The sequence below is a fragment of the Schistocerca serialis genome, chromosome 1 (genome assembly GCF_023864345.2).
Source record: "Schistocerca serialis cubense isolate TAMUIC-IGC-003099 chromosome 1, iqSchSeri2.2, whole genome shotgun sequence".
NCBI lineage: Eukaryota > Metazoa > Arthropoda > Insecta > Orthoptera > Acrididae > Schistocerca > Schistocerca serialis.
In genome coordinates, this window is record NC_064638.1 from 1,240,491,390 (window position 1) to 1,240,563,478 (window position 72,089).

Below are 72,089 nucleotides of genomic sequence, written 5' to 3' on the forward strand. Positions count from 1 at the left end.
GCATCACCCGATTTAATTCGACTACGTTCCATTATCCTTGTTTTCCTTTTGTTGATGTTCATTTTATATCCTCCTTTCAAGACACTGTCCATTCCGTTTATCTGCTCTTCCAAGTCCTTTGTTGTCTCTGACAGAATTACAATGTCATCGGCGAACATCAATGTTTTTATTTCTTCTCCATGGACTTTAATACCTACTCCGAATTTTTCTCTTATTTCCTTTGCTCTTTGCTCAATATACAAATTGAATAACATCGGGGACAGGCTACAACCCTGTCACACTCCCTTCCCAACCGCTGCTTCCCTTTCATGCCCCTCGACTCTCATAACTGCCATCTGGTTTTTGCACAAATTGTAAATAGCCTTTCGCTCCCTGTATCTTACCCCTGCCACCTTTAGAATTTGAAAGAGAGCATTCCAGTCAACATTGTCAAAAGCTTTCTCTAAGTCCACAAATGCTAGAAATGTAGGTTTGCCTTTCCTTAACCTATTTTCTAAGATAAGTCGTAGGGTCAGTACTGCCTCACGTGTTCCAACATTTCTGCGGAATCCAAACTAATCTTCCCCGAGGTCGGCTTCTACCTGTTTTTCCATTCGTCTGTAAAGAATTCGCGTTAGTATTTTGCAGCTGTGACTTATTAAACTGATAGTTCGGTAATTTTCACGTCTGTCGACACCTGCTTTCTTTGGGATTGGAATTATAACATTCTTCTTGAAGTCTGAGGGTATTTCGCCTGTCTCATACATCTCGCTCACCAGATGGTAGAGTTTTGTCAGGACTGGCTCTCCCAAGGCAGTCAGTAGTTCCAGTGGACTGTATCCTACTCCCGAGGCCTTGTTTCGACTCAGGTCTTTCACTGCTCTGTCAAACTCTTCACGCAGCATCGTATCTCCCATTTCATCTTCATCTACACACTCTTCCATTTCCAAATATTGTCCTCAAGTACTTCGCCCTTGTATAGACAACCTATATACTCCTTCCAACATTCTGCTTTCCCTTCTTTGCTTAGAACTGGGTTTCCATCTCAGCTCTTGATATTCATACAAGTGGCTCTCTTTTCTCCAAAGGTCTCTTTAATTTTCCTGTAGGCAGTATCTATCTTACCCCTAGTACGATAAGCCTCTACATCCTTACATTTGTCCTCTAGCCATCCCTGCTTAGCCATTTTTCACTTCCTGTCGATCTCATTTTTGAGACGTTTGTATTCCCTTTGGCCTGCTTCATTTACTGCGTTTTTATATTTTCTCCTTTCATAAATTAAATTCAATATTTCTTCTGTTACCCAAGGATTTCTACTAGCCCTCGTCTTTTTACCTACTTAGTCCTCTGCTTCCTTCTCTACTTAATCCCTCAGAGCTATCCATTCTTCTTCTACTGTATTTCGTTCCCCATTCCTGTCAATTGTTCCCTTATGCTCTCCCTGAAACTCTGTACAACATCTGGTTTAGTCAGTTTATCCAGGTCCCATCTCCTTAAATTCCCACCTTTTTGTAGTTTCTTCAATTTTAATCTACAGTTCATAACCAACACATTGTGGTCAGAGTCCAAATCTGCCCCTGGAAATGTCTTACAATTTAAAATCTGGTTCCTAATTCTCTGTCTTACCATTATATAATCTATCTGAAACCTGTCAGTATCTCCAGGCTTCTTCCATGTATACAGCCTTCTTTTATGATTCTTGAACCAAGTGTTAGCTATGATTAAGTTGTGCTCTGTGCAAAATTCTACCAGGGGGCTTCCTCTTTCATTTCTTAACCCCAATTCATATTCACCTACTATGTTTCTTTCTCTCCATTTTCCTACTACCGAATTCCAGTCACCCATGACTATTAAATTTTCGTCTCCCTTCACTATCTGAATAATTTCTTGAATGTTATCATACATTTCTTCAATTTCTTCGTCATCTGCAGAGCTAGTTGGCATATAAACTTGTACTGCTGTAGTGGGCATGGGCTTCGTGTCTATCTTGGCCACAATAATTCGTTCACTATGCTGTTTGTAGTAGCTTACGCGCACTCTTATTTTTTATTCATTATTAAACCTACTCCTGCATTACCCCTATTTGATTTTGTATTTATAACCCTGTATTCACCTGACCAAAAGTCTTGTTCCTCCTGCCACCTAACTTCACTAATTCCCACTATATCTAACTTCAACCTATCCATTTCCCTTTTTAAATTTTCTAACCTACCTGCCCGATTAAGGGATCTGACATTCCACGCTCCGATCCGTACAATGCCAGTTTTCTTCCTCCTGATAACGACCTCAATTTGAGTAGTCCCCGCCCCGAGATCGGAATGGGGGACTATTTTACCTCTGGAATGTTTTACCCAAGAGGACGCCATCATCATTTAACCACACAGTAAAGCGGCATCCCCTCGGGAAAAATTACGGCTGTAGTTTCCCCTTGCTTTCAGCCGTTCGCAGTATCAGCACAGCAAGGCCGTTTTGGTTAGTGTTGCAAGACCAGATCAGTCAATTATTCAGACTGTTGCCCTTGCAACTACTGAAAAGGCTGCTGCCCCTCTTCAGGAACCACACGTTTGTCTGCCTCTCAACAGATACTCTCCGTTGTGGTCGCACCTACGGTATGTCCATCTGTATCACTGAGGCACGCAAGCCTCCCCACCAACGGCAAGGTCCATGGTTCATGGGGGTAGGACGAACAAGATAGTCCCCTACTAATGTCAATACGGTAACATAGATTATAACAAGTAAGAACGTTTCAAACTATTCAAATGTAAACTCATTTAACAGCAAAAAATCGCTATCACGATTGAGCAATCTGATTAATAACCAAATAATCTGCAGGTTACAGACAAAGGCATAACAACAAGTATCCAATGATAATGCAGTAGCTTAAAAAGAGTAAACACAAATTAGTTCACCATTGGCGGTTGGTGTTCAACATCTGCCGCACCTCTGAATTTCGTGCGCTAGGCCCGACCGGAAAAAAAACAACCAGCACGATCTGTACAGTGACAGCAGCTTCTACAACACACAAAATCAACCTTAATATACAAATCACCACAACGTTAAAACACTGGGTCATCAATGTAGAAAACAAATGGAGATAAAATTCGGCTGCAACTTTCTTAAATGCGGTACTGCCTAGTAAACTGTAGCTACAGCTAATGTTAATTCTCTCGTTAAGGGGGAACGTTGATGAAAAACACACACTATTTCAAAAATGCACGAAATCCACGGTTTTGGAGGTACGGCAATGAAATTTTGTACCACGCTTTACATGAAAGTAACACATTTACATATAAAATCCTTTGATTATTATATTCAGCTTTGTTTTTAAGGAAATTTGAATTTTATTTTCAAAAAATAATGTATGTTCCTTTTTCTCAGAAATTTCTCTGTTTCATCTCTTTATATGTTGGGAACTTCTGTCATGAGGTTTTTGGAACAGGTCAAATAGGAGAATTTTCATAATTTTTTAATTATAATTCCACAAGTACAATTTTAAATTCATGAAAATGCCAAGTACTTTGCCCCATATCTCAGCTTTCGATCAGAATTTCAAAATTTGCTCTTGAAACAACGTTTATTAGGTTTACAGAAATATGGGTACAAAATTTCATAATTCTAGCATTCATACAATGGTTCAAATGGCTCTGAGCACTATGGGACTCAACTGCTGTGGTCATAAGTCCCCTAGAACTTAAACTACTTAAACCTAACTAACCTAAGGACATAACACACATCCATGCGGTCGCGCGGTTCCAGACTGAAGCGCCTAGAACCGCTGGACCACTCCGGCCGGCGTACTCTGGGTCGTCTTCCATTCGAGACTTCTCTTCTGGTTTCTTGTTGTCTGTTTTCTTTCCTTTACCAAGTATTCAACTGACTTTTCAGCTGCAGAGACGCACTGCTGAGACGTAGCCTCATTGCTGGTTTGTCGTTGTTTCTCACGTCTTCCATTCACTAGCTTATTCAAACGCAGTTTACCCAGTTTTTTATACACTCTTTGCGATGGTGGCATTACTGAATGAAGAAAGAATCGAAGACTTGTATAAATCTCCATCAGTGTCACAAGGCAAAAAAAGAATTCCTTCGTCATAAACGATGCAGCTAGTTTTTATATTGATTATAAGATACGTAACAGAGTCAACGGTGATCTATAACACCAAAGAGTATGTTTCACGGCCTTCTAGATGCATTCCCCACACGTTTGGTTGAAAGTAATACACTGAATCGTTGTTCACTGAGCTGGTATTGAAATGCTGCTTCAAAACGTGGGCGTGGCAGGGAGGCAGCGTCACACTTTTAATTAATTTTTGGGCACTTCGGATGCGATTTCAGCATTGAAACTTTGGGAACTTATTGTCTATGAGTTTACTAACAAATAAAAGTAAATGGAAAATTGACGTTTTTGGCCAATTTCATCAAGCTTGACAGCCTGAATCTAATTAACGTTCGTAATTTACGGAGCCACTCCGAACATCGACTTTGTAAATAACGAAATCCTGTACACAGTTTTAACCACTAAGAATACCACCTTATGACAGTACAAGGTTTTCAACAGATACAATCGTCCACAGGCAGAAAGTGGCACAGCACAATCCAACTTATCTCGGAAATTAAATTTTAGCAAGCAGATGAGGAGTTCATAGACAAATCGTGAAAGTAGCTATTTACTCAGATAAGACATGAATTCGCCGAATGCAATAAAGAACTGACAAAAAATTAACCAGGGGACAACTCAGTTAATTCCACTCATGATCAACAGCGATGCAAACTCAACACTCAAGGGATTTAGAAGAACATCACTCTAACAAAGTGAATGGCCACACGGAGCAATCACGGTTTTAAAACGATCCCTCACACAAATAGCTCAACACTTGCAAATTAATCCAGGAAGTTGCCGTGGATGCAGAAACGAGCCGGACGGTGTGGCCGAGCGGTTCTAGGCGCTACAGTCTGGAACCGCGCGACCGATACGGTCGCAGGTTCGAATCCTGTCTCTGGCACGGATGTGTGTGATGTCCTTGGATTAGTTAGGTTTAAGTAGTTCTAAGTTCTAGGGGACTGATGACCCAGATGTTAAGTGCCACAGTGCTCAGAGCCATTTTAACCCTTTGCACAAGCGAGACTGAACTCCGTAGGTTTCGTCACGTGGCAAAGGCGGAACGACTCCCGAGCTGAGCCTGTGTTTACTGGTCACTACAGCCACACTCCAGCTTCGCTCGCCAACAGCGACAGACGCCGCAGTGACAGCACAAGTGCGGCACAGCGGCACACAACGCGCCAACCGATCCCCTGCGATGCCCCGTGCAGACTCGCTCCGTACTCCTATCCCCTGCAGAGCGCCGGGTCCCGCATATCTGTGAGGCGCTGGCCAACCAGCGCGACGCACGACATACCGATTGGACAGAGAAAACTCCGGGAAAGCTAGAGCATCACAAGAAATCACAGCACACTGTGAGTGGCACTATTACCTGTTCACTGGCGATGCTTATTACACTACTGGCCATTAAAATTGCTACACCAAGAAGAAATGCAGATGATAAATGCGTATACATTAGACAAATATATTATACTACAACTGACATGTAATTACATTTTCACGCAATTTGGGTGCATAGATCCTGAGAAATCAATACCCAGAACAACCAACTCTGGCCGTAATAACAGCCTCGATTCGCCTGGGCATTGAGTCAAACGGAGCTCGGATGGCGTGTACAAGTACAGCTGCCCATGCAGCTTCAACACGATACCACAGTTCATCAAGAGTAGTGACTGGCGTATTGTGACGAGTCGTTGCTCGGCCACCATCGACCAGACGTTTTAAATTGGTGAGAGATCTGGAGAATGTGCTGGCCAGGGCAGCAGTCGAACATTTTCTGTATCCAAAAAGAACCGTACAGGACCTGCAACATGCGGTCGTGCATTATCCCGCTAAAATGTAGGGTGTCGCAGGGATCGAATGAAGGGTAGAGCCACGGGTCGTAACACATCTGAAATTTAACGTCCACTGTTCAAAGCGCCGTCAATGCGAACAAGAGATGACCGAGACGTGTAACCAATGGCACCCCATACCATTACGCCGGGTGATATGCCAGTATGGCGATGACGAATACACGCTTCCCATTTGCATTCACCGTGATTTCGCCAAACACGGATGCGACCATCATGATGCTGTAAACAGAACCTGGATTCATCCATAAAAATTATGTTTTGCCCATCGCGCACCCCGGATCGTCGTTGACTACACCATCGCAGGCGCTCCTGTCTGTGATGCAGCGTCAAGGGTAACCGCACCCATGCTCTCCGAGCTGATAGTCCATGCTGCTGAAAACGTCGTCGAACTGTTCGTGCAGATGGTCGTTGTCTTGCAAACGTCCCCATCTGTTGACTCAGGGATCGAGACGTGACTGCACGATCGGTTACAGCCATGCGGAGAAGATGCCTGTCATCTCGACTGCTAGTGATACGAGGCCGTTGGGATCCATCACGGCCTTCTGTATTACCCTCCCGAACTCACCGATTCCATATTCTGCTAACAGTCATTGGATCTCCACCAACGCGAACAGCAATGTCGCGATACGATAAACCGCAATCGCGATAGGCTACAATCCGACCTTTATCAAAGTCGGAAATGTGATGGTACGCATTTCTCCTCCTTACACGAGGCATCACAACAACGTTTCACCAGGCAATGCCGGTCAACTGGTGTTTGTGTATGAGAAATCGGTTGGAAACTTTCCTCATGTCAGTACGTTGTAGGTGTCGCCACCAGCGCCAACCTTGTGTGAGTGCTCTGAAAAGCTAATGATTTGCGTATCCGAGCATCTCCTTCCTGTCGCTTAGATATCGCGTCTGTAGCACGTCATCTTCGTGGTGTAGCAATTTTAATGGCCAGTAGTGTAACTATGTGAAGATGTCGTCCGTGTATGACTGCAAAGAAAAGTAAAAAGAAATGGACATTATTTCCATCTGGTGTAATGCATAACGGCTCTCTTCATTTTTTAATACAAGATAAATGCTCGTGGCAAAAATTAGTCGTGTCTGGCAGACAACAAGCTAATACACTGTGTCAAGACTGAGACATACTGTTCACTAGGCTGTGCAGTATTGTAAAGACACAGCTCAATGCCTTGAGGCAGGACATGAACTAAGAAATGCAGCCACAGGTACACAGAGACTGATAGCTGTCTTCACGGCGACATTGTTGCGGTCTCCCTTGACTTGGCAGCAAAGAGGAACGCCGACAGTGGTGCGGGCGACGGCAACGTTGGACTATGCAACATGTCGTCTTTTCACTTTCCATATTGCGTCTCGGCTCACCACACAATGTGTCCAGGCTTTCAGGAGAACAATACTGTTTTGTACCAGTTATCCACTTTTGGTTCCAGAAACGGACGTCGTAGTATATGGTACCACCGACACGTTGACAAGACGGGTTAGAGCCATTCTTGCTGCCTCAGATTGTGGCCGTGTGTGCAAAATGTACAACTTGTACACCAGCAAATAAACTATAAGTTTAATCATCTGTTCTTCATACTGTGCTACACACGCACAAAAAACAAAAGTTCTTAATTTCCTCTCCTTCCTTACGTAATTTTCAGGGCGCTTTGTGAATATCTTGCATAGAGATTAAGGCAATATAGTCAGAAAAATTCGGAGTAGGTATTAAAATCCATGGAGAAGAAGTAAAAACTTTGAGGTTCGCCGATGACATTGTAATTCTGTCAGAGATAGCAAAGGACCTGGAAGAGCAGTTGAACGGAATGGACAGTGTCTTGAAAGGAGGATATAAGATGAACATCAACAAAAGCAAAACGAGGATAATGGAATGTAGTCAAATTAAATCGGGTGATGCTGAGGGAATTAGATTAGGAAATGAGACACTTAAAGTAGTAAAGGAGATTTGCTATTTAGGGAGTATAATAACTGATGATGGTCGAAGTAGAGAGGATATAAAATGTAGACTGGCAATGGCAAGGAAAGCGTTTCTGAAGAAGAGGAATTTGTTGACGTCGGGTATAGGTTCAAGTGTCAGCAACTCGTTTCTGAAAGTATTTGCATGGAGTGTAGCCATGTATGGAAGTGAAACATGGACGATAAATAGTTTAGACAAGAAGAGAATAGAAGCTTTCGAAATGTGGTGTTACAGAAGAATTTTGAAGATTAGATGGGTAGTTCACATAACTAATGAGGAGGTATTGAATGGAATTGGAGAGAAGAGAAATTTGTGGCACAATTTGACTAGAAGAAGAGATCGGTTGGTAGGGCATATTCTGAGGCATCAAGGGATCACCAATTTAGTATTTGAGGGCAGCGTGAAGGGTAAAAATCGTAGAGGGAGACCGAGAGATGAATACACTAAACAGATTCAGAAGGATGTAGGTTGCAGTAGGTACTGGGAGATGAAGAAGCTTGCACAGAATAGAGTAGCATGGAGAGCTGCATCAAACCAGTCTCAGGACTGAAGACCACAACAACAACAACAAACAGTCAGCGGTTGGAGCCCATACTGGTGCATACATGCAGTCGCACAAGCGCTTGGAGTAAGTGAAAGTTCGCTATTATGCAGGACGATTTCGTGATGATGGAGAAGGATAAGCGTTATTAAATTAAAGGTAAGGGACCCTGATCCGGAAACGAAAAAGTCGAAAATTAGAAGCGAAACTTGTTCCGATGCTTCTGACATTGACCTTCTCTTAATGCAAGTTCTTTGCTTCCTGCATTTTGGGAGGAGGTAATATGGACCGAAACAGGAGGAAAATGTCCAGTAAAACTGAGCTGTAAAAGAGCTTTGCTATTGTAAAACACAACTCTGCTACTGAACAAGTGCTGACAGGTGTTAAAATATGTATTTTGGAGCCCTTGTTTACCAGACAACATTTTCTTGTTTTGGTCAATACCACCTCCTCCCGAAATGTGGAAAGAAAAGTGCTTGCAGAAGAAGAAGTTTATCGTCAATTAGAACGAATTTCGCTCATAACTTTCGACGTAGTAGTTTCTAGATAGGATCCCTTAACTCGAAGTGATCCATTTCCCCTCCTCCATCATCGCTGAAAGTTCACAATATTACTACGGAATAACCTTGTAAGTATGATGCACTCTCCGATATGCATTGCATAGAGATTAAGACCAATGTCGGTGTAAACTTTTAGTGCCACAAGGATGGTGTTGTGGCTCTATGAACTACTAATAGAGCTAATGTGATTTGTTTTATCATTTTGTGTTGTGGCTTTATGAGCTATTAATAGAGGTAATATGATTGCTTTTATAAAGTATTTGCTGCTCGAATCTTTTTTTATGTTGATTATTAAAACTCTGCACAGAATTAATAGTGTATATAATGTCATATGGAGTTACTACAATTATGATCATCATATGAAAACATATTATCCGTTGTTCGTTTGCATGTGTCCTTCTTCCCAAACCGTTTGTGTCGCCTTAAAGTCTTACGAATAACCGTATCGTTTGCAAAGTATCTGCGGTCACATCTGTTAGTAACCACTAACTCATTAATGAGTGCTATAACAAGTAGTTGTCACACTTTTGCGGTGACAGCTCTGTCATTCGGACTGTTGTTGTTGTGGTCTTCAGTCCAGAGAATGGTCTGATGCAGCTCTCCATGCTACTCTGTCCTGTGCAAGGTTCTTCATCTCCCAGTACCTACTGCAACCTACATCCTTACGAATCTGTTTAGTGTATCTTGGTCTCCCTCTATGATTTTTACCGTCCACGCTGCCTTCCAATACTAAATTGGTGATCCCTTGATGCCTCAGAATATGCCCTACCAACCGATCTCTTCTTCTAGTCAAATTGTGCCACAAATTTCTCTTCTCTCCAATTCTATTCAATACCTCCTCATTAGTTATGTGAACTACCCATCTAATCTTCAAAATTCTTCTGTAACACCACATTTCGAAAGCTTCTATTCTCTTCTTGTCTAAACTATTTATCGTCCATGTTTCACTTCCATACATGGCTACACTCCATGCAAATACTTTCAGAAACGACTTGCTGACACTTGAACCTATACCCGACGTCAACAAATTCCTCTTCTTCAGAAACGCTTTCCTTGCCATTGCCAGTCTTGGCCACAATAATGCATTCACTATGCTGTTTTTAGTAGCTTACCAGCATTCCTATTTTCCTATTCATTATTAATCCTATTCCTGTATTACCGTTATTTGATTTTGTCTTTATACCCAGTATTCATCTGACCAGAAGTCTTGTTCCTCCTGCCACCGTACTTCACTAAAAACCGCTATATCTAACCTTAACCCGTCCATTTCCCTTCTTAGATTTTCTAACCTACCTGCCCGTTTAAGGGATCTGACATTCCAGGCTCCGATCCGTAGAGCGACAGATTTAGTTCTCCTGATGACAACGTCCTCTTGAGTAGTCCCCTCCCGGAGATCCGAATGGGGGACTATTTAACTCCGGAATATTTTACCCAAGAGGACGCCATCATCATTTAACCATACAGTAAAGCTGCACGCCCTTAGGTGAAATTACGGCTGTAGTTTCCCCTTGCTTTCAGTCGTTCGCAGTACCAGCACAGCAAGGCAGTCTTGGTTAGTGTTACAAGACCAGATCAGTTAATCATCCAGACTGTTGCCAGAGCAACTATTGAAAAGGCTGCTGCCCCTCTTCAGGAACCACACGTTTGTCTGGCCTCTGCTACCGCACGGCTATCCGTATCGCTGAGGCACGCAAGCACGCAAGCCTCCTCCCCACCAATGGCAAGATCCATGGTTCCCAGGGGAGGGGGGGGGGGGGCATCATTCGGGTTACTAATGATAAAAAACATGTCCCTCCTACAAAGTCATCACCTTCTATTTCCCATTTGTTGTTCTGTATGCTATACTTGACACACTGTACACATCAAATTTCCAACAAATTTAATCATGTTTTCTTTCTACGATACTGTATGCGCATAATAAGTAAATCTCGTTACATGCTATTCTATCTGCCGTTGCATTTTTAATGGCCAGCAGCGTCGATTCTGTATAACAAATATAATACTGTATAACAAATATAATAGAGGACTTAGACTCCCCTGTGGTAACCCCTGCAGAGGGAGTGTTGTTCGGAAGCGGATCAAGTACTCGCTGAATGGCTGTACAAGCGTCGGTTCTAAGGACACAGTCTTTTGTGTGCAGTCGGCCTCGGGGTCTTCATCCGCTACGTCTCCCCTCTCCTCTCCCTCCCCCCGCCCTCTGGCTCTAGAAGCCTACAAACGCGACGTGTAGGAGGCCGTTTCAAAACTGCCGCAGTAGAAGTCGCCGTTGCGAGTCGTTATGCTGCGCGGCTCCTTTGGCTGTCCGCTGTCAGTGAGAACGTGATCGCGCGGTCGCTCGGCCGGCAAATTGGCCAAATCAAGCTGGAGGGGCGCGCAGCTCCCCACCCCCCACCCCGCGGCGGTGTAGGGGCGGGGGAGGGAGGCAGCCAGCGCTCATCACGGCGGAAAGCGGCGGTAATGGCCGCGGCTGCAAAACCTGCGACACGTCAGCCCCACTCGTTCCGCCGCGCAGGCCGGATGGGCGCCGACGGGCCGGCCTGGACGTCGAATTAGAGGGCGAATGGCGCCAGGGACCGGCACCCAGAAACAATAATTCCGTGACTGGCGCCCTGTCCGCCTAATGACCCCACCCCCAGGGGCTCTTCTCTCGACTCCTGGACCTGCCTCGACTTGCAGTAACTGTTAAGCTGTTCCATAGCCCGCCACTCATTTCAAATTACGTTAAAAGCCAGCTGCACCAGTAAAGTTTTTAATACCTCAACATTTTTTTTTTCTTTTTTGACTGATTCTCCCACCAATTGACTGTAATACACTACTGGCCATTAAAATTGCTACACTACGGAAGATGACCTGCTACAGACGCGAAATTTAAACGACAGGAAGAAGATGCTGTCATGTGCAAACGATTAGCTTTTCAGAGCATTCACACAAGGCTGGCGTCGGTGGCGACACCTACAACGTGCTGACATGAGGAAAGTTTCCAACCGATTCCTCATACACAAACAGCAGTTGACCGGCGTTGCCTGGTGAAACGTTGTTGTGATGCCCCGTTTAAAGAGGAGAAACGCGTACCATCACGTTTCCGACTTTGATAAAGGTCGGAATGTAGCCTATCGCGGTTACGGTTTAGCGTATCGCGACATTGCTGCTTGCATTGGTCGAGATCCAATGACTGTTAGCAGAATATGGAATCGGTGGGTTCAGGAGGGTAATACGGAACGCCGTGCTATATCCCAACGGCCTCGCATCACTAGCAGTCGAGATGACAGGCATCTTATCCGCATGGCTGTAACGGATCGTGTAGCTACGTCTCGATCCCTGAGTCAACAGATGGGGACGTTTGCAAGACAACAACCATCTGCACGAACAGTTCGACGGCGTTCGCAGCAGCATGGACTATCAGCTCGCAGACCGTGGCTGCGGCTACCCTTGACGCTGCATCACAGAGGGGAACGCCTGCGATGGTGTACTCAACGACGAACCTGGGTGCACGAATGGCAAAACATTTTTTCGGATGAATCCAGGTTCTGTTTACAGTATCCTGATGGTAGCATCCGTGTTTGGCAACATCGCGGTGAACGCACATCGGAAGCGTGTATTCGTCATCGTCATGCTGGCCTATCACCCGGCGTGATTGCATGGGGTGCCATTGGTTACACGTCTCGGCCACCTCTTCTTCGCATTGACGGAACTTTGAACAGTGGACGTTAGATTTCAGATGTGTTACGACCCGTGGTTCTACCCTTCATTCGACCCTGCGGAACCCCACATTTCAGCAGAATAATGCGCGACCGCATGTTTCAGGTCCTGTACGGGCCTTTCTGGATATAGAAAATGTTCGACTGCTGCCCTGGCCATCACATTCTCCAGATCTCTCACCAATTCAATACGTCTGGTCAATGGTGGCCGAGCAACTGGTTCGTCAAAATATACCAGTCACTACTCTTGATGAACTGTGGAATCGTGTTGAAGCTGCATGGGCAGCTGTTCCTGCTCACGCCATCTAGCCTCTGACTCAATGTCCAGGCGTATCAAAGCCGTTATTATGGCCAGCGATGGTTGTTCTGGGTACTGAGTTCTCAGGATCTATGCACCCAAACTGCGTGAAAATGTAATCAAATGTCAGTTCTAGTATGATATATTTGTCCAATGAATACCCGTTTCACATCTGCATTTCTTCTTGGTGTAGCAATTTTAATGGCCTGTAGTGTAATTTTTATTTTGTTGTTACGTGATCCAGATTTCGGTGTTAAGCCATTTTCAAGTACAAAAACTAAAGACAACAGACTGGTATGAAATAAAAGTGCTTGTCGACAAAGCACATCTGGTTATAACGTCCAGATCTGTAATTAGTAAAAAGTGAGAAGATCTCTAAAACGCCTAAATTCATTACAGATTATCATTTCTGGACCCTAAAGCACAGTTTGTAAAAGTTGTATACTGTCCTGGTTCCGAGAGAGGCTTTTCCTGACGCTTTCTAATGCCTCGGATGGATAGATAAAGAGCTGTAACTATGCCGAAATTGGTATCTGTCATCGCCACCAAGAAATGACAGAGTCCAGCAATTCTACCTGCAAATCTACCTACCAACATGCATTCGCCACCACATTGAGCAATCACTAGAAAGGAACCTAGAATTGTAGATATGCAAAGTGAAGGATCAGTTCATTAGATGTTTTTGTGTGCGCAAACATAAGATAACTTATACTCGAGCTCTTATACGTACCTTGATTTTTTTATCCCTCTGTCACATTTCCACTTAGGATCCTTCCCACGCTAAAGTGATTACCGAGCGTCCTTATTGAAAGAACTTGCTGAAAATAATTTTTCTATTAAAACTGCTTATTAATATGTTGTTGCCAACTTCAAAATTAAAAGTCCTTCAAACTGAGGCTTCTAAAGTTTTGCTTTGTAAATGATCACATTGCTGCTTGTTGTAAATCGCAAAAGGTGAATCAGTTTCTTACAGATATGTCAAGTTGTGTTCTACTGCAGTAAGAGTTGAGAACTAATACTGTTGAAGGTTACATGTTCATACTTGTTAAGGCCTTGTTTCTTTAGTGTATAAAAAGTGTGTTTAGTATGCTCTGCTACAGTGGTCAAGATTAAGCCCCACCCACCTCTCCATTGAAAGTAGTTCAAATGCACAAAGTTAGTTATAGCAAATTTCAATTACTCTTGCTATTCAAGTGAAATTCTGTACAATATTGGGTTCCTCTTGTGTATTAAAAGTGCATATTAATGTTGAAAAAGTATCCATAGTTTGTCTATTGTGCTCATGCTGCATAACGATTAATAAAAAGACAACTATCTATGAAAACAGTAACTTCTTTCTTCTAAAGACAGTGAGAAGTAATCTCTTAGTGAATTCCATTTAATTTTCATTCTAAATAAAAAGGTGTTTAGTAATGAGAGACTTAATCTATGCACAATAACTACTTTTCCTGTACGCCATATCCATATTTCATGTCAAATAGCAATATGTTTGAAAAGTAATAATATGTCCAAATTTTGATTCTAAAGTGCACTGTAATAGTAATAATATTGAAGCCACTCAGTTTAACTAAGCCCTGAAGATAGTAGTGTGTATTGTTATCTGTTATATTTATGCAAATAGTTCGTTCTGCTCTATCTGTCAATTCCCAACTTAACGTTAACATATGCAGGTGACAGAGTTCATTGCACTCGCGTGTGGCAAAATATAGGTTGTGTTTGTCCGTTAAAGTTACTCATAACTACTTTCTTAAACAAGAATGTTAACCATTCTCATGCCTAGTTAGGCTGGCGACCGTTTTGTTTTTTATTCTTTCAACAGTGTGGATAAGTAAATTATCTTTTGTTACTGTTTGAATATTTACGTAATTCTGACTTTCACTTCCGATAAGCCAATTCCGTTAGGTACAACACGGTCAACATAACAAAATTCCTCTCAGAGGGTAATACTGCTCTGTTGCGTTATACCATAACTGCTTTAACAAAATAGTTTTGTTTCACGACCTGCTTCCAACCTTAAGGTTATGGTATAACAGTAGCGGAAAGTAGTGTTATAAGTCGTTATATGAAACTGCTAACCAATAAACAGGTATGGATATGAATGTGGAGAATACAGTTCATTGGTTACCAGTTTCACATAACGGTTGTGGTACAGGTTTCAGAAATGAAAGTCTGCAATGATTTTGGCATTTTGGAGATATTTATATTTTTACTAATGATAGATTTGGCCTGTGTGACCAGATATGTTTTGTCGATTAGGATTTATATTTCATACCATAGCTTCCACAAATGAAAGTCTGTATCGCATTTAGGCGGTTTAGGGGTGTTCTCACTTTTACTAATGAGAGATTTAGCCTATATGACTAGATATGCTTTGCATTTCATAGGAGTCTGATGTTTTTTTGACACACAAATAAGTTTTTGTACTTGAAAGTGGCCTAATCCCGAAATCTGTGTCGTATAACAATAAAAACGAAAATTATTCCAATCAAATGGCTGCAGCATTATCCAAATATTTACTTCGACTATGGCTGCTGCAAAAATCAAAGTTAATTGTAGTTTCATTGTTAAACTAATATCAACAAAAGAAAAAAATCATTACATTGCATTACGCTAATCGATTCCACTGATCGCTATCCTTAGCATAAAAAGAAATCCAAGCCGAAAATACTATTTAAGTCTAACAGAATGGAATAACACAATTTTATGAAACGTTGAAATATTACAGTGCTTACTAATTTAGGAAATCATTCATTACTTTGCATTGGCTCAAATGAAGTACTGTGCTAATATTAGTTTTCATGATTGCTTGCACCTTTAGAAGTTTCTGTTAGGACAGTCTTCAGTTTTTTAGGCGTTACCCAACAGGAAATATTTTTAATCTAGTCCTGAACCCTGGTACGGTCTCCACAAGGCACTGTTTATTCTCTTCCATACTGCATAACCTTGATTTTTCCTGCAATAATTTTACGCCCTTAAAGTATTTGTGAATGTTACAGCTTATCTTGCATTATTTTGTGTAGAAAGATAAATATTGTTAGAAACGAAGAACAGTACTAGAATGTCAGTGCTGTACACAATTATATGTTGTGTAACAATTTTCAAAATATCGGTAACAATTCAATATTTTTGGTTGGTAGCTGGTTTCGTAGAGGAAAAAAATAAATGAGAGGTATTGATATGATGCGGGCTGTAAATTGAAAGTAATAGGAGGTGCAGAAGATTATGCAAACAGAGCAGCTGACCAGCATTTCGGCCCTCTTCCAGCAGAAAAAAACGATTAGAGATTGGCGGGCTAATAAATAAGAACTAAAAAAATGAGGAAGACTATATGTGCAAACAGAAGACTAAATGGAAATTCGGCTACAATAGAAGATGACGTATCGAAATGCATTCAAGAACACTGTCAAAATGGCATTAGAATTATTACAAAAATTATTCAAATACACGCTCGTAAGCTAGCGCTGCAGTGGAACTTACAGACTAAGAAGGAGTTGGTCGGTACTAAAGGTTTATCAAGAGTTATGGATTTAACATACGAACTAAAACCAAAACATCGCAGAAAATGCGACAAGAGTAGGAAGAGAAAATATTGTCTTTCCATCGCTTTATTGTTCAGCATCGAAAGAAATCCAGTGTGGAACTAAGCCAAATAGTGAAAATGGACGAAACTCCTCTGACATTTAATGTGCTGAGTAAAAGAATTGTTACAATGAAAGATGCTACAAATGTAACTATAAAAACAAGTGAACGTGAAAAATACGCTACACTGTTGTCCTTTCATGTTGTGCTGACGGTACGGAACTTATAACAATAACATTTTGAATCGCAAAACAACGCTAAAACGTTCTTAAATACTGCCAAGTGCTGCTCACGTACATGACAAGGGCTGTATGGAAGGGGCTGGTAAGAAACTAGGGATTAACTGAGTGTGGTAGAAAGGGAAAGGTGCTTTGTTGAAGAAGAGCTCTATTCTTGTTCTAGCTCAGTGTAGTAGTCATGTGTACAATTGTGTGAAAGAGAAATTGAGACAGGCAATTATAGAGTTCGTTGTTATTCCGGCCGGATTTACTTCACAATGGCAACCCCTTGTTATCAAGATAAATAAACCCACTGAAATGGAACAAAGGGATGATCGATGAAACTACTCGTAATACGAATTCACACCGAAGAAAGCTTTCAAACAAACTACAATCAAACAAGTGTGTCGGTGAATAAAACAGTACTGATCTAGAGTGAGAGAATACATCGGTAAATCTTTCAAGAAGTGCGGCACAAGAACGCTCTCGCGTGGCAGTGAAGACTATCTTATGTACGAAGAGGGCAGCGATGAAGAAGATAAAGAAGAAGAAAGTTCAGGTGACGATTTTCAGTGATTCTAAAGGTCACTTCGGTTTTGCAAGCTAAGAGATTTTTTTTTTTTTTTTTTTTTTAGTGTGGCTTTCCAATCTAATAATACACATGGTAAAAATGATGTTTTGAGAAAAATCCTCCAAAATTAAGGTGCTTCTTATATCCCGTAACGTGCTATAGTCCGTAAAATTCGGTACTAACCTCAACAAAAGTTCTTATACCGCACTCCTGTGTTATAATAATAATGTGCCACTCAGTACAGTTTCCTTAAAAATTACTGTTTTTATTGTGTAGATTTTATGACGCTGTAGCTATGCGTACTGTGCGAGTATCTGAAAGTAAGCTCATTAGAAACAAGCTCAATAGTGCATACAGAATAGTCGACTGTTCGCAAGGCGTGAACGAAATTGTATAATGGTGTTAAGGATACACACTACAGTGTTTTCGGGAGGTCACTGTGCACTGGTCTACAGACAACGGATGTGAATTTCGTGAGATTTTCGGAACAAGTTGACAGAAAGTAAGTTGCCAGAAATGTTTTTTCGTAGAAAAACGACTGTTTCTTAATTCTTTGAACTGTTGGTAACATTTAATTGTTTGATTTGGCTTTGATAGCTGTTGAATATGATGGATAGCGTTTACTGTAAAATTTGTTTTTAAATTATGGTGCATTCAACTGAGCAACGCAATTATCTTGTTGGACATGTGTTTCGACATGGTGATAAATATGTGGATTTGTGCAGACGACATTGGTTGAAAAATTCCGGAAATAAGTGTACCTCTTACTAATTCAGATCATCGACGTGTTGAGAAATTTGAAGAGGCAGGCTCAGTTTAAGATGCCGAACGAACTGCAAGACCACCTAAATAAACAAAAAGAATTTGTGGGAAGTTTATGACTCTATGCAGTAGAGCCCAGCAAGTTCGTAGTGATAGCTGACATACGAAAAAGATTCGGGCTTGCAGTTCCACCTAAGGTTGTTAGGAAATTCTTTCCGTATAAAGTGACAACAGTGAAAGTTGATCACGAAGAGCTAATCCGTTACCACAAACGGTTTCTCATCTTTTATAGAGAGCAGCTCGTGGTCTCTCGGTAGCGTTCTCGCTTCCCGAGCACAGGGTCCCGGGTTCGATTCCCGGCGGGGTCAGGAGTTTTTCCTGCCTCGAGAGGACTGGGTGATGTTGTGTCGTCTTCATCATCATCATTCATTCCCATTACGGTCGGAGGAAGGCAATGGCAAACCACCTCCACTAGGACCATGCCTAGTAAAGCGGTGCGGGTCTTCCGCATCGTTCCCCTACGCTCTGTAAAGAAGCATGGGACTTCATTTCATTTTTCCATAGAGAGCAACACCATTGATATGCTAGATGTCACCTTCTATAAAGACGAGGTTCTAATGGTTCAAATGGCTCTAAGCACTATGGGACTTAACATCTGAGGTCATCAGTCCCCTAGACTTAGAAGTACTTAAACCTAACTAACCTAAGGACATCACACACATCCATGCCAAAGGCAGGATTCGATCCTGCGGCCGTAGCAGTAGCCCGGTTCGGGACTGAAAAGCCTAGAACCCCTTGGTCACAGCGGCCGGCTAAAGACGATGTCTGATTGCACCTCTGTGATCATGTTATTACACGAAACAATCTATTATGGTCAACGGTGACTCGTCGTGCTGTGCTTCAAATGGCATTGCATGAGCAGAAAACTGGAGTGTGGCTAGCAATATGCGGAAGGTGCACTGTTATTATTGTGAAGAAACCGTGAACAATGAACGATGATCCATGATTTCATTGGGAAGCTAAGCGAAGACGAAATCAACTACACACGGTTTCAACGAAATGGCCCTACTGGGTGCATAACTAACAAAACTATGCGTATTTTCAAAGAGCTTTTTGGGGAACGTGTCATCTCAAAAAAAACTGTGGCCCACTCGCTCACCGGATGTTACTCCATCAGATGTTTCTCTTTGGGGAACAGCAACATATATAGTAAACGCAATCGCCCACGCACAGTTTGTCATTTACGAGGTGCATTCATGTTCTGAGGCCTCCGATATTTTTTTCTAATTAACTACTCCCCGAAATCGATGAAACTGGCGTTACTTCTCGACGTAATCGCCCTGCAGACGTACACATTTTTCACAACGCTGACGCCATGATTCCATGGCAGCGGCGAAGGCTTCTTTAGGAATCTGTTTTGACCACTGGAAAATCGCTGAGGCAATAGCAGCACGGCTGGTGAATGTGCGGTCATGGAGAGTGTCTTTCATTGTTGGAAAAAGTCAAAAGTCACTAGGAGCCAGGTCAGGTGAGTAGGGAGCATGAGGAATCACTTCAAAGTTGTTATCACGAAGAAACTGTTGCGTAACGTTAGCTCGATGTGCGGGGGTGTTGTCTTGGTGAAACAGCACACGCGCAGCCCTTCCCGGACGTTTTTGTTGCAGTGCAGGAAGGAATTTGTTCTTCAAAACATTTTCGTAGGATGCACCTGTTACCGTAGTGCCTTTGGAACGCAATGGGTAAGGATTACGCGCTGTCTCAGAACATGGACACCATCATTTTTTCAGCACTGGCGGTTACCCGAAATTTTTTTGGTGGCGGTGAATCTGTGTGCTTCCATTGAGCTGACTGGCGCTTTGTTTCTGGATTGAAAAATGGCATCCACGTCTCATCCATTGTCACAACCTACGAAAAGAAAGTCCCATTCATCCTGTCGTGTCGCGTCAAAATTGCTTGGCAACATGCCACACGGGCAGCCGTGTGGTCGTCCGTCAGCATTCGTGGCACCCACCTGGATGACACTTCTCGCATTTTCAGGTCGTTATGCAGGATTGTGTGCACAGAACCCACAGAAATGCCAACTCTGGAGGCAATCTGTTCAACAGTCATTCGGCGATCCCCCAAAACAATTCTCTCCACTTTCTCTATCATGTCGTCAGACCGGCTTGTGCGAGCCCGAGGTTGTTTCTGTTTGTTGTCACACGATGTTGTGCCTTCATTAAACTGTCGCACCCACGAACGCACTTTCGACACATTCATAACTCCATCACCACATGTCTCCTTCAACTGTCGATGAATTTCAATTGGTTTCACACCACGATAATTCAGAAAACTAATGATTGCACGCTGTTCAAGTAAGCAAAACGTCGCCATTTTAAGTATTTAAAACAGTTCTCATTCTCGCCGCTGGCGGTAAAATTCCATCTGCCGTACGGTGCTGCCATCTCTGGGACGTATTGACAATGAACACAGCCTCTCCTTCCAGTCCGGAGAATAAAAATCGGAGGCCTTAGAACTTGAATGCACCTCGTACAACCTGAAGTGACTGCGTACATGAAAAGCACTTCATAATCAGATCTGCGGAAAGTGTTTTCCAATAAAATGAAGCGATTTCAAACTTGTAAACTCGCCCGTGGACGTCATTGCCGACGTATGCTGTATCTGCACAGCAACTTCCCAAACACCCTGTTCTGTTTTATCTTCGTTGATCCATTATGGATTGTGGGAAGACGGCTGGCATCAACTTCTTCATGCAATAATTTACCAACAGCCGTATGTATTGTAGAAATTTATTTTATTTTATGAACTTCTATGTGCTACCAGCTTCGGCATTACATTGATGCCATCTTCAGGCCCCACTCATCACAGATCCAGTTATATGGCTCCTTCCGTGTACAGCGATTTTACGACTATGACGAGTGGGGCCTGAAGATGGCATCAGTGTAATGCCGAACCTGGTAGCACATTGAAGTTCATAAAATAAAATAAATTTCTACAATGCATACGGCTGTTCGTAAATTATTGCATCAAGAAGCTGTTCTATTTTGTCTTCGAAATCGTACCACTTCAGAAAAAGTTTTGAAAGAATGAAATGGAAAGTAGATCTCAGTAGCACTTGCAATAGGTCTGAAAACTAAACTAAAATATTTAAAAAATAGCACAAAATAGTAGTGAAATGAAATGATAGTATGGCGTCATTGACTGTGAGACCCCATCTGGGGTTATTCGGCTGGCTATTGCAGTCTTCCTATTTGACGCCACTTCGGCGACTTGTTGATGAAATAGTGCTGACGTCGCACACCCAGTCCCTGAGCGGATTAAACCTCTGACTCGACCGGGAATCGAACAAAGGTCACCAGCACAGCAGCCATTCGAGCTGACCACTCAGCTACACCGACAAACTAATTAATAATGGACCCATGCAACATTAAGAGGGGCCGCGAGGGATTAGCCGAGCGGTCTTAGGCACTGCAGTCCTGGATTGTGCGGCTGGTCCCTGCGGAGGTTCGAGTCCTCCGTCGGGCATGGGTGTGTGTGTTTGTCCTTAGGATGATTTAGGTTAAGTAGTGTGTACGCTTTGGGACTGGTGACCTTAGCAGTTAAGTCCCATAAGATTTCACACACATTTTGAACATTAAGAGGGTAGCTAGAGAGAATGTCGAAAGGACAAGAAAAGAAATAAACACGAGAGTAAATATCGTCAAGTTTTGTTAGTAACTTATATAAAGTCTGAAAACGAAATTTCCAAGGCATCTTAAACTGAAATATATTAATCAACCAGCATCAACAGCTTCGATTCCTGCCAGTGAGATTTTTTAACCATTTCGCGGGCGTATTTTTGTGTAGTGATGGTAACAACCAAATGGAAGCAATCGATTCAGTCTGTTATTGCAAAACAATCGACACTTTCGATTGTAGTTTTACGTACCGGTCGGATTATTTATTCATTAATTTCTTCCGAATACTACTGTGGGAGGAATGGAATGTAAACAATTGCTAATTGGAGTCCCCTGATGCCTGGCGCATCTAGTTCCGAGCGGAAACATTCGATCGTTTTGGCATAGTTAAATCATTATTGTTCACCCCCCTCTGTTATCGCCTACCATCACTGTTATTGTGGTTACGATATTTCTTTTTTATTGAGTGCCAATAAGCAGACAATACTTTCGTACAGATTTATAAATAGGCGTTTATTTAACAGTGTGTCTGGATCACAATGCTGAAACACTCAGTGGCGTGTGAATTCCAGAAATCATATGCCTGGATAAAAGATGTCTGGACACAACTTCAGCGTGATATACAGTTTCTGCATGGATGATTCATATTCTGAAATTGCATTGATTGAAGAAAATTAAAGAATGGTGACAAATATCTGTCACGGAGAAAGGGTTCTGACAAATAACTATATGCTTACAAAGCTCTTGATTAAATCACTAAACAGTTTAAAATATTGTATCTTATACGCTTTCTGTTCAGTATTTACCGAAAGAGAATTGCTATTCATGATTGCCCAACAAGAGTAAAAAGAGAGACAGAGCTTTATTTAAACATAATTCACAATGTACTGTTTACTAACCTTGTAAAAGCAGCCAAAAATATACATAATGTAGCAGGTACAAGTGCTGATATTTTTGTCGGTAAATGAGGACCATGTATTGAACAACATTACAGCAGTATTTACATCATCTGCAAACTATTAATTGTGACCATTAAAAATCTTAAGTCTCTAGCTTGGTTAGTACCTCCAAGTAAATGTGGTAAGAGCAAGCCATTAATGTTTGTTTTGGACAGCAGGTCAGGTGTTGAAATTTGGATGCATGGACACAAAACGGTTAATTTATATTGACAGGCATAGTCCACATAGCGGTGTAGGACAGCCTTGAGAGAAATACTAGGTTGTAAAATTTATGGAGTGCTTGTGAGGAGAAAAAAATACTAACGCACTGGTGTGTGTAGACGTTAAGGTAACATACATACAAACATCTGCATTTTTACTCGTTGCTTCCTATATCTTTAATGTCAGAAGTACGAAAAATTTGCGTTTAAATAAATAAACACACACATTTGGAATATAGTTCAGTTTTAAAAATATAATGTTATTATCCTCTCATTGAAATAATTTAAGCTACTAGTCTCTAAAAAGTGAACAACCCAAGTCATGATTCATGTATAACTGGAAAGCCTGAAAAAGTATGTAAATGAAATCACATGCACCTAGAGAGTGAGTGAAAACATTCGTATAACTGATGTAGCCAACAAATAGTTGTGTCAGTCGGTTGTCTCGGATTCAATGAAACCAATAAAACCCGAAGAGTGAGTGATATCACTGACGTGGCTGCGAAGACTACCTTCATTCGGCTGTTTTGTTCTACTGAAAAAATCCGCTTGAGTGGTAAAACTCTAGCATGCGATGCCGGGTCTTACTTGTTGACATTGTCATCATGGAGTGGTACTTTTAACCGCTGATGATGATTGTGGTTTGCTGCACAAACAGTGATGTCTTGGTACTCCTTTGCTGTCACACTTGGGACGGTATGGCAATTCGATGGCTGTAGTTGACTACCGCAGATCGTCACCCAGTTTTTTGCTGTGACGTCTTAGTACTTCACACCTGGTTCGGTATGGCAATTTGATGATGTGGTAGGGAGGATACTGTTCATTTTGCTGAATCTATTTCTAGATAATGTTAGTTGGTGCTACTTAATATTCCGTTTGCCACTCGCTTGTATTTGTTTGACGATTCAAGGTTTATGTTTGGAGAGGTGGTTGTAGTAGTTGCCGTGCCTCAAAGTTCATGGAAAGACTTTTGTAGCAATTAGCTTTGTAGGATAGGAGAGAAAGGAATCTTGCTGTCTTCTGCCCTTCTTCATCTTGCATCTTCTGTTCTTCTCTTCTTTCTTGCATTCTTCTTGGGCTAGGAATATGTGAATTTTAGTGCAGGAGTGATATAGGATTTGTAGGATCTGACTGCCTTTCCAAATGTTACTTGAGTTTGTAGATCTTAGTAATTTTTTGTACCTTCATTGTCGTCTCGTCGTATTATGATTCTCCCCACGCTCTTCCGTTGTGTAGCAGTGTCGTGACATATGAAATGTCCGTGCTGTGCGTTGTCCTCCTGAAGTCCAACCTGGTTCCAACCTGCATTTCCAGTGTGGCGTTGGTCTTCATGATGTTGTTATTGCCCCAAGTGCTTTCTCTACATGTCTGTACCCTCTCCGTCCCTATCTCGAAGCATCTGGTGTTAAGGGAGCTGGTGATTGGTGTTGGTGGCAATGTCCCTCTGACGGGTAGAAATATTTACAATTTTTGTTTTACATATATTTGTTATTTACAAAAAACTCTAATTTTATATAATGAAAAATTTTCTGATAGTGGCAAAAATTATTGTATATATATGATTTCTTTTTTTTATTCTAATTATGTCCTACCACTTCTTCATTCTTTTAATTGTTGTGTACCATTTACTGTTTGTGTGCATGTTGTAGTGTACTTGATACTACAAGAGATTGTTAGTGTGTATTGTCTCTTTTTCCTTTAATTAATGTGTTATTTTGTTGACCTACTATTTTAACTTTTATTAATTTAACTTTTTCACGTCAATCTTTACGTTTTGCAGTATTCGGTGGCCTAACTTCTACATCTGGTTTCTCTTTGCTGTGTTATCCTTCTCTCTGTGGACCATAATTTCTCGGTAATTATTCGGTCCCTGGTCTCGCCAGTTGCTGTTTCTAACATCGTGACTTCTTTCAAAGTACCCTTGGCAGTTGGCATTTTGATTCCTAAACCCATATCCGCCACTGTATGAGTGTCCATTACCGTTCCCATTTCTGTACCAATTATTCTGGTCATCGTTTCTATGGCAATTGTCTCCATTGGGCCACTGTCATTGTCTGTGCCTGAAGTTATTGGTGTTAGGATTACGATTGTTATTATTGGAATATTCGTTCCTAGACCTCTCCTTTTGCTGTTCCCTTTCCTTTCTTTTTTCTTTCACCTCGTCTTTTTTAAACATAAATTCATGTTCCCTTAAAACCTCTTTGAATTCTTCGGTATTTTCATTTTTTTCCTACTGTCGCCTGTTGATACTTTACCGGTATTTTTATTCTACATAGACGTATCAGCTCTGCGTTACTGTATGGTTTGTCTAGGCATTGATTCTTTCTGTCCATTGTATCAAACAACTTTACCACGCTTTTCTCTCCTGAGTATTCATATGGTGTCATCTGACGTAACTCGTATTTAATTTTGTTTTGCGCCTCCTTAGACCAATATCTTACGAGAAATGATGTTCTGAACTGTAGGCAAGACGTACAAGTAGCCGCGATCTTTTGCATCATCTCTGCTACTGTCCCTGACATATGTGCACAAATGACGTCAAGTTTGTGAGCTACGCTCCAGTGGTTTGGTAAGCCTACTTGAAACTGATCGATGAATGTGCGTGCATGCAAGCTACCGCCTTCTTCGTTGAAATGTTGACATTTTCTAACTGTAAGGAAGCGGTCTGTATCATATCTACTAATAAATCCAGTTTGTGGCTGATTCGTGGACTCAAATAATCTGCCACTGCTTGTGTCGTCGTGTTTATTCTCTGGTAATCTACTGCCTGTCTGCCTATTCTCAACTTTCTGACTCATATCCGCGTCATATCGTATCATTGGTGAACAAAAGTTTTGTTCGTGTGTTTCTACTCTCGTCGTTCGCGGTATAGTACCTGTGCTGCTATTATGTTGTGTCGCTGGATTTACTGGTTCAGTTGCCTGTCTTTCGATTGGTATCGGCTGAATGTATGTGTTCCGTTTTTCTAGATACTGTGCCTGGTCCTGTGGCATGTCATGTATTACTTTAACCGGGGTTTTCTGTTTCGATTTCTGCGCGAGTGCTACGTCTAGCCTTGGTTCTACTTGAATTTTTTTAGACGGCGCGTGTTCGTGTACTGAATTAATGCTTGACGTGTCAGTTGTTTCGCTACAGGTGCAATCGGTCTCGATCTTTTCTTCGATAGTTTCTACCAACTCTGTTCGAAGATTTTCAAACAGATCTTTGTTTTTAGGTTCTATTTTATTGATCCGCTGATCATATTTTTTCAGTGCAACCTTTGCGACCTTGCTTTGAATTGCTTATCCTTCCGAAATTTGTACTGCTGTTCGAGTGGCTTTTTTCGTAAAACGTTCCACCTTTTTGTCAACGTTTACGAGGTCCAATTGGATCTTGTCCACATCAGTGCGTAATTGCTGCTGACCTTGTGTTAGCACCTGAATTCTTTCTCTAGATTCTTTCGTGTCTTTGTTTATCTGAGTGATCTGACTATCAATTCTGGCGATCCCTACTTTCATCTGGATTTTAACCAGTTGGATCTGTCTCTTAATCTCTTGTCTCAAGTTCTCATTATCCTGTCTCAATTCCTGATACTGTTTTGTCATCTGTGTATTCTGTTTCGTTATCTGTCTATTAATATCCTGATTGTGTTTCGTCATACTAGCGTTCATTTTTTGTAATATCTCCTTGATCGCGTCCTGTCCTGTAACACTACGTTCTGCTGAACTATGTATTCTTGATCTATTGTTTTCCACCCGGTCAGTTACGTCGTTTACTAGTCTATGCTGTGGCGTTTCTAAGTTTGGTAACTGCAATAGCCCGTGCTGTCTGTGTTGAGGACTAGTTGCGTTTGTCATTGAACCATTACGTGGCGCAAACAACTCCGCATTCTGCCCTCTCTTTTCTGTATGCCTTGTGTTTGCAGGTACACAAGCGTCTGTTACGGAACCTTTTCGTGGCGCTCGTAACTCCGCAAAATTCAGTGTCTGTTGTTGGGGCATATTTAGAATGTGTACGATAGTTTCGACGCATTCTAAATGTCCCCCCTCTTCCTCACTGTCTACTTCTCTTTGAACGTTAGCTAACTGCCGGTTCATTGATTGTATTGACGCGTATTCTGTCTCTGAATATGCGGCAAACAGACGCGTTTCCTGTGCTCGTTTCACTTCTAATCTTTGCCATTTCCTACGTGGGCTGTCTATTTCTGGCTCAGAATCTGCCCTACCTGGAATTTCATATTCTGGAAATTCGATGTTCTCGCCCCTTCGATTCCCGTCTGTGATCTGTGTCAGTTTTAACCCAGTCTAAATGAGCCTGTTGATTCTTCAGCTCCCCGACTGTCCTATTCTCTGATTCACCGTCTGTCCTATTTTAAGGTTCACCTTCTGTCCTATCCGCAATAAGCTCGTTTACTTGCTGTCTATCTGGTTGATTCTCCCCCATCTTGTCTACTTGCTGTCTCTCACATAACCTTTTGGCTTGTGCTTTCGTTAACATGGAAATTCTTTCAACACACCACAACCCTATCTACAAAACTGTACAGCCACTTACCAGTTGGTTGAACCAACAACAACAACAACGTCTGACTTCTTGGCTGATGTTCTGTCTGCTCTGCTACAGTCTCCAATCTCCACCTGTGCGCATGCAAAGGGAGAAAAATGTCATTTCTTAATTCTAACTTATATTATGCTGCGTCACACAGCGTCTGTGCGTCACTCTGCATCTGTGCCTATCACCTGAAAATCCTATGCCCTAACAGCTACACAAAAATCGAAAAAAATCTACAATTTTCCAACACAATAACACATTCCCTTTTCCCCACAATTCTGCTTTCTTCACTACCTGTATCTATTCTGATCCCAATTTTTGCAAATAGCTATTTAATACATGAAAGAAAGTTCTTCAAAGTGCTACTGAAAATGTGTGTGTGAAATCTTATGGGACTTAACTGCTAAGGTTATCAGTCCTTAAGCTTACACACTACCTAACCTAAATTATCCTAAGGACAAACACACACACCCATGCCCGAGGGAGGACTCGAACCTCCGCCGGGACCAGCCGCACAGTTCATGACTGCAGGGCCTTAGACCGCACAGCTAATCCCATGCGGCGAAAGTGCTACTGCTGCGACCTGCCGTACCTAACTATCCTGACACTTTCCTATCGTGGTAGCTTACCTATTTTACCTATCCTGGCAGGTTACCTAATTTACCTATCCTAGCAGGTTCGCCATTTTCTGTGAGCGACTTAGTGCTATTCTGTCATTCTGCACAACGGATTAATCTGAGATGTACCCTTTACCCTGTGGCTCCTGCAAGATGCAATTTCCACCCCCACACTACAACAGAAGTCAGACAGACGCTCCTAACGTTCTAAAGAGAAATGCCTGAAAAACTTTCAGCAATAAATATCTTCTGGAGTCGTCCGCTGTAAGGAAATGACATAAAAATTCACAAAATTTCTTAAGTAACTAGTGGGATACTTGGGTCCTGGAGTAGTGCTAGTTAGTGTAAGAAAAACATGAAACTCACGAAAATTATTATTTATTTTTGCAAAAATTCTGAGAAATCACAATGGAACTTTTAGTTATGAACTTAAAACGATATTTCTGGGTTCTTTTCAGGAATGTGAAGTTACCTCTTAAGGATAGGATTCGCTAATGAAATTTCTAAACAAAATTTAAGATTGTTATTGACTTGGCAGAATGGCTGAGAGCTGCACCTACTCAACTTGAATAATTATCTGTTAGAATGTTGCTAGGTACGGTCAAGGCTGTTGTGTGTGAAATGCAGTGAAGTGTACTGTTGTGGAGGAAATATGGGGCTCGCAAGACCTGTAGCGCACAATACCGTAAGCTGTGATTTCTGCTGTCCGCGCCGCTCGCTGCTGACGGATAAGATAACTCCCTCGTTCTATCTGGATTGACCTTCGCCAATCAAACTGTCACTACGCCTTGACAAAGTCAAGGACTCTTATTCACCCCTAGTCTAACTATTGGCGTGGTACACCGGTCAGATAACCAGTCCACTGCGATAGCACTCAAAAATTCGCTCGCAGGCGTTTAACTATAACTCTGTCCATTCACACCGCACAATAAGTGTGGCGGCCAACACAGTAAACAACGCTTAATCGCAAGTACTCAATATAGAGTCGCACTTCGATTCGCTTTCAACAGAGGTGCTCTCCCAGTGAAGTACTGAGGAGAGACTTGTTCCTCGCTCTTTGAGTACACGTACGAGCGCACACGCTCTCGTTACATGTTCTTGCTCCAAGAGCGACAACGGAATGGCCCCTCTCCATGCCAGACGCGAAGGGGTATATCTTTCGGTCTCTTCCATTACTCCTTCAGCTCAAGGCGACAGAAATATCGTCTGTCAATCAGCATTGCTCATCTAAAACGGGAGAATGACGTTTCGTTTAAGTCGACCAATCCGGAAATCTGTAGCATCAGCGTTTGCCGTTTGCTGTCCCCCTGTGAAAATCTCTGAAACTGCGTGCTATATTTGTAAAGAATGCGTAGGCTAGGCGCTTCCACACAATGTAGCGGAATTTGCATTTAAGCCGAACACGGGGTCGTCTTTTCACTCGGGCAAATGCTGTCTGCTCTACAGGCGCTCACCGGCCGACATAGATAGGTCGAGACCAGCATCCTGGTGTGCAGTTTCTCTCCCGAACTAAAAGCCCCTGCGACCGTCGTGTCTTGAATGTGTGTGAGTACGCCAGCCTCGAGTATTTCAATCTCGGATTTACTTGTTATTTGCATATCGTTTACATGAATTCATACAATATTGACTTTATTTTATCGAGTTTGGGTTCGAATGAAGCGTCCTGATGTGCAGAATATGATTGTGAGGGCGGAATGTGTAAGCAATGAAGGTCAGGAGACCACGACGTCTTACAATATGATCCATGCAACATGAAAGTCACTAATGTTCTAGCAATTACTTGTCGAATAATTTCCTCAAGTTAAACACAACATTATCTAACACTCTCAAATGATGGTTTGTAGCTCATGAAACGTTCACGGAAGCAGCCTATCTGCCACATTCCATAGGGAGTCTGCATACTATAATCTTTATATAGGCCATCTTTGTGTTTTCCATCTTTGTGTTTTTGTGTGTTTTTTGAAACAGAAAGCTACAGAACTGGTACAAAAATTCAGGGTGGATGAATACTGGAGATCAGATTCACAGATGACGCTGCTGTCTTCTATGAAAGAGACCTCTACGTCTAATTAGTTACGACTGCAGTGGGCACGAAACCACAGAGACTGGACTGTGGATCAATGGAAACGTGTCGCTGGTAGGAGGAATTTCGTTTCTTGATGCACCACGTCGATGATGGTGTACAGATACACCGATATCCATGCTAATGATGATAACACGCTATTATTAAGCGAAAAAAAATATAACTAACAATACACTAAAAGAACTGAATGACAGATTTTACGTCTTCTTTCTTCTTTTCTTCTTTCGCTAGCGCCTTCGTCCCTCATTTTGCGCATGGTCTGCTTGAACAAGGTCAGATGTGGCATGGTTCATTTCAAGGGGTGGCCAGATGCCCTTCCTATCGCTACCCCATACGCTCTGGGACGGAATAAGTGTACACCAGCTGTCTCCATCTAGTGTAAACCATGAAATAGTGCGAACGGTTTTCAGATGTCTGTGATGCGTGTAACTGAGGCAGGACGTGGGGAGCAGCCCATTATTCACGTAGTGTGATGTGGAAAACCGCCTAAAAACCACATCTAGGCTGGCCAGTGCCCCGGCTTTCGTCGTTAATCCGCCAGGCAGATTCGATCTGGGGCCGGCGCGCCTATCCGAGTCCAGGAAGCAGCATATTAGCGCTCTTGGCTAACCTGTTGGGTCACCGGATGTTAGGACTATGGAACGAAAATAAATATGGAAAATACTGAAGTAATGATTTTCAAAACGTACACAAGGAAGGTGAAAGTGCTTGCGATGTGCTGGTGCAACAAGTTGTTAAGTGCAGCCACGTAGGATGCAACATACAAACTATCGTGGAAAGAAAAGAAACGTATATCTCTTTCAACGGAACGTTTTGCAGGTAGAGATGTATTTTCTTTGCTTCATTGATAAATGATTAAAGAAAAGATTTCACAAGTGTTTTGTATGCCTGGTATTGTGCTAAAACATGGAAATAGCGACAGAGAGACGGAAAATGCTTCGGGGAGTTTGTGATATATTTTTCGAGAAGAATCAAGTTGTAGAATGCACAGATATGAGGGAAGACAAATACTGGAAACAGTTAAGAGGAGGAAATATTTGACATTTTCTGACAAGAGACTGTACAGCAAAAGCTGCATTAGAAGCAATGGTGACAGGAAAGAGGTCCAAAGGATGCATCTAATTGACGATATCGAGATAAATGCATCGTACGAATCTAAGAAAAGAATAGTGGAACCCAGGGGGGATTGGGTGACGTTTAACTTGCTGTGACGGACTTTCCTAAAGGTCAGAACACGCCTTCATCTTCATTTTCTGAAAGACCATTCACAACAAAACTTTAAATTATACTTTTCACAGTTCGATACACTTTATAAAAACGGAAAACTTTTCAGCGATTTGATTAGATCGTCCGTAGATGTCACGAATACGGGCGTGTGCTGAAAAGTAATGCCTCGGAGTTTTTCATTCTGTCCTAAATATCGGTTGAGGTATTACACGTCATGAATATTACTCGGTTAACTATCCTTATTCGTTGGTGGAAGTTGCAACCGTCTTCCGTTAGAGGGCTCCGAATTATAGCTTGTAAAACAGTGGTGTGTAAAGTTACAATGAGATGTCGATGCTTTAGAATCAGCGTGTCGTAATCGAGTTTCTAACCGCAGACTACGGGCCTCCAATTGAAATCCATAGAAGAATGAAAACCATGTATGGTAACGAGTGTATCGACATCAGTAATGTGTGAGATTTGGTTGTTCGTGTTCGTAATGAAGGAACCGGCGGCAGAGCTCGGAGTGGACGAGCACGTACGGCAACTGACGGGACTCGTCGGTATCGGATTGGTGAACTCAACAGAGAAAATTGTGGATAACACAGACACGGCTCCCAGGTAAGTGTGGCTTATCATGCGAGCGGATACAGGTTATCATTTCAGAACTGCGATACAGAAAACTGTGCAAGGTGGATGCCACGAACGCTCACTCCTGGCACGGAACAGACAAGATTGGACATTTATCAACAATTTATTTTGCTTTTTCGAGCTTTGTGAAAGACTGATGAAAGCTAGGTCCACCATTTTGATCCAGAAAACGTCAATAGAGTTCCGGCACAAACTATCATCGAATTCAGAAAAGTTCAAGACCATCCCAGCAGCAGGCAAAGTCAAGCTCATAGTGATCTGGAATGTTGAAGGTTGGGTGCAATTGAAAACCATGCCTAAAGGCACCACCGCAAACTCTGCAAGGTACTGCGAGACCCTAATAAAACTGAAAAAAAAAACCATTTCAAGAGTTCGTCCAGACGTGGAGTATCCTCTCCTTCATCGTGAAAGTGCCAGACCACACGCGAGCGCTGCGACATCTGGAACAATTCGGCGCGTTGGGTTCACTGTCATCGCTCCTCCTTACAGTCCCAACTAGGCCCGATACGATTTCCACCTGTTTCCAAAACGTAAAGAACCTCTTCAAGGACTACACATTCATAATGGTGAAGCGGTGCAAGCAGAGATGAGGTTGTGGCTCCGTCAAAAAGCAATAAATAAATGTAAATGTCGTGTAACTAGAACCTCCGCTGGCCGGAGTGGCCGAGCGGTTCTAGGCGCTTCAGTCTGGAGCCGTGCGACCGCTACGGTCGCAGTTTCGAATCCTGCCTTGGGCATGGATATGTGTGATGCCCTTAGGTTAGTTAGGTTTAAGTAGTTCTAAGTTCTAGGGGACTGATGACCTCAGCAGTTAAGTCTCATAGTGCTCAGAGCCATTTGAACCACTTTTGACCTAGACCCTCCCGTCGGGTAGACCGTTCTTTCCATTTGACGCCACGTTGGTGACTTGCGCGTCTACGGGGATGAAATGATGGTGATTACGACAACACAACACCCAGCCCCTGAGCGGAGAACATCTCCGACCCAGCCGGGAATCTGTCGAGATTCTGTCGCTCTAACCACTCAGCTTCCGGGGCGGAAGTCAAAAAACAATAACAAACAATATACAGTGGCGATATCAAAAACATGTCTCTCGTCGGGACAAATATGTTCATGGTCAGGTTCACAATACTCTGGAATAAATATATAGACATGAAGAATAAAGATACAGAATGTTAATCAAGTTTGTTTCATTTGAAAAGTTTTTAGAATTTTGACATAAAGAATTAGAAGGCATTACTTTCCCGCACACCCTCGTACATAGACTGTCAGGCGTGATTTTGCGGTGCCATGAAGGAATACGGTCTGCAGCGAACTGGCGCAATGCGGAATAAAATATTGCAGTCTGCGATACTCCGCTAGGCATCACGTATCACATGGAGATCATATTGACATCTAGGGATTGTCTTCGCCGGGAGAGTCACCGCGCGCTAGTTACCACTGGAGTAATACATAGTGTAGCGAAATTTTACCTACATTCCAAGTTTAAACGCAGCCAAAACCTCTCAGACAAACAGAAGCTAAACGATGTCAAAGTTAGCGTAAGGAGGGCTATGCGTGAAGCGTTCATTGAATTCGAAAGTAAAATTCTATGTACCGACTTGGCAGAAAATCCTAGGAAGTTCTGGTCTTACGTTAAATCAGTAAGTGGCTCGAAACAGCATATCCAGACACTACGGGATGATGATGACATTGAAACAGAGGATGACACGCGTAAAGCTGAAATACTAAACACCTTTTTCCAAAGCTGTTTCACAGAGGAAGACCGCACTGCAGTTCCTTCTCTAAATCCTCGCACAAACGAAAAAATGGCTGACATCGAAATAAGTGTCCAAGGAATAGAAAAGCAACTGGAATCACTCAATAGAGGAAAGTCCACTGGACCTGACGGGATACCAATTCGGTTCTACACAGAGTACGCGAAAGAACTTGCCCCCCTTCTAACAGCCGTGTACCGCAAGTCTCTAGAGGAATGGAGGGTTCCAAATGATTGGAAAAGAGCACAGATAGTCCCAGTCTTCAAGAAGGGTCGTCGAGCAGATGCGCAAAACTATAGACCTATATCTCTTACGTCGATCTCTTGTAGAATTTTAGAACATGTTTTTTGCTCGCGTATCATGTCATTTCTGGAAACCCAGAATCTACTATGTAGGAATCAACATGGATTCCGGAAACAGCGATCGTGTGAGACCCAACTCGCCTTATTTGTTCATGAGACCCAGAAAATATTACATACAGGCTCCCAGGTAGATGCTATTTTTCTTGACTTCCGGAAGGCGTTCGATACAGTTCCGCACTGTCGCCTGATAAACAAAGTAAGAGCCTACGGAATATCAGACCAGCTGTGTGGCTGGATTGAAGAGTTTTTAGCAAACAGAACACAGCATGTTGTTATCAATGGAGAGACATCTACAGACGTTGAAGTAACCTCTGGCGTGCCACAGGGGAGTGTTATGGGACCATTGCTTTTCACAATATATATAAATGACTTAGTAGATAGTGTCGGAAGTTCCATGCGGCTTTTCGCGGATGATGCTGTAGTATACAGAGAAGTTGCTGCATTAGAAAATTGTAGCGAAATACAGGAAGATCTGCAGCGGATAGGCACTTGGTGCAGGGAGTGGCAACTGACCCTTAACATAGACAAATGTAATGTATTGCGAATACATAGAAAGAAGGATCCTTTATTGTGTGATTATATGATAGCGGAACAAACACTGGTAGCAGTTACTTCTGTAAAATATCTGGGAGTATGCGTACGGAACGATTTGAAGTGGAATGATCATATAAAGCTAATTGTTGGTAAGGCGGGTACCAGGTTGAGATTCATTGGGAGAGTGCTTAGAAAATGTAGTCCATCAACAAAGGAGGTGGCTTACAAAACACTCGTTCGACCTATACTTGAGTATTGCTCATCAGTGTGGGATCCGTACCAGGTCGGGTTGACGGAGGAGATAGAGAAGATCCAAAGAAGAGCGGCGCGTTTCGTCACTGGGTTATTTGGTAACCGTGATAGCGTTACGGAGATGTTTATTAAACTCAAGTGGCAGACTCTGCAAGAGAGGCGCTCTGCATCGCGGTGTAGCTTGCTCGCCAGGTTTCGAGAGGGTGCGTTTCTGGATGAGGTATCGAATATATTGCTTCCCCCTACTTATACTTCCCGAGGAGATCACGAATGTAAAATTAGAGAGATTAGAGCGCGCACGGAGGCTTTCAGACAGTCGTTCTTCCCGCGAACCATACGCGACTGGAACAGGAAAGGGAGGTAATGACAGTGGCACGTAAAGTGCCCTCCGCCACACACCGTTGGGTGGCTTGCGGAGTATCAATGTAGATGTAGATGTAGATTAGAATATATTTTCCGCCTCGACACCTGCTGGCTTCAGACCGCGATTCTACGAGGGTTGGAACTTTAACAGTGGCTAATATTTATTTACAACTCGTACAAAAAAGTGTTTCAAAGTTTACCGACCTTCGACGTAGTGACCAGCATTGTCTATAACCCGTTGCCAGTGATGTGGAAGTCGTAGGATACTCTTAGCAGTGCCAGTTATGTTGACAGTTTGAGCGGCGAGGTCTATTGCTCGACGAATTTGTAGCAGTTCTGAAGCGAATTCCGTGAAGTGTTTCCCTCAGTTTAGAAATCTAGTTGAACTTAGGGGGGCTTATGTCAGGGTAGTGCAGGAGGTGGTATAGCACTCAGCGGCCCCATCAGTCAAACAAATCAGTAACAGCTTACATTGTACGTGCTTGAGCACTGTCCTGCAAAATGATGGTCAGGTCCTGCAGAAAGTGTCATCACTTATGTCTCTATGCTATTCATTTTTGGAACACAACCTACGACCAGCTTAGAGACAGAAGTGATGACACGTTCTGCAGGACCTGACCATCATGTTGCAGAACAGTGCTGAAGCACGTATAGTGTGCCGGTCGGGGTGGCTGAGCGGTTCTAGGCGCTACAGTCTGGAACCGCGCGACCGCTACGGTCGCCGGTTCGAATCCTGCCTCGGGCATGGATGTGTGTGATGTCCTTAGGTTAGTTAGGTTTAAGTAGTTCTAAGTTCTAGGGGACTGATTACCTCAGACGTTAAGTCCCATAGTGCTCAGAGCCATTTGAACCAAGCCAACGTACAGTGCAAGCCGTTACTGATTTGTTTGACTGATGGGGCTGCTAATTGCTATACCACCTACTGCACTCCATTGACTTAAGCCCTTCTAAGTTTAACTCGATTTCTAAACTCAAGGAAACACTTCACGGCATTCGCTTCAGAACTGCTACAAATTTGCCGGGCAATAGACTGCGCCGCTCGAACTGTCAACACAACTAGCACTGCTAAGAGTATCCTACGACTTCCACATCGCTAGCAACGGGTTTTACACAATGCTGGTCAGTAAAACTTTGAAACACGTATCTATTTTGTACGAGGTGTAAATAAATAGCGGCCACTATTAAACTTCCAACCGTCGTATTAGTACTGCAGTAGACTCGCTTTCGACAGTTCATTTGTTGAAGACATCAAAGCTATAGAATTGTTGAAACTTTATCTCGTGATATACGACATTTTGATCGCCGAATATAGGGGTAGGGGATCTTGGGATCGATAACACAGGGACGAGAAAATACTTCGAAAGTCTTCCAGACAACCTGCATGAGAAATACGTAGCAGACCATAACTACAATTGCATAAAGAAATGGCCACTTAACGTAATGAGAAAAGCATAGGGGTGTCCTTTGGCGATTGGAAATTGTCTGAATTCGATGGTAGTTAAGCATAGGTTGTTAAGACACTCACTCCTTTCACAAGATGGTATTGTTCGATATTTCAGCTAGAGTTCTGTATGAAAACATTCTGACAGAAATAATCTGAGTGCAATAAAGAGGTTAGAAAAGCCTTCTGATTTTATCAACTGCCTAACATCTTATGATGTGTTCGCAAAGAAAGTACAGTATTTCACTACCATGTTTAAAATTTATCACTGTGTATACGAAATTATTAAGCTGAAAGACGAAGTGCTTTCTTCAGAGACACGAATAAAGAATTGGAAGACTGCTAATCACGGTTTTTCTACACACGTACGTCACGACATCACTGCCTTTATTTGTTTCACAGCTGACGTGAGAACAAGGCTATGTTTCCGGTAGTATGAACTTTAATGAAAGATACTGGCCTCTTAAATCCGTCGCTACAGGCGTTAATCTCTAAGAAAAACAGTACTCGATTCTTGTTAATTTTCTTAATTCTGTTCCGGAAAGTCGAATTAAATTAATTAGAAGCTTGTAACAAGCCCCGAACGGGCGGAGACCGTCTCGACGTAATACTAATTAACGCTTCCGCTGGGGATTTTTAAATTGGCATCGGCGAGTTAAGCGAAGAAGCTTTCTATCTTGGTAGATAACATTGAGCAAGCACTGCAATAATCCTAGCAAAAAAGCTGATCTATGTAGCTACTTCATTAAAATTTGAATCTGACGTACATCTCATGTTATATCTGCGCCAAGGAGGCTGCCTCTCTCTGTTAGACGGCGGTACCTCCCAATGTTCCGAAATGCAGAGTGACTTTTGTGTTATTTTTATAAACACACTGACAACTGCTAAATGATTCTCTCCATTGTGCTACCACTTTCAGTTTACAAGAACATCACCAAACTACAAACCATCGCATTAAAACACTGTATACGGTACTCTGTGTTCCGTTTTGTATGTTTTGATGCATCCATGTTACAGGCTCTTTTCGTGTTGTATTTTCGGAGAAATAAAGACGACAGAAATAACAAACCGAATAAGTGTGAATCACATTATTGCCCTGTAACGAGCCACCGGACCCACGGGTTCCTTGCACAGAAATCCATAGAAAATATACGTGAACCAACTCCGACATTCTGCCGGAGAGATTCAGGTTCTCTCTGTACATATATACGCTAGGGGTATTGTAACCTGATGATTATGATGATGATATACATCTAAATTGGTATCACAGCCAAGCGATTCAGTCAATAGAACTTTCAAAAAGTACCTTACAACTGTGGAGAACGATCAAAATAAATTCCATGTGTGTTACTGATCTCTCTGGAATAATATTGCCTTCTCCTTGATAAAAAAAAAAAAAAATAAATAAAAAAAATAAAAATAACGCGGATTTAGAACACTCCTGCTGTGTGAAACCCGCGGTCTTTGATTCACAAATTTCGAAAAAGTAAATAATAAAGGTAACAGGATCGCTAGCTTTCCGGAGAATCGACAGGATTTCAGTTCCGTATTTCATTCACAGCTACAGAAAAATACAGATTTGTTGAGGAAGTTCATTACTTTGTAATTAACCTGTAAAGCTCTTGGTAGGCAAAGTGGAACAATGCCATGTCCACCTGTGACACCCATTATATGTAGTCTACCAAAGGTTCTTTAGGTAGAATGTCCACTGGGACATATAGTCAGTGTAATTGTCCAACTAACTTTTTAGCTGAACATTAATCAGAGAAGCTGAAGCATGTTGAAGGAAAACGAAATCTTTCGTTAAGGAAATAAAACAGTTTTTGGAAATATTACGAACAGTAACTGACATACTGGTAAGCTTCGATGTGTAATCATTATTTACTAACATCCCAGTAGCAGATACCATGGTGATCACTGGAGAACAACTGCTCCAGATGTATGTGCCCTGACTGAAATGTAATTGCAATAGAGGTATTTTAAATTCGAAGGGAAATTTTATAAACAGTCTGACGCTGTCGTTGCAGGTACATCTATGGCGCCTACAGGCGCTGACATTTTTATGGAGCATTTCGAATCAAAGGCCCGTTTGTTGTATGGCTACGCAACAGGAAGAACTATGTAAATTTCGTGGTTTTCTGAACGATTTCAGCTTCCCCGTGGAGGTGGAGAGTGAAGATGGCCTACCGTCTTTAGATCCGTTGACTTACAAAAGACCTGACAGTACTATAGGGCACAAAGTTTATAGGAAGTCTACCAACACAAACAGCTATTGGACGCCCTTTTCACCACGCAGAAGCGAGAGACTCTAAACACTCAGCCTGAGCGTTCGTTCCGTATCAGTTACGTAAGAGATACATTTCCATCGCTGGCCTATGACGATCTTTCCATACGTAGGATACTTAAACGAAGTGGTAATAATAAAAATGCAATCAAGAAAGACACATAACCGCCTGTATATTGTCTGAGGTTACTGTTTGTCTCTACAGTAGACGATCGCGTGGATATAATAGTTTCTAAGAATAGTTCAAGGATTACAGTTTCAGTAAACACAAGATAAAATTCTTCTGACCTATAGCAGCCTTGCCTGACAGCCTCCACACAGCAGAGTTGTATAAAGCGTCGTTGTGGCAAACTAGAAAGACGTAAAAGATCGCTTTAAAGCGTACGAACACCACACATGTTTAAGATAAAAGTTAAAATAAGCGGTGGCGGAGTAACAGGAACGTGACAAGGTTTGTGAATATAAGATTGGTACCAAGGTAGTAATATTTGTGGAACGAAAGTCCGTGAAGCAATCGAAATATCAAAGAATGAGCACAGATTTAGTAGAGAAGATGGCTACAGGCTTCTGTTTTCGGGACTACCCCTGTCACAGAAGTAAACACCTAGTCACTGCGAGCGAGGAACATAAACAGTTACCATGGAACAACCCTGGCATCACAACAGCAATAATATTTTGACTTCGCCCATCTCTTAGTATGTGCATTCATGTATTTACCAGTGACATCGGCCCACTAATAGCAGCCCACAGGTTTATTTTTCTTGTTTTTTTCACTAACTCCATATCTCCGGGAGAAAAACAGGGAAACAGTCCTTTGTGATTGACCGCCGCACTGTATTTCGACAGTCTTGAGTAATCCTGGGACACCAGTGAAACCCTGAAGAAGATGTCAATGGAAGAATCAAAATTCCGAGCAGGAAAGAAGTTTGAAGAGAAATATGAACGCGGCCTACTACTCAGAAGATTTTATCATCAATGCAAACGGCCACGAAGAAGATTTTATCATCAAAGATAGCGCCCACGAAATCATGCAAACTTGAGTACTATCACGTTTATTAATAACTCAGCGGTAACTCAACCCCTCTCTGCCTATGACAGTAACAACTCATATCGAGGGAAGAGTGTTTATCTCGAACTCTTTTCAGACTTTCGCCTCCATCCAGCTTTTTAGTAGGAGTTAAATATATTTTCTGATTCCTTCTTCATGCAACGATTCAGTTTTTGTATGGTTCAGTCTTTTCCGAAATTACAAAAAATGCTCAGGAAAATTCAGTTTTTTTTCCAATACTGAAAATATTTTCCAAGGCGCAACATGGTCTTGTACCAAGGAAACAATATCCTATTTAAATTTAAATGTGATGCAATGGAGAAAATTTTGACATAACTGTTTTTAGTTGTCAGTCTGTTAAATTGTTATTCTACTATATACCAATAATTAGTAAGTGAAATCACATTGAACACAAGTATTATCAAAACCAGTTACAAGTTAGATAAATGTTGAAATTAAAGCTATTGGAAACTAATACAAATGCCCATTTTCGATGTAGATGAAGTATTTCAGGAATTAACGAAGTTCAGTTAACTTGTTTTCATATGTCCCATGCTAGAAGATCATCTGTTTCATACTACCGAAGAAGTATAGCTTAACCGTCCAGACATTATATAACTAGTTTTAAAAATATATTGAATTTTACTCGTGATAAAAATCTGTATGTGAGGGATTGACAGTATGTTACAAGGAGTTGTATTGTTTCGCAGCGCTGAAACGTATGGAACTCGAAATAATTACAAATGCTGCTCAAAACACAACCTCATGTCTACCTACTACAAGAAAACTGTAGAAAGCGACGGAAACTGCTTATGGCGGTCTCTAGTGCTCATTCCTTCATGTGACTATAAAATCAGTCACCAGACTGAAGAACCCTGCAGAAAACGTTGTCTGTTCCTAGGTACACTATCCTACAGGAACAACACTGTTCCCTACACATGTACCCCACAAGACACAGTACAGTTCACGTCGGGGATTACATCGTACAAACAATAGCAAATTGTTGAGTTAATTCATTTGTATACAGAGCATGAGAAAAGTACGGTCTGCCTATTTTGGTGCGCTCCCACGGCTATCTAACCGGTTTCCTACACTTCTGTGTTGATCGAAAAGCGGGAGAGAGGTATTACGGTGGTGGAAGTAAAGCTGCAAGGGGTGGTTCTGAGGCGTGGCGTGAGTGCTCAATCGGCAGCTCAATTGCCCGCGAAATTCAAAGGTTCCCGGTTCGAGTCCCGGTCTGACTCACGGCTTTAGTGTGTTAGGAAACTTCAAAAAAATGGTTCAAATGGCTCTGAGCACTATGGGACTTAACTGCTGTGGTCATAAGTCCCCTAGAACTTAGAACTACTTAAACCTAACTAACTTAAGGACATCACACACATCCATGCCCGAGGGAGGATTCGAACCTGCGACCGTAGCGGTCACGCGGTTCCAGACTGTAGCGCCTAGAACCGCACGGCCATTCCAGCCGGCAGGAAACTTCAAGTCAGCGCGCAGTCCCCTGCAGAATGAACATTCATTCTGAAGAATGAGATGTACCGCGCACTTCTTCTTCTCTTAGGTACACTAATCTGTCTCCTTTATTTTCTTACGGGCTTCCATGAACAACGTTGTTTACCAGATCTCCAATACAGCACGAGAAATATCTGATTAATAGGTTTGTTAGTGGTGCATATATTTCTGACTGATTGTATGCTAACTGCCTGGCATATACAATGTGCAGCAATGAAGATCGCGTTAATCATATAAAATATTTTCTGCAGTGAACTACTTAAGGAAACCACCTCCGGCTCAGGGTTGATAGACTAGAATTAATTTGGTTACTTTGGCATTATAGAGTTATATTATTACATGATAAATAACCTATCTGATACATTATTCACGTATACTGAGAATTTTCGTTGACTTCGTAAGCTACTTTTGAGCTTTCGTACTTCTTCTGTAAGACAGAATCTAGGAAGCCTGCTCTATAACCTAAGAATAGATTTACTAGAAAGTGTTTCCTGCGGTGTACATTACCGTGATTTTCAGACTTTCATTGTAATTGTAGACGAATACAAGCCTCATGCCAGCAATGCACAGAGTTCTTCAGGAACTGCGAGAAACAGGTAGACGATACTTACAAGACAATGTTGGTTTCGTGACAATACAGTGCAGTTCATACTTTCAGTACCGTAATATATTATCATCAATTTACTACTTCTGTGTGCGCACCACAGCCTCTCAACTTCGAGTATAAATCTAACAGAAACAACAAGTTTACTATTACGAGTCACCATTTACTTTCACGACGCGTCTCCGAGGTTCCAGCCTGCAACATCAGGTGGATTTGTGTGCATTAATACGGCATGTACATGTTGTGGACAACATATGGCACTGGCCAACAGGGAGAACAAGGGAAACGCTACTTCAGTACATGGTTCGTAGGTTTTTGTGGTCTTAGGATGAAGGGATGAATGAAAATACAAATATCAAAATAAAAATACAAATACCTCAATTGACTACAGGGTCCTCTTCTTGTCGTGCTACATAACACTATCACATTTTGCAGGGAAAGATGGCGACTTCGGGAACAAGAGGTAGTTCGGAGGAAGTCTTAAAGAACTGTTGGAGACATTTAGTGCAGCGGTTCCCAGCCTTTCGGCGACTTCACCGTTGAACGACATCAGATGCCATCCAATAACCTGGCCGAGGTATGGAATTTTAACATTAAACTGTAAAAAGTAAACACAGTTATTTTTAAAATGACATATCGTTTATAATACTTAGTTCACTCTCAAGAAACTGACATGAATTTTGTACGTTTTTACTAAATACAAAAATTCTAATAATGAGGCGATGGATGTCTGGTTCTGATTATTTACAATAACTTTTTTATATTGGTTTGGTGTCCATCACACCTAGTAAGTCATGCTGCAAGTTCATTCAGCTCTTCTTCTTAATTTCCATTGCTACTATAACCGAAAGTCTATTTTCACACCTTGAGTTGTAGCGAATGGAATCTGTTTTCTTAAGAGTTCATCCAATACAATAGCTACTAACCACTGCAATTTCGCAAAAATTATGTCAGTTCTGTTACATGAAAATCTGTTTATAGTGTTTCGTCTTCTCGAGACACAAGGAACTGTAATTCAGCTTGAATTTCACTATCTGAAAATATTCCTTATCATGTTGGGTACCAGATCGAAATCACACAAGGTTATGTACCAGATCGAAACATTTTCAGGTGTGTATAATTATTAGCACATGGCCTGTGCAGTTAATTTCATCAATATCATACCATACCTGGTAGGCCATGTGTATAGGAATTACGCACAACATTTAATAACAAATCAAGACTCCTTTCAGAATTCCAGACGGTCAGCGTTGTTTTTTTTTTCTTTTCTTTTTCCTTTTCTTTAAAAAAAAATTCGTTTATGAATTCAGAGCTGGTATAACAATATATTTTACTTAGTTAATAGATCGTATTCCTTGCTTTACAGGTGTTAGTTGGGGGGAGGGGACCAAACAGGGAGGTCATCGAACCATCGGACTGGGAGAGGATCCCCTTTCAAAGGATCACCTTTCAAAGGAACCAGCCCGACATCTGCCTGAAGCGATTTAGGGAAATTACGGAAAAACTAAATCAGGATGGCTGGGCAATGGCTTGAACCGTCGTGCTCCCGAACGCAAGTCCTGTGTGTTAACCACTTCACTACCTCGCTCGGTGCTTTGAAAGTTTGAATAAGGAAAAAAACGTTACAAGCACATCAACTTTTCATTCGGGCAACCCTTCCACATACCGTCCAACCTTGAGAAGAGACTGGTCACATGGCAAATGTGGAGGGGTGTGTCAACGAATTTCTGAACGAACAGAAGAATAATAGTGTCCTAGAGTGAAGTTTTCCGTATGTATGAAACTTAACATTTACAAACAGTTCGTATGACCAATTTCTAACCATGACATTGAGGTTAGGTCTTTTAACGCAAAAACCACTCAAATTTTGGGGATGATACAATGGATAGCGGAGATACACATTGAAAGTTACCTGGAGCGACAGGAAAGCAAATATATGAATTATGGGACAGATTAGAAAGGAAGAGGTAACCCGCCAGGTTAGACGAGAGCGCTAATGAGGTGCGTATTGGACTCTCGTAGGCGCGTCGGCCCCGGATTGAATCCGCCCTTTCGATTAATGACGTGTGTCGGCAGGCCAGCCAGTCTGGATATGGTTTTTAGGCGGTTTTCCGCATACCACTAGGTGAATACCGGGCTGATCCCCACAATCCACCTCAGTTACATGACTCGCAGAATTTTGAAACACATTCACACTATTTCATGGTTTAAACTAGACGAACACAGCTGGGGTACGCCCATTCCGTCCTGGGGGGGTATGGTGTGGCGGCTGGAAGGCCATCTGGCCACTCCTTTAAATCAGTCATGCCAAATCCGGATGTAACAATGCCGAACCTGCGAAAACTGCGGGACTAAGGCACAAGCAATAGAATTAGGAAGAGGTACCTACAATAGGGATGAAAACAAGTGGAAGTGGGCTGGACAGTGGACAGGAAGATGAGCGGTACATAAAGGAAATTCTTTTATGGATTCCAAGAAATAAGAGAAGACTGAGAAGACAAACTAACAGAACGTAGGAAGACGATATAGAAAAAACATACAGGAGCGACAGGAATTCGAATCGCTGAAGAGTGCAGTGTATGGAAGTATCTTTTATCTAGCAGTGGATGTCTAATGGTTAACAGTGACAATTAATTACACAGTCTTAAGACCCCCACCCCCCTTCCATGAAACATGGACCTTGCCGTTGGTGGGGAGGCTTGCGTGCCTCAGCGATACAGATAGCCGTACCGTAGGTGCAACCACAACGGAGGGGTACCTGTTGAGAGGCCAGACAAACGTGTGGTTCCTGAAGAGGGGCAGCAGCCTTTTCAGTAGTTGCAGGGGCAACAGTCTGGATGACTGACTGATCTGGCCTTGTAACACTAACCAAAACACCCTTGCTGTGCTGGTGCTGCGAACGGCTGAAAGCAAGGGGAAATTACGGCCGTAATTTTTCCCGAGGGCATGCAGCTTTACTGTATGGTTAAATGATGATGGCGTCCTCTTGGGTAAAACATTCCGGGGGTTAAATAGTCACCCATTCGGATCTCCGGGAGGGGACTATTCAAAAGGATGTCGTTATCAGGAGAAAGGAAACTGGCGTTCTACGGATAGGAGCGTGGAATGTCAGATCCCTTAATCGGGCAGGTAGGTTAGAAAATTTAAAAAGGGAAATGAATAAGTTAAAGTTAGATATAGTGGAAATTAGTGAAGTTCGGTGGCAGGAAGAACAAGACTTCAGGTCAGGTGACTACGGGGTTATAAACACAAAATCAAATAGGGGTAATGCAGGAGTAGGCATAATAATGAATAGGAAAAAAGGAATTCGGGTAAGCTACTACAAACAGTATAGTGAACGCATTATTGTGGTCAAGATAGATACGAAGCCCACGCCTACTACAGTAGTACAAGTTTATATGCCAACTAGCTCTGCAGATGACGAAGAAATTGAAGAAATGTATGATGAAATAAAAGAAATTATTCAGACAGTGAAAGGAGATGAAAATTTAATAGTCATGGGTGACGGGAATTCGTCAGTAGGAAAAGGGAGAGAAGGAAACATAGTAGGTGAATATGGATTGGGGGTAAGAAAGGAAAGAGGAAGCCGCCTGGTGGAATTTTGCACAGAGCACAACCTAATCATAGCTAACACTTGGTTCAAGAATCATAAAAGAAGATTGTATACATCGAAGAAGCCTGGAAATACTGACAGGGTTCAGATAGATTATATAATGGTAAGACAGAGATTTAGGAACCAGGTTTTAAATTGTAAGACATTTCCAGGGGCAGATGTGCACTCTGAGCACAATCTATTGGTTATGAACAAAAGAAACTGCAAAAAGGTGGGAATTTAAGGAGATGGGACCTGGATAAACTGACGAATCCAGAGGTTGTACAGAGTTCCAAGTAGAGCATAAGGGAACAACTGGCAAGAATGGGGAAAGAAATACAGTAGAAGAAGAATGGGTAGCTTTGAGGAATGAAGTGGTGAAGGCAGCAGAGGATCAAGTAGGTAAAAAGACGAAGGCTAGTAGAAATCCTTAGAACACAAGAAATATTGAATTGATGAAAGGAGAAAATACAAAAATGCAGTAAATGAAGCAGGCCAAAATGAATACAAACGTCTCAGAAATGAGATCGACAGGAAGAGCAAAATGGCTAAGCAGGGATGGCTAGAGGACAAACGTAAGGATGTAGAGGCTTATCTCACTAGGGGTAAGATAGATACTGCTTACAGGAAAATTAAAGAGATCTTTGGGGAAAAGAGAACCACTTGTATGAAACCCAGATCTAAGTAAAGAAGGGAAAGAATAAAGGTGGAAGGAGTATATAGAGGGTCTATACAAGGGCGATGTACTTGAGGACAATATTATGGAAATGGAAGAGGATGTAGTTGAAGATGAAATGGAAGATATTATACTGCGTGAAGAGTTTGACAGAGCACTGAAAGACCTGAGTCGCAACAAAGTTCCGGGAGTAGACAACATTCAATTACAACTACTGACAGCCTTGGGAAAGCCAGTCCTGACAAAACTCTACCATCTGGTGAGCAAGATGTATGAGACCGGCGAAATACCCTCAGATTTCAAGAAGAATATAGTGAATCCAATCCCAAAGATAGCAGGTGTTGACAGATGTGAAAATTACCCAACTATCAGATTAATAAGTCACGGTTGCAAAACACTAACATGAATTCTTTACAGACGAATGGAAAAACTGGTAGAAGCCGACCTCGGGGAAGATCAGTTTGGATTCCGTAGAAATATCGGAACACGTGAGGCAATACTGACCCTATGACTTATATCAGAAGCCAGATTAAGGAAAGGCAAACCTACGTTCCTAGCATTTGTAGACTTAGAGAAAGCTTTTGACAATGTTGACTGGAATATTCTCTTTCAAATTCTGAAGGTGGCAGGGGTAAAATACAGGGAGCGAAAAGCTATTTACAATTTGTACAGAAACCAGATGACGTTTATAAGAGTCGAGGGACATGAAAGGGAAGCATTGGTTTGGAAGGGAATGAGACAGGGTTGTAGCCTCTCCCCGATGTTATTCAATCTTTATATTGAGCAAGCAGTGAAGGAAACAAAAGATAAATTCGGAGTAGGTATTAAAATCCATGGAGAAGAAATAAAAACTTTGAGGTTCGCCGATGACATTGTAATTCTGTCAGAGACAGCAAAGGACTTTGAAGAGCAGTTGAACAGAATGTATAGTGTCTTGAAAGGAGGATATAAGATGAACATCAACAAAAGCAAAACAAGGATAATGTAATGTAGTCGAATTAAGTCGGGTGATACTGAGGGAATTAGATTAGGAAAGGAGACACTTAAAGTAGTAAAGGATTTTGCTATTTGGGTAGCAAAATAACTAATGATGGTCGAAGTAGAGAGGATATAAAATGTAGACTGGCAATGGCAAGAAAAGCATTTCTGAAGAAGAGAAATTTGTTAACATCGAGTCTAGATTTAAGTGTCAGGAAGTCGCTTGTAAAAGTATTTGAATGGAGTGTAGCCATGTAAGGAAGTGAAACATGGACGATAACTAGTTTGGACAAGAAGGGAATAGAAGCTTTCGAAATGTGGTGCTACAGAAGAATGCTGAAGATTAGATGGATAGATCACATAAGTAATGAGGAAGTATTTAATAGGATTGGGGAGAAGAGAAGTTTGTGGCACAACTTGACTAGAAGAAGAGATTGCTTGGTAGGACATGTTCTGAGGCATCAATGGATCACCAGTTTAGTATTGGAGGGCAGCGTGGAGGGTAAAAATCGTAGAGGGAGACCAAGAGATAAATACACTAAGCAGATTCAGAAGGATGTAGGTTGCAGTAGGTACTGGGAGATGAAGAAGCTTGCACAGGACAGAGTAGCATGGAGAGCTGCATCAAACCAGTCTCAGGACTGAAGACCACAACAACAACAAGACAAAAATTCGCCACACCACGAAGGAATTATCCAAAAGGTACGGCAATTGATAGATCTGATGTACAATTATTATAATTTTAGAAAAACTGAAAGGTTTATTCAAAAGAAACAGTTTAACTGTGCAAATCAATAAACCGTTGGTCCTTCTCCAGCCATTATACAAGCAGCTATTCGGCTTGGCATTGATTGACAGTATTTTTGGATGTCCTCCTGACGGATACTATGCCAAATTCTATCCAGTTGGAGTATTATATCATTAAAATCTGGAACTGGTTGTAGGGGCCCTGCCTGTAATCCTCCATACTTTCTCAGTTTGGGAGGGATCCGGCGTCCTCGCTGGCCAAGGTAGGCTTTGCCGAGCACGAAGACAAGCAGGAGAAACTATTTACTGAAATGTAAGCCCAGGATGGCTTTCTATGCATCATTGAAGACAATTCTACTCCAGTCAACGAGATTCCAGGGCGAAGACATCTTCGGTTGTCATCCGAGGCATCCTTACAGCACGGTGAAACATTGACGATATTCTACGCACCTTAGTTGCCCTTCATGGCAAAGCCATCCTGGGCTTACATTTCACCAATATTTTGCTCCCCCACACACGGAAACCGTTACTACTGATTCTCTTGATGATGATGATGACGACGATGATATTGGTTTGTGGGTCGCTCAACATCGTGGTGATCAGTGCCCGTACAAGTTCCCAATATTTCCAGTTCCAATCTCACCACTTCCCGAATGATGATGAGGACAACAGAAACACATAGTTCCCGGGCTGAGAAAATTACCGATCCGGCCGGGAATCGAACCCGGGACCCCGTGCTCCAGAGGTAGCAACAGTACCCGCTAGACGACTTTTTTTACGCTCTATCCAATTTTTCTTTTTTTTAGGAAGGTCGGGGCGTGGTACACGCCGCACTAGCAGTGGGGTCTCTTCACGGACTGCCAGTGGATCGAGGCCCAAACCCCTCCCACCTATTTTTTCATGTCCCCTGTTGGGTCATAGCACTAAGTGTGCAGAAATATTAACACAAAACTCCCATTCTCCGATGTAAGAAAGACAAAGAAACCTCTTCTCTGAGTAGAAACTGAACACTGATAAAACTTAACAATAATTCTTGAATCACACAAATACTTTGGAAGTCGAAGACGAGTAATTCTGAACAAAATGTTTTGAAAAAAAAAAAAAGGACTCTTTGTGTAACATAGAAGTTTCGGAAGCAAGGTAATAGTAAATAATAATAAGAAGACAAGTGACTTTTAATTTTCTTCTGTTCGTCCTCGTTCAAGGTGTTGTAGTGGTTCCACATATTTAACCGACACCAATTCTTTCAAAAATGGTCTTCAGCATGTTGCCGTAGTGCTTCTTGTGGTTGCGATACGTGCTGATTTTTGCGTATTCACACTTCATGTAAACGCGAAATTCTATCTCGTTGTCCGACCCAAGTTTGTTGATGACATAAGTAACATATTTTCCCAGTAACCAGCTAATGGCGGTGGTTTTTAATTTCGGAAAGTATGTCATGTCTGATCGCAGGAGGAGCGATGGCGTTATATATTCCGTCGAGGATGTGCTGAGAAAGGCGATTTGTTGCCTGATCCAATTCGAGTTATTCACATTGCCGCCACAGGTGAATCTGTGGATGAGTGTATCCACCAGATTGCATTTTCCACAAAGGTGTGTCTGGTTTAAACCAATCCCGTATAGTCTCTCGTTGGTACTGATGACATTGTTAACTGTTTTGAACGATGCGGAAATAGCGTCTGTAGATAGCCCGGCATAGTTGATGTTCCGCCATACAGCTTTCCAGTCACAATTAACGAGCTGCGGACATGCATTCGTGCTTGCAGCACTTGTCTTAGAATGTGTATTACATTATCATCATCATCATCATCATCATTTAAGACTGATTATGCCTTTCAGCGTTCAGTCTCGAGCATAGCCCCCTTATAAAATTCCTCCATGATCCCCTATTCAGTGCTAACATTGGTGCCTCTTCTGATGTTAAACCTATTACTTCAAAATCATTCTTAACCGAATACAGGTACCTTCTCCTTGATCTGCCCCGACTCCTCCTACCCTCTACTGCTGAACCCATGAGTCTCTTGGGTAACCTTGCTTCTCCCATGCGTGTAACATGACCCAACCATCTAAGCCTGTTCGCCCTGACTGCTACATCTATAGAGTTCACTCCCAGTTTTTCTTTGATTTCCTCATTGTGGACACCCTGCTGCCATTTTTCCCATCTACTAGTACCTGCAATCATCCTAGCTACTTTCATATCCTTAACCTCAACCTTGTTGATAAGGTAACCTGAATCCACCCAGCTTTCGCTCCCATACAACAAAGTTGGTCGAAAGATTGAACGGTGCACAGATAACTTAGTCTTGGTACTTACTTCATGCAGAAGAGAGTAGATCGTAGCTGAGCGCTCACTGCATTAGCTTTGCTACGCCTCGCTTCCCGTTCTTTCACTATGTTGCCATCCTGTGAGAATATGCATCCTAAGTACTTGAAACCGTCGACCTGTTCTAACTTTGTTCCTCCTATTTGGCACCCAACCCGTTTATATTTCTTTCCCATTGACATTACTTTCGTTTTGGAGATGCTAATCTTCATACCATAGTCCTTACATTTCTGATCTAGCTCTGAAATATTACTTTGCAAACTTTCAATCGAATCTGCCATCACAACTAAGTCATCCGCGTAGGCAAGACTGCTTATTTTGTGTTCACATATCTTAATCTCACCCAGACAGTCTATTGTTTTCAACATATGATCCATAAATAATATGAACAACAGGGGAGACAGGTTGCAGCCTTGTCTTACCCCTGAAACTACTCTGAACCATGAACTCAATTTACCGTCAACTGCTGCCTGACTATCCATGTAAAGATCTTTAATTGCTTGCAAAAGTTTGCCTCCTACTCCATAATCTCGTAGAACAGACAATAACTTCCTCCTAGGAACCCGGTCATATGCCTTTTCTAGATCTATAAAGCGTAGATACAATTCCCTGTTCCACTCATAACACTTCTCCATTATTTGCCGTAAGCTAAAGATCTGGTCCTGACAACCTCTAAGAGGCCTAAACCCACACTGATTTTCATCCAATTGGTCCTCAACTAATACTCGCACTTTCCTTTCAACATTACAGTCTAGCTCAATAGTGACAGTACTGGTTATTTTTTTAAAAAAATTTTTTGAGTGGTCACTACATGGTAACTGAACTAATTTGGTTTTTGCCCAACAGAAAGTTTCATTTCTGGTAACCGTAAACTTACTTTTTCGTTCGATAACACTAACAGTCACGGTAAAGCCTAACCAAAAACGTTCCTAACTTAAGTCGGCGCTCAGCTTATGTGAGACTGCTGAATCTATTTGCCGGGCCGGTGAAGAATTATCGAGTACCCCGGCAGTCACGCAATGGCCGCCCCTCTGCGGTGGGCTTCAGGCGACCGCTGCCACGCGTGGCGGCCGCAGAGGGACGCAGTTAATTAAAAGAAGCGCCGGAGCTTTGGCTGTCAGGCGCAGCGCGACCGCAGCCGCCGCACTAATCCTCGCCGGCCATGATTCCGCGCCCTTATTTGACGGCCGCTGCTGGCCGCTGGGGGCGGCGCCGGCTCTGCCCGGGCAGAACGGGAGGGACCGGTCACAGTGGCGACTTCCTGGGGCTTCCCTTCCCAGAAGGGGTCGAAAGCTGCAATGGAACGGGACAATTACAAAGGAGACATCACGTTTTGAGGTAGGCTGCTGTGGTTGTTCTCAAACCGAAAATGCTAGTTCAGAAATCGGACAGACATAGGTAAGGCGTTTAAAGTCGCTCTTTGTGAGGGACTCGGCTGGGAGGAAAGGATAACAGCTGGTCGCAGACTTCGTGGTGCTTGGAAGATTCTTTACTCGTCTGGGTAACTTGCACGACGAAAGAAGAACATTCCATCAAAAAGCTGAGTCCACTAATCTCAGCTCTGCGTTCTACTTATCTGTTGTTATGTTCGTTGTTATTGTGGTCTTCTGTCCGAAGACTGGTTTATTTCAGTTCCCCACACTAGTCCATCCTGTACAAATTCCTTCAATTCTGAATAATGTACTGCAGCCTGCCTACATCCATTTGAACTGCTTTCATTATTCATACCTGGGTCTCCTTCAACTAACCGCCCCCCCCCATATATATATATATATATATATATATATATATATATATATATATATATATATATATATATATATATATAATTTGGTCCATTACAAAACTGATGAGGTCGGCCGGAGTGGCCGAGCGGTTCTATGCGCTACAGTCTGCAACCGCGCGGCCGTTACGGTCGCAGGTTCGAATCCTGCCTCGGGCATGGATGAGTGTGATATCCTTAGGTTAGTTAGGTTTAAGTAGTTCTAAGTTCTAGGGGACTGATGACTTCAGATGTTAAGTCTCACAGTGCTCAGAGCCATTTTGAACTAATTAAATTCTTCCTGTTGCCATACTGCATGTTATATCCTCTTCCCTTCAGCCTCACCGAGGAAGGTGGCGCAGTGGTTAGCACACTGCATTCGCATTCGGAAGGACGACGGTTCAAATCCGCGTTCGATCATCCAGAATTAGCTTTTGCATGATTTTACCTATAACGGTTCAGGTGAATGCCATAATGGTTAGTCTGAAAGGGCACGGGATAACATCGATGTCGACGGGATTTTAAATCCTAATCTTCCTTACAGAATAAAAACAGCCTTGGTTGCAGAGTTATTTAATATCAATAAAGCGTTTGAGCTTTTTAGGGTATCATCAGATTGTGTAAAAATAGCTGGTTGTTTAACACGCCTGTCATAAAACCGTATAAAATGGAAGATGGTTTATCTTTCTTCCTTTTGCCTTGGCTCTGCCCAAATAGCAAAACTCATCTACTACTTTTAGGTCAAATATTATTGTCTAATTCGTCTACATTCTATTTCACTTGTTTTCCTTTCGCTGATGTTAATCTGATAATGTTTTTTTTTTTTCAATACACTATCAAATTCGTTTGATTGCTCTTAAAAGACTTTTGTCGTTCCTGACAGGATTACACTGTCTGCAGCAAACCTCAAAGATTTTATTTCCTCCCCGAGAACCTTATTCCATTTGCCACTGTTTCTGTAGTTCCCTCTATTGCTTGCACAATGTTGAGATTAGATAATATTGGGGATACGCTACAACCTTCTCCGACTACCTTCTCTAATACTGTTTTCCTTTTATGTCATTCAACTGGTATCTATATCAGTTATAAGCCTCTTATCACTTGTATTATATCCCTGCTACCTTCAAAGTTTCGGAGAGGGTAGTCCAGTCAACATCGTTAAAAGTTTTCTATAAATTTACATAAGCCAGAAACGTAGGTTCCTCTAGCGGTCAGCATTGCCTTTCGCATTCCTGTGTTTCTCTGGAATCCAAATTGACTTTCCCCGAGGTCAACTTCTACCAGTTTTTCCGTTCTTCCGTTAATAATTCGTGTGGGCATTCCGCAACCATGCCTTATGGAACTGATTGTTCAGTAGTATTCACTTGTCGGAACATGCTTTCTTTAGAATATGTATTCCCTGTGACCTATTTCTTTAAAAAAAAGGTTACTTTATCATAAATCTTGCTGATGTTTAAGGCGCAATGAGAACCTAGCCTTCAGAAACATGTAGGACAATTTTATTGCTCATTAGATACGTGCTCCATAGATCATTCGAACGATTCTTTTATAGAAATAATGTGGTCGAGACAGTTGACATGATATGTATACATGATTAGTAGTAACATTCATGAACAACTTTACTTTAAAATAAGTGCTTCTTTATTATTTTTTGTAATTGACAGTTTATGAATAGAAAATCGTCCACGCAATAGGTGGAGTTATCCAGGAGATATGATTTTAGGTTGGATTTATAAATTGCTTTGCTACCTGTAAGGCATTTTGTGCTACATGTTGGACACCTTTCTGAGCCACTAACAGATTTAATAACGGGTAAAGAGATCTTTTTCCCTTTAGTATGGAAAAGTACATCAGCTAAAACACATGCTTTTGGAGAAACGTTATTCGCGATAGTAGTTCTGAAAGTTCATGATTAGCACTGAATTTACACAAGTCTGAACGTAGGCTGAAGAGCGTGTTGATGAAACAGAGTTTAATATTCACCCGGGATGAGAACAAATGACATAGTGAAGGTCGATGGCTGGTATCAAGTCCTTTGTTGTCCCCGAGCACAGGCCAGTTGCTGGCGATGGTGCAGGCAGACACTGGTAGCTCCAGTGGTTGGCAGTGACTGGTACGTCATGGCGTCTTACGTAGCAAGAAGTTTCTACCGAGAGACTGATTGAAGAACTGCCGGTGTGGCTGTGGCGCCTGACCCAGAGCTCAAAATGGCTCTGAGCACTATGGGACTTAACATCTGTGGTCATTAGTCCCCTAGAACTTAGAACTACTTAAACCTAACCTAAGGACATCACACATACCCATGCCCGAGGCAGGATTCGAACCTGCGACCGTAGTGGTCACACGGCCCCAGACTGAAGCGCCTAGAACCGCACGGCCACACCGGCCGGCCCCAGAGCTCGATAGAAGACTGGCTTGGAGCTGCGTTACGCCACTCTCAGTGCCCAGTCCGCGTAGATACACTGGAGGAACTACCTGCGGTCACGTGGCTTGCGAAAGCAAATAGGCCCTTGGGGACGGCGACCTCTGCTGATCTAGTCAGTGTGCGTGATCGACTTTCTGTCGTCGGCTGATGTAAACCCTTCCGTGTTAGTCCGCTCACATATCACAGGTGTGAGAAGGGTTGCCTATCCGACGCACGAGTGGCCCATACACTACACTACAGTTCAATGCAAACGGGGAAACAGAATCTGTCTCAATTCGCACTATTTGGAAATGTCCACTTTTTCGTATCTTGCTGTACATTACAAATTCTACTAAAGGCAATAATAACGTGGAGAGAAGTTCCAGTCCCTGACAGGCTGGCATAGCATTTGCTTTAGCTTGTTTCAGATAAATTTCAGAATATTTAGTGACAAGCTGTATTTCGTATAATTGTCTCCTGCCGCGATGGTCTCCTTAACTAGTGAGCTATCCGTGTCGTAGTACGTCGTAGTGGGCATAATACTACATGAAAATGGCACACCTCTTCTTTATCTTCCCATTTCTTCGAGATCGGAAGACGCGCAGTAAATCATGTCATTTGTGAAGCATCCACCTTATTCAGAGTACACTGTTATAAATTACAATTGTTATTTTGCTTATGGGTGCAGGGACATATGAGTTTTCGGATTATCCAACAAGTGAGAAACATGACGCTTTTAAATTCACTCTGCAGCACTGGAATGTGTACCTTTTTGCTTCCTTACACTGATTGTTTTGAGTCACCAGTCTTCTGACTGGTTTCATACGAATCGTCACGAATTCCTCTCCTATGCCAACATCCTTATTTCAGAGTAGCACTTGCAAACTATGTCCTCAATTATTTGCTGGCTGTATTCCAATCTCTCTCTTCCTGTACAGCTTTTCCCCCATTTAGCCCCCTCCAAAAGCATGGAAGTTTTTCCCTAACATCCTAACAGATGTCCCATCAGCCTGTTCTTTCTTCCTTTCAAAGATTCCCACATACTACTTTCCTCGCCGATTCTTACCTTGTCAGTTCACCTAATTTCAACATTCTTCTCCTGGACCACATCTTAAATGCTTCGATTTTCTTCTGTACCGGTTTTCCCACAGTCCATGTTTCACTACTATACAATCCGAGCGGGAAGGCGTGCCGGTCCCCAGCACGAAGCCGCCCTGAGGATTAGTGTCGAGGTCCGGTGTGCCGACCAGCATGTGGATGGTTTTTAAGGCAGTTTTCCATCTACCTCGGCGAATGCGGTCTGGTTCCCCTTACTCTGCCTCAGCTACACTGTGTCGGCCATTGTTGTACAATCACTGTTACCACGTACTCATACACCATAATTACTCTATCACGCCAAAATTTAGGGTTACACTCGTTTGGTATGCGACGTACCGGCGGGAGAGGGTTGTTCCACTGGGTCCGAACTGCAGAATAACACTGGGTTCAGTGTGGAGCGGCGGTGGGGTGGGTGGACTGCTGTGGTCTGTCGTGGGTTTGTGATCCACTGACCTCTCCGTCAGTTCTAGGTCCCCAGTTCCATATATACTATACAATGCTGTGCTTCGAACGTACATTCTCAGAAATTTCTTCCTCATATTAAGCACTGTGCTCGATACTAGTAGATTTCTCTCAGTGAGGAATGCCCATTTTGCCAGTGTTAGTGCACTTTTTATGTTCACCTTGCTCCATTCATCATGGGTTATTTTGCTGCTTAGGTGGGAGAATTTCTTCATCTACTTTGTGATCATCAGTTTTAATGTGTCGATTGTGGTATCACGTATCGGTACCACACCACCGGCGTCCCAACGCTGGTACCGAAATCGCAAGTTTCCGTAAGACACCACTAGCGGTCGCGCAGGATCTGGCGGACCCAATGGTGCATCCCTGCTGAGCCACGCCTGCAGTGCCTCCCCACTATGAACAGCAGCCACTCATCTCACTTGTGCTTGGAGCTTCTTCCTTGTAACATTAATAGCAGTTCCTGTTACTGTATTTGTCACGAGTGTCTGTAGGCTTGGAGGAATACAAGTTAAATAAATCTTGAGTTTGCTATATGAACTTGTTCACTGATCATCTCTGCTCCAATTTTCCTATGACGACAGCTACCACACCACTCCGTAGCCAACCTCTCCTTACTGTTGTGTACCAAGTCGTACACAACAATCATTGCAGCCATGCTGAACATTAATGTTACCGGAAATTGGAGCTGAATGGTAAGTTAGTCCACACGAAAGGGATTGTTGGTTTCAGTACGGAGGTGCCTCTTTCTTGCTTCGTTAATATTTACCCTTTTATGACAATGTCCAGAAGCTTTTTGCAGAGGGCATACCTGGAACACAGAGTGAGTTTGAGAATTACGTTGCCAAGTTTATGCTTTCGTCTTGGTCCAGAATTGTATCAGTGAATTTATATATTTTTCTTCTCCTCGTATCACATTCTATATTCGTTGAGCATCATCATTGATCGTTCACAGAACTGTTCGCTCTTAGATGATTTGTTTCGATTACGCAGGGGTGAAGAACAATGTGATGAGTGCACTTTCCAAATTGTATTCTAGATCATTCTAAAATGTTACAGAAGATTCGAGAACATTCGTTAACATTCGAAAATATTGATGAAGGCTTCAGAACATTGTAGGAGGATATCAAAATTTTCCCTTGAAATTAAAGTGAAGAGAAAGTAGCGCAAGACATCCTGGTGACCACCACGATGTGCTGGCGATTACTTAGAACATTCGCACCTCCAAAATCACAACCACGATCTCACAACCACAACAGTGCAGAACGCAAGAAACGACGGTAACAGCTAACACATAAACCAGAGTTTAGTGATGATGGTTTTGGAGTTATTTTCAACTTCAACTACAAACACTTCAACTGACTCAACATTGCATGTAACGAGCTGGGAGCCCATGCGTGAACACAGCAACGAAATAATGTCAGTGATCTAATAGATCATAGATGAAAATAAAAATGAGCCCGACAAAACGACCCTTTAATGCTCACACCCCTACCACTTTAGTCCTTCTCGTCTTGCAATTCAAGAAGTAGAAGTAAACAGTTGGATTTATAAATGCGGTAAATAATTCTCAAAGATTTCATTACACTGTTTTGGTAAAAAATTAATCTAGGTATAAAATTTTTAAAGTGATACAGAAATCACTGACTGCACAGGAACAGCAAAACCAAGAAGCAGCTGTGCAACATTAACGAAAGTTGGTAGGCATGTTTCTACATATGAAAGATGATGTACATCCAATTTCGGCGCCATTCGAGATTGGCAGCAGTAGCGCCCCTATGAAGATACAAATCAAGGTTGCTTTAAATACACGCCGTAACGGTCCTCAGCGTTAATTACCTTTGAGATGGGATGTGGTGAGTTGATGGTGATCAAGAATACGTTTATGGCGACAAGGACGCCATTATCACCACCTCACTGAGTATTAACGATGTCATGTGATAGATGTACGAGAAGCTGCATGTTCCTTCTGCGATACTGCTGAAAGACGTAACAGGAATGTAGCCACTGTACATGACTGTCGGCAACGGTGGTCATGAGAAGGTACTGTCACAAGAAGACCGGACTCCCGACGGCAGCGTGGCACTACCATGAGGTAAGACCATGGTGTACGGCGTAGGGCTGTGGCGCATCGAATTGCAGCTGCAGCAGTAATTTGAGCAGCAGTCTGCATCACAGTGATACCGCGAACGGTTACAAATCGGTTGCCTGAAGAACAGCTCCGAGCCAGTCGCCCTGTAGCGTATATTCCACATACCCCAAAGCACCGCCATTTGCGACTTCAATGGTGTCAAGCGAGAGCTCATTAGAGTGTAGGGTGTAGGTATGTTGCGTTTTCTGATGAAAGCTGATTCTGTCTCGTAGGAAGTGATGATCATGTGTTGGTTAGGCCGGTTGAGGGCCTGCAACCAGCCTGTGTGCGTGCTAGACACACTGGAGTTGCAGCTGGAGTTAAGGTCTGGGATGCGATATCGTATTGCAACAGGAGCACTCTCGCGGTTATCTCACACACCCTGACTGCTATGCTGTACGTCAGACTGGTGATTTGCACTGTTCGTGCTACCATTCATGAGCAGAGTTCAACGAGGTGTTTTCCAGCAGGATAACGCTCGTCCGCATTCTGCTTCTACAACACAACATGCTCGACAGACTGGTGACATATTGCCATGGCCTGCTCGATCACTAGATATGTCACATCATCGGACGACATCTCCAATTCCTTCCACAAACAGCATTAACCTTCCCTTTATGACCGACCAAGAGCAACAGGCACGGACCTGCAGCCCCAAAACTGACATGCGGCATCTGGAAAACACCATGCATGTACGTTTCATGCTTGGATTCAACATTCTGTCGGTTAAGCCGGTTATTAATGTACCAGCATTTCACATTAGCAATTATTTACCTCACTATTACATTAACCTCGGGGAAGATCAGTTTGGATTCCGTAGAAATGTTGGAACACGTGAGCCAATACTAACCTTACGACTTATCTTAGAAGAAAGATTAAGAAAAGGCAAACCTACGTTTCTAGCATTTGTAGACTTAGAGAAAGCTTTTGACGATGTTAACTGGAATACTCTCTTCCAAATTCGGAAGGTGGCAGGGGTAAAATACAGGGAGCGAAAGGCTATTTACAATTTGTACAGGAACCAGATGGCAGTTACAAGAGTCGAGGGGCATGAAAGGGAAGCAGTGGTTGGGAAAGGAGTGAGACAGGGTTGTAGCCTTTCCCCGATGTTATTCAATCTGTATATTGAGCAAGCAGTAAAGGAAACAAAAGAAAAATTCGGAGTAGGTATTAAAATTCATGGAGAAGAAATAAAAACATTGAGGTTCGCCGATGACATTGTAATTCTGTCGGAGACAGCAAAGGACTTGGAAGAGCAGTTGAACGGAATGGACAGTGTCTTGAAAGGAGGATATAAGATGAACATCAACAAAAGCAAAACGAGGATAATGGAATGTAGTCAAATTAAATCGGGTGATGCTGAGGGAATTAGATTAGGAAATGAGACACTTAAAGTAGTAAAGGAGTTTTGCTATTTAGGGAGTAAAATAACTGATGATGGTCGAAGTAGAGAGGATATAAAATGTAGACTGGCAATGACAAGGAAATCGTTTCTTAAGAAGAAAAATTTGTTAACATCGAGTGTAGATTTAAGTGTCAGGAAGTCGTTTCTGAAATTATTTGTATGGAGTGTAGCCATGTATGGAAGTGAAACATGGACGATAAATAGTTCGGACAGGAGGAGAATAGAAGCTTTCGAAATGTGGTGCTACAGAAGAATGCTGAAGATTAGATGGGTAGATCACATAACTAATGAGGAGGTATTGAACAGAATTGGGGAGAAGAGGAGTTTGTGGCACAACTTGACGAGAAGAAGGGACCGGTTGGTAGGACATGTTCTGAGGCATCAAGGGATCACAAATTTAGCATTGGAGGGCAGCGTGGAGGGTAAAAATCGTAGAGGGGACCAAGGGATGAATACACTAAGCAGATTCAGAAGGATGTAGGTTGCAGTAGGTACTGGGAGATGAAGAAGCTTGCACAGGATAGAGTAGCATGGAGAGCTGCATAAAACCAGTCTCAGGACTGAAGACCACAACAACAACAACAACAACATTACATTAACCATCTTCCAATGTTAATCACTTAAATATGTTGCCTAGAAAAATCTATTCCCAAAATTTCATTACTCTTCATTAATTATTTTTTGGAATTACGACATTTTTTCCGTCACTATAGATGCAAGCTACCATTTTAGTAACAGTTGTTCTTCCACATACAATTTAAAACTTCCACTTCCAGTAGCAGTTACGAATTGTACAGTTACTATGACCCAATAATGCATTGAAGATGCATAATTATTCATTCTTATTTTTTTATTCTGAAGAAGAAACATAACTCTGTCAGGAGTCCAGACTCTCAATGTGGCCGTTTCAATGGCTTTGGCAGCACTGCAGTGTTTTCATTTTCATACAAATCTCATAAAGTATGAAACGTCCTGGCAGATTAAAGCTGTGAAGACGGGGTGCGAGTCGTGCTTGGGTAGCTCAGTTGGTAGAGCACTTTCCCGCGAAAGGCAAAGGTCCCGAGTTCGAGTCTCGGTCCTGCACACAGTTTTAACCCGCCAGGAAGTTTCATATCAGCGCACACTCCGTTGCAGAGTGAAAATTTCATTCTAGACTCATAAAGTATGTTGCTGCTGCATTCATTCAACGGGTTTATCAGTAAATCGAGTCAGTTGCAATACAGACTGGCCACGCCAAAGCAACCCGAAGTAGTCGTCCTTAGGCTGCGCCATATAGCGCAGCTCTCCGCTTCAGATCTCAATAGGCTGATGCAGTGGCGAACGAACGCGGGTACGTGTTCATAGTCAAATAATGGCCATCTTATAATACCTTGATCGGACCCCGCGCACAAACGCATAGTCTGAATATCTTTGACGTAATTACATATCGATTTACAAATTCATATTACGTGTTATGGAGCCACAAATTAAGAATAGCAAGATAAAACTGACGTTAACCACCATGTTGTTACTGTCTTGTTGTTGAATTCTGAATTTAAGACGTTTACCACACCATGGGTAATTTTATTTGAAACGTGAAGTAACATATTTTTATGCGCTGCACGCGGGCACAATGACATAAGGGCCCATTGTTTATTTTTGTTTTTTTTTGTTTTTTTGTTTTTGATAGCTTCGCCCGAAACTACCATGGTAGTATGACAGGTTTCTTAGGGACGCCTTCAGATGCGGTCGCGCCAGGGTTGTGTAGAAGAGAAAATGTTATACCATCACAGTTCTTCAGTAGCCAACAAACTAGAGGTGGCCGTGGATATTTGTACACAAAATAATTCTCAGATTACTAAAAGAGGCCTGGAATGGCTTTGATAAACTATATACTGTTACCAAAACTAGTCTTCCGATGCGTCTGACGCGGGAAGTTTACAATCAGCATGTATTAATAATTTTCTATAGTGGCAGTGAGATATAGACGTTTAACGCAATAATGATTAAAAAATCTAGGGACTGCCCAGCAAGAAACGCAGAGATGTACCTCGGTAATTGGTGGGAGAAGCCAAACAAGTAAAAAAGTAAATAAAATTAAAATAAATAGCCAAGTAAATGAGGGAACATGTTAGAACTGAAGACGTAATTAAGATGGCAATGAAAGTTCCATGAGATAAGAAAACTCTGACGACTACCTAACTAAACATCACGCGGAGAAACAAGATGGGTGTAGGGGAAAACTTAAGTTAGTAAAGAGAAGATGCCGGCGACGATAATGATGATGCCTAATAGAAAATAAAAGTCTGTGCATATATTTTAAAAGTATAGAATCCGAAAGTGAAGTAAAGTATGATATGTTTTCGGCTGCCGGCCGAAGTGGCCGTGCGGATAAAGGCGCTGCAGTCTGGAACCGCAAAACCACTACGGTCGCAGGTTCGAATCCTGCCTCGGGCATGGATGTTTGTGATGTCCTTAGGTTAGTTTAGGTTTAACTAGTTCTAAGTTCTAGGGGACTAATGAACTCAGCAGTTGAGTCCCATAGTGCTCAGAGCCATTTTTTGTTTTCGGCTTATTAGGCCATCTTCAGATTACTACTGGTTATTTTTAAGAAGGAGCTTGTGTTCACCAAAAACCAACTCGTGTACGATTCCCTATTTAGGTAAGCTATCAGACAAACTAGCCAAAACACTGAAATCCCAAAACTATAAAACATCATTTTATGTAAGAGGCGCTACAGCTAATCTATTCAACAGCAAGGAAAAAACAGATAATCTGAGCAACAGTGGGGACTACAAAATAACGTGCACTGACTGAAATAAAGTACATTGGTCAAACGGGCCGGGCTGACTGAACATGAACGCAGCTGGAGATTAAATAAATCAGACTCCACCTTCGCTGAACATGTGCTCAAAGAATGACACATATATCTAACACACACAGAATTGCTACATATAGCCAATAAAGGCAGAAAACTAAGCTCACTAGAAGCATTTAAAATTAACAATCACTTAGCCCTAAATCCCCAGCTGATCCTTAATGACCAATTGCAACTGAGCACATCACCAGTCTTAAACTTTACACAATACAGTTAAACTGCTACTAACCACAAACTGTCCCAATAGTAAACAAATTCACGCCCCAATATAATGTAATATCCCTTATGTGTTTACATTCCAAACCGTAACTCAGCTGTAACAATGTAATATTTGTTATATATTAATACACAATTTTTCTGATAACAAAATGTAACCCCCAAATGAATTATCACTGTTGTACAACCAACAAGTAGTATCCAGTGTAACTGTTCACAATAAATACCAAAAAATTGTAATTTTGTGATGTGCATTCTAAATAATTCTAATTGTTGTCATACATGGTACTGACAAACCGTAAAATGTGATTTATTATGTTAAAGAAAAGTTTTACAGAACAAAAAGTCAAAAGACCCGTTTGACAATTCCAGAGAAAATACCACAACTAAAGATCGTATGCAAGTGCGTTGTATCTTAGTCCAGAATGTTTGGTTCGTAAGAACACAAGCTCCTTGTAAACAATAGCCAGTAGTTATCTGAAGATGGCCTAATAAGCCGAAAACTAGTTCATACAAATTAAATTCTGTAGAACAGAAAACCGCCTAAGTGTTATTCAACCCTCAATCCATCCTTTGTCAAACTCGCTTACGACAGTGGATTTTTCCAACTGTGCCCCGTATCGTTGATAGAATGATTCCCCGTTGAATTCTGCTCCGCTTATATACTTTTTTTACCGCTTCACGTGCCACCAGACGGCATTCAGTCCTGCGGCAGGCAGTGGCCACAATGTTTTGGCACATCAGCGAACCGAAATATCTAAAAAAAAAATCAGTACGAGATGAAATGAATTTCAGTAAACCCTTAAACACTTCGGTGTTTTCGTCCTAGTGCTAGATGGAATAATCACATTTCCTGCTGAAACTGTTGTTAATGCGCAAACTCACTTTGTACATTTGTTTTAAGCTACATTATGTACTTTAATGAAATAATAGCCAACCAGTTTCAAAATACGGGTTTATCAAACCCTCACCATGGTTTCGACAGTTTTAAAACTGTCTCCTTCAGAAGGCATTCTATCTGTTACGAATTATTACATCATGTACAAAACAGATATGGTATCATTAAATTAAAAAAAATTCAGGAGGTGTTTACAAATAATTTTATTGAAACATATCCAATTTGGGAGTCATCTAGTACATGCGCGTGTCATGTGCTTAATCGCCATTAAAAAATACTTGATTTAAAATTAACATATTAACTAAAAAGTTTAAAAGAGGAGAGGGGAGGGGATAAAATATTGTGGCATTAAAGTCATGTGATTAATAATGTATTTTAGATTTCGCACCTGCCCGGATAGCCAAGAACTCTAAAGCGTCGTTAGTGGGTTGGAGGGTCCACGTCTGGCAAGAAGAAATCTACAGAGACCAGTTGGATGTTGTGGTCCCTGTAACAGCACGAACATTCAGATGAATTACTTGCTACGTGTATAGGGGTCTAAAGATGATGCCAACGAGGAATCAGAACTAATAACTAAACAAAGTCTTTGAATAAAATTATCCTGTTATCTATTTTCTTCAACTCTTCGACCAGTCGCAGTGCCATTCCATTTACACAGGATGGAATTACAGAGAAATGGTTCCAATGGGTCTGAGCACTGCGGGACTTAACTTCTGAGGTCATCAGTCCCCTAGAACTTAGAACTACTTAAACCTAACTAACATAAGGATATCACACACATCCATGCCCGAGGCAGGATTCGAACGTGCGACTGTAGCGGTCGCGCGGTTCCAGACTGTAGCGCCTAGAACCGCTCGGCCACACCGGCCGGCTTACAGAGACAAGATACAAAGCATTCTTGGTAATGGTAAAAACTCTGATGTACATCGCATGCCACACAGATGTGGCATGCCTTACGTGGCGCAATCAGAGCAGTCGAGGGGAGATGAAAGGAACATGAAACGACACACCCGACTACAACAAGCAGACAAACCAGCTGTCTCCGAGCATTTTCTCGAATATAATCATGAAACGAAACACGATGAGATCAGTATTGTAGTGCAGATGTGTGAAGTTTCTGGAGCAGCATAATTAAGGAGGCTATTTAAAATAAAAATACCAGAAAACCTAACAAACAGGGCGGCTGTTTCAATTTAAATAACTTTTGGGTCTCTGGCACTTTCATTAAAATTTTGCCGGTCATCACATCCACAGTAGGTGGGAAATGCCGAGAGAATTTGCGTTTCACCAGCTGTGGAAAACAAACGAGCATCAAAGGGAGTACTGTGGGCTGGGAATCATACTCGGCTTTAAATGCCGGTGTGACACCAACAGTAATCACAGTCTGCAGTCCAGGGAGCGAGAACGCGTACATCACCTGAAGAACAGTAAGACAGAGTCGGTCGTCCTTCCTTCCAGGAAGTTTCATATCAGCGCCCACTCCGTTGCAGAGTGAAAATTTCATTCTAGAAACGTTCCACAGGCTGTGGCTAAGCTATGTCTCCGCAATAGCCTTTGCCGGCCGATGTGACCGAGTGGTTCTAAGCGCTTCAGTCTGGAACCGCGTGACCGCTACGGTCGCAGGTTCGAATCCTGCCTTGGGCATGGATGTGTGTGATGTCCTTAGGATAGTTAGGTTTAAGTAGTTCTAAGTTCTAGGGGACTGATGACCTCAGATGTTAAGTCCCATAGTGCTCAGAGCCATTTGAACGCAAAAGCCTTTCAGAAAATTTTGTACATGGCTGCACGTTCAGAGACCGTGAATAGTTACAATTGAAAGAAAAGTAACCCTCGGTCACTACTTTTAACGAATTAACCGGTTTTCAACACTGCTGGGAGTGTCTTCCTCAGAATTTAAATCAAATAATGGTCTATATTCTATAACATGGTCACAGAATTATGACTAAAAACTTATTATAGAGTATAAGTACGGAATCATCCTGGCAGCACGTATATGTCATTTATAAAATAATAAATGACATATAAGTACTGCCAGTTTGTAGACATAATTCTGTGACCATGTCACAGAATATAGACCATTCTTTGATTTAAATTCTGACGAAGACACTCCTAGCAGTGTTGAAACGCGGTTAATTCGTTAAAATTAGTGACAGAGGAATGTTTTCCTTTCAATGGCAAAAGCCTTTCTTCCTGGAGTGCTAGTTTTGCAAATTTCGCAGGAGAGCTTCAGTGAACTTTGGAAGGTAGAAGACGAGATACTGGCGGAAATGAAGCTATGAGGACTAGTCGATAGTCGTGCTTGGGTTGCTCAGTCGGTAAAGCAATTGCCCGCGAAAAGCAACGGATCGCGATTGTGAGTGGTGGTCCGACACACAGCTTTAATCTGCCAGGAAGTTTCACCTGATTATCTATATCTCAACGCATACAACGATGTCAGCGTCGTACAACGAACTAGAGCAAGCAAACGCAGAAGAAGGCGCATTTTTAAATTTATATACACTACTGGCCATTAAAATTGCTACACCAAGAAGAAATGTAGATGATAAACAGGTATTCATTGGACAAATATTTTATACTAGAACTGACATGTGATTACATTTTCACGCAATTTGGGTGCATAGATCCTGAGAAATCAGTACCCAGAACAACCACCTCTGGCCGTAATAGCGGCCTTGATACGCCTGGGCAATGAGTCAAAGAGAGCTTGGGTGGCGTGTACAGTTACAGCCGCACACGCAGCTACAAGACGATAGCACAGTTCATCAAGAGTAGTGACTGGCGTATTGTGGCGAGCCAGTTGCTTGGCCACCATTACCAGACGTATTCAATTGGTGAGAGATCTGGAGAATGTGCTGGCCAGGGCAGCAGTCAAACATTTTCTGTATCCGGAAAGGCCCATACAGGACCTTCAACATGCGGTCGCGCATTTTCCCGCTAAAATGTAGGGTTTCGCAGGGATCGAATCGAGGGTAGAGCCACGGGTCGTAACACACCTGAAATGTAACGTCCACTGTTCAAAGTGCCGTCAATGCGAACAAGAGGTATGCAAGACCATCAAGCCGGGTGATACGCCAGTATGGCGATGACGAATACACGCTTCCAATGTGCGTTCACCGCGATGCTGCCAAACACGGATGCGAATATCATGATGCTGTAAACAGAACCTGGATTCAACCGAAAACATGATGTTTTGCCATTCGTGCACCCAGGTTGGTGCTGAGTACACCATCGCCGGCAATCTTACCTGTGCTGCAGCGTCAAGGGTAACCGGAGACATGGTCTCCGAGCTGATAGTCCATGCTGCTGCAAACGTTGTCGAACTGTTCGTGCAGATGGTTGTTGTCTTCCAAACGACCTCATCTGTTGACTCAGGGATCGAGACGTGGCTGCACGATCCGTTACAGACATGCGGATAGGATGCCTGTCATCTCGACTGATAGTGATACGAGGCCGTTGGGATCCAGCACGGAGTTCCGTATTACCCTCCTGAAGCCACCGATTCCATATTCTGCTAACAGTCATTGGACATCGACCAACGCGAGCAGCAATGTCTTGATACAATAAACCACAATCGCGATAGGCTACAATCCGACCTTTATTACAGTCGGAAACGTGATGGTACACATTTCTCCTCCTTACACGAGGCATCACAACAACGTTTCACCAGACAACGCCGGTCTACTGCTGTTTGTGTATGAGTAATCGGTTGGAAACTTTCCTCGTGTCAGCACGTTGTAGGTGTCGCCACCGGCGCCAACCTTGTGTGAATGCTCTGAAAAGCTAATCATTTGCATATCACAGCATCTTCTTCCTGTCGGTTAAATTTCGCGTCTGTAGCACGTCATCTTCGTGGTGTAGCAATTTCAATGGCCAGTAGTGTAAATTTCGTTACTTTGATACACGAATCATCATTGCTTCGAATTTCGAATTAAAGACAGTCCCGGCTGTAGGGGAAACGATACGTTTGTTAAGGAGTTTCGCTATTCTGTGACATAGTAAGATATATTTAATATACTTTAAAAATTGTATTCGTCAGATCTTTATGGTTTTGTGTGTAACTCAAACACACCGGAGTCAGTTGAAAAAGCAGTCGTCATTACTTTCGTGGCTTTAAATGTCACTATTGAAACGAGTGTGAAACGGCAGCCTCAGCTGGCCACTACCAAAGAGAGAGCATGGGTATAAGAGTAATTATGGACTTTTCCTGGAAACGCTTTCCAAGGCAGCGGACAGAAATCGGAATCTGAGCCATTCGGGGCACACGGGACTGCCTCCGCGGCCGCAGTAATTGCTGTTATTCCCGCGAGGGAGCTCTGCAGTGACTGGCGGCGATGAGCGATGACCGAGCCGCGGCGTTGCGGCTGTGCGGGCGGAGAGCAGAAAATTAAAACCCGCAGCCGGCGACGCTGCTGCCACTGCCGGCGGATGTCGCAACTACCCTCACGTCGGCAGGGCTGGCTGTTCCGCGTATGTGCGCCACGCGATATTAGCTGCATAGCTGCGGCTGCGCGTGCGTCGCAGAAAGGAAGAAAGAAAGACAACAGGAGAACAAAGGGCCGCCACGGCACGTTACGAGCGCCGGAGAGTGTGCTGCGGGGGACTGCCGTGCTCTGACATGGAGCTGCGCTCGTCCCGGTCGAGGCGAAATTCTGCCGCACATGACACACGTTACATGCAGGTGTTGTAGCTTGGAACCCTGTCGTCGGCATGTGTGCATTAAAAAAAATGGCCGAGTATGGTTTCTTTTGAACATGTTGCAAAGCGATTTAGAAAAGATTGCTGTATGGTGTTGACGCTAAATAACGAAAAGTGTGAGGTGATCCACATGAGTTCCAAAAGAAATCCGTTGGAATTCGATTACTCGATAAATAGTACAATTCTCAAGGCTGTCAATTCAACTAAGTACCTGAGTGTTAAAATTACGATCAACTTCAGTTGGAAAGGCCACATAGATAATACTGTGGGGAAGGCGAGCCAAAGGTTGCGTTTCATTGGCAGGACACTTAGAAGATGCAACAAGTCCACTAAAGAGACAGCTTACACTACACTCGTTCATCCTGTGTTTGAATATTGCTGTGCGGTGTGGGATCCTTACCAGTTGGGATTGACGGAGGACATCGAAAGGGTGCAAAAAAAAGGGCAGCTCGTTTTGTATTATCACTTAATAGGGGAGAGAGTGTGGCAGATATGATACGCGAGTTGGGATGGAAGTCATTAAAGCAAAGACGTTTTTCGTCGCGGCGAGATCTATTTACGAAATTTCAGTCACCAACTTTCTCTTCCGAATACGAAAATATTTTGTTGAGCCCAACCTACATAGGTAAGAAAGATCCTCAAAATAAAATAAGAGAAATCAGAGCTCGAACAGAAAGGTTTAGATGTTCGTTTTTACCGCACGCTGTTCGGGAGTGGAATGGTAGAGAGATAGTATGATTGTGGTTCGATGAACCCTCTGCCAAGCACTTAAATGTGAATTGCAGAGTAATCATGTAGATGTAGATGTGGAAATCGGACATTCCAGCCATAGCTCACGAGTGACTTTGGGTAACTGGCGAATTAGTACAGACTTCGTGACGGTACACCCAAGAGGCCGCCCTCTAAAAAGTGGAAACTGTGACGTCCACTCTCCCCTTTTGTTGTCGCTGTTGATATTGAGCCGCTGCCGGCCGAAGTGGCCGTGCGGTTAAAGGCGCTGCAGTCTGGAACCGCAGGACCGCTACGGTCGCAGGTTCGAATCCTGCCTCGGGCGTGGATGTTTGTGATGTCTTTAGGTTAGTTAGGTTTAACTAGTTCTAAGTTCTAGGGGACTAATGACCTCAGCAGTTGAGTCCCATAGTGCTCAGAGCCATTTGAACCATTGAGCCGCTACTGCTACAGCTCGGTCGGTGGAATGGAGACGCGACGCGCAGTGATGGTTGTCCCCGTCGGATAACGTGCAACAGCACCTGAAAATCTCTAAAGAAAATTGTTCCCCGTGTAATGTATGAAAGTCCGTTTGCGAGTGCGCACAGTCTTCTCAGCGATGCGAACTGCTGATTTTAATGGTCTGTTATGATTTTATGATGATTTTCTATGCCCGGTTAGTTAGTTATTGCAGTATTGAGTGAATCATTCATCACCGGCGTCGTTTCACACCACTGAAGCGAGGAAAAATTCATTTGCGGTTCGGTATCAGTAGTTGTTACGTTGCTGGGCAGAATTGTTCACTACGGCACGACGCAAATCCAGACATAACCTATAATGCTATCTTGCTTTCGTGCGTCGTCATATTATTTCGGAAAAACATTCCTTTTAATGCTCAATGTTCATCAAGTCAGTCTTTCAATTAAAATGTTCACAATTAATTAATTTTGATCATCAACTATCGCACAGTTCAATTAATGATGGAGCCAACAAGTGAGATTTCCATTACTGACGGACAATTTTATTCTTCCTTCTTAGCAGTTAGTTTATAATCATCATTCCACACGCACACCGATGGATCGGATCAGTCACGGTTCTTTTCAGTCCGATGATCGTGACAATTACGACAACTTTCACAATCGGCGTATTTGTATTATCTTCGTGTGGTCGTATTAATGTTTCCGACTCCAGGCTAATCAGGTATTGCAGTCCTCGATACTATGTCCATTCCTCGTTGTAACTGTTCACTTTGATGAAGTTTGAATCCAACAACAATATCTCCAATAATTAAAGTTCATTAACTCGTCGTACACTACCAGAATATCACTTCAGTTGAATTTCTCAAGTCAGAATAACTGAGAACTAAGTCCGCGCATCTCTATCACGGAATATTACTTTTTTTAAAAAAAAGAAACAATCTCGTAGCGTTCCGTTTGTAGTACTAGAACAAATGGCTCTGAGCGCTATGGGACGCAACATCTTAGGTCATAAGTCCCCTAGAACTTAGAACTACTTAAACCTAAGGACATCACACACACCCATGCCCGAGGCAGGATTCGAACCTGTGACCGTAGCAGTCCCACGGTTCCGGACTGCAGCGCCAGAACCGCACGGCCACCGCGGCCGGCAGTACTAGAACAAACGGTGCTCTCTCGACTTGATAGCAAGCAAGCTAGCAAGAGACTACCATTTCCATGTTCGAGCATTGTAGACTCTCTTTCACAATAAATGTTATCTCTGACCGACAAATTACTTTGGACTTAACTTCCGTCGTACTGATTTGCAATTATTACTAAGATGTTTGATAGCTAATCAAAAATAACCTTTCTTTCTTTCTACCTTTATATCATGACATACTTAGTAATTATTGAAATTGGTTTTCATCAATAACTATAAGATGTGTTGTTATTGTCAAATTTGTCGTACCTGTCAGTATAACACTGTTCGCTACTTTAAATTATCATGACACTCTCATTTGGGCTTTCGGGTTTCTTGGGGTGTTACAGAACCAAAGAATATAATACGAGTGGCAATGCTACTGATGACAGCGTCGCTAAACCGGAGTTACTGAACACTATTTTCCGAAGTTCACCAAAGAAGACGAAGTAAATATACCGAAATTGGAATCAAAGCAGATGCAAATATGAGCAACATAGACGTAGATATCCCTGGTGTACCAGAAAATCTTTAATTACTTCATCAAGGCAAATCCTCCAGTGCAGATTGTACATCAGTTAGGTTCCTCTCAGAGTATGCTTCTACAATAGCTCCATACGACCAGTTATATGCAACAGCTCTCTCGACGAAAGATCGGTACCTATAGACAGGAAAATTGTACAGGATACGGCGGTACCCAAAAAAAGAAATAATATTAATCCACTAAATTACAGGCGTATAGCACTAATATCGGTTCTCAGTAGTCTTTAGGATCACATACAATTTTCGAACATTATGAATTACCTAGTAGAAAACGATTTATTGACAAATCATACAAATTCAGGAAGTATCGATATTTTGACAGATAGGTCAGATTCAGAAAATATCGTTCTTTTAGAACACAACTAGCTCTTTATTAACATGAACTAGCCGTCCGGAGTGGCCGAGCGGTTCTAGGCGCTACAGTCTGGAACCGCGTGGCCGCTACGGTCGCAGGTTCGAATACTGCCTCGGGCATGGATGTGTGTGATGTCCTTAGGTTAGTTAGGTTTAGGTAGTTCTAAGTTCCAGGGGACTGTTGACCTCAGAAGTTAAGTCCCATAGTGCTCAGAGCCAGCCAACATGAACTAGTCAGTGCTATGGGCAGGGGATGTCAAACTGACCCCATATCCTTAGATTCTCAGAAGGCTTTTGACACCGTCCCTCACAAGCGACTTTTAATCAAATTGCGCGCCTACGGAGTACTGTATCAATGGTGTGCGTTTTTGTGTCAGAAAGCTCTCAGT